This window comes from Protomyctophum parallelum (genome assembly GCF_964188405.1).
Source record: "Protomyctophum parallelum genome assembly, chromosome: 19".
In the NCBI taxonomy this organism is placed as follows: Eukaryota; Metazoa; Chordata; class Actinopteri; order Myctophiformes; family Myctophidae; genus Protomyctophum; species Protomyctophum parallelum.
Window position 1 is genome coordinate 28,345,903 of NC_139717.1, and position 72,089 is coordinate 28,417,991.

The 72,089-nt window shown below is 42.4% G+C and overlaps 1 protein-coding gene across 1 annotated transcript; it reads left to right on the forward strand.

Annotated features, from left to right (window-relative positions):
- Positions 1 to 15,115: 15,115 nt before the first annotated feature.
- slc24a4b (solute carrier family 24 member 4b) lies at positions 15,116 to 52,675 on the forward strand (the record flags this gene model as incomplete). Its single annotated transcript, XM_083790081.1, has 17 exons — positions 15,116 to 15,275; positions 23,462 to 23,581; positions 37,677 to 37,753; positions 40,898 to 40,972; positions 41,105 to 41,189; positions 41,353 to 41,456; positions 42,447 to 42,521; positions 42,634 to 42,659; positions 43,800 to 43,853; positions 45,208 to 45,362; positions 46,872 to 47,041; positions 47,160 to 47,298; positions 48,079 to 48,245; positions 49,658 to 49,772; positions 50,450 to 50,562; positions 51,593 to 51,658; positions 52,465 to 52,675. 17 exons carry the CDS (start codon positions 15,116 to 15,118, stop codon positions 52,615 to 52,617), a joined length of 1,854 nt encoding a protein of 617 aa, XP_083646207.1. The 3' UTR covers positions 52,618 to 52,675.
- Positions 52,676 to 72,089: the final 19,414 nt, after the last annotated feature.

The following is a 72,089-nucleotide window of genomic DNA, read 5'->3' on the forward strand; positions in this document are numbered from 1 at the left end:
TCTTTTTTTTTATCCATGGTTCTCACACAGACCGAAAGAAATATAACAAAATTGCATGCATAACGCCTTTGGTTATTTATTTTCCACGATACCCTTGACACTGAAGAGAAAGGTTGAGTGACAGAGTGAGGGAACTAGAGATAAGGAGGACAGTTACTCTTCTGTGCCATAGGGGCATGCCAACCCTGCCCAGTTGCTGCTTTTCATTTTGATAATTGACCGGGAACGCCACAAATGGCCATCAACTAATCCTCTTAGCTTTCATAATGCTGACTGTCACAGAAGCCCTTGTTTTAATGTAACGAGCCCCTAAGCCCAGAGCAATGGACAGAGTTACCGTAGTGCAGCAAAGGCCACACTGCCCCCTGGAGGCCACGTTCCCCCCCAAATGCACACTCACAGCTCAACAAGTGTACTACCAGCAATCTATCACATTACATCCAATGGTTTTTGTTTTTGTTTTTTTATCCCACGATTTTGTAACCCATTTTTGTCTCCACCAGGCCGAAGGCATGTGGGGAGAGTATGTTTTGCACTCCGTCCGTCCGTGTGTCCGTGTGTGTGTCCGTGAACAGCTAATCTCGGCCACCGTTAACCCGGTCGATGCCATATTTTGCACACACACTCCCTGGATGCCAACCATGAACCTCTGCCCCAAACTTTCCAGAACGGCCTGTTATAGCGCCACCAGGAGGCCGCTTTGTGCAAAACAAGTTTTTCGATGCCATATTTTGCACACACACTCCCTGGATGCCAACCATGAACCTCTGCCCCAAACTTTCCAGAACGGCCTGTTATAGCGCCACCAGGAGGCCGCTTTGTGCAAAACAAGTTTTTGTACAGTACACCTACAGATTTTGTCCAAACATCACGCAAATTGGTACACAGTCTCTCTAGAGCCATTCAACGAAACGGGTCTTTCAGATTTATCAGACTCCATCCTGATTGGTTAAGATTGGCTTCCAAAGTTCACAGGAGTGCTCAGTTTCAAACAAAATGCTGCAAATCATGAACACATCGCGTGATTTCCGTGAAATTGTGCACCCACATTCCCACTAGGCCGAGGACGAAATGCCACATGAACAATTTCAACTCAGCCTCAAGGTGGCGCTATAACTGGCCGAAAAGTGTTTTTACCTCTAACTGCACGGATCTGTGGATAACCTGGTGGAGACCTGTGCCCGGAAGGGCACTTTTTCTAGTTCACCCCTGTGTCAATCTTCTAATGTGATCCTGGGCTCTACACACCCTCCGCCAACCTGGGGAGAGCAATGTTTAATCTACTGTGTATATACATACTTTTTAGTAACACGCTCATTGGTGAGGTCTGGCAGTATAGTCATGTTACAGTATAACCATTTATTTATTTGGAGTAGTAGAGGATACTTTCATTTACATTCCTTAGCAGACCACTGCTAAGGAATAATTACATTATGTAATAATATAAAAGTGGCCAGTCTGGACACGTAAAACAGACTATTCAAACAAAGTCAAGAATATCGCACGATATCAGCTCAATGCAAAAATCTGAGTGAGTGGCATTTTCTTAGGGGCACGGTGGCACAGTTGGTAGTGCTGTCGCCTCACAGCTAGAAGGTCCTGGGTTCGATTCCCGCTGGGGACGCTGTGGGCACTGGCGGCGTGTTCCCCCCTCCGCGTCATCAGTGCCCATACCCGAGGCGGGGGTTGGCGATAGGGTCTTTCTGTGTGGAGTTTGCATGTTCTCCCCGTGTCCCCTAGGGTAGATACCCTCACAAAAACATGCCGTAATCCTGGTCTCTAAAACTACCTCCCCCTGGCCAGCCGGGGCGCCTGATGGAAGGGAAAGGAACTGGTCGGAATAACGTGTCCCTTCCACGCGCTACGTCCGGCTGGGGAAATTCCCCTCTGTCAGGTGAAGAGTTGCCACTCAATCATCAGAAACAGGATCTGAAATAGATTATCTTCATTTGAGCACATTCCGACTTATCTCTCAAATTCTCCAATTCCCCATAATGGGCAGTCCCTGTTTGCCAGCCAGGTCCACAGAGAGACAACCAGATGTGCCCGCCCACACACAAGAATCCTCCTTGGTGATCCTTTCATGCAAATTTCTTCCCTTCGCACAAATCTACAAACGGACATACAGGTACGTCTTACAGTCAATACTGGGGTTTATATTTATGTATGTTGTTGTTTTCCCCTTTTTCTCGTGCTTTTTGTTAACTTGAGTTCAGGGCTGGAACCAGGTCTGACTGTCCCTCTGACGGGGGGGGGGGGGGTGTGTGTGTGTGCGTGCGTGCGTGCGCACCAGATCACAAGACATTGTGCTTGGCTTGAATACATACAACAGACACATCTCACTCCAGGTCAGGTCAAAACCAGCCTGAGTGGTGTCTTTCTGTCACCTGAGGTGACAGGACAGGGAACACATTCCTGGATGTGGGCAGAGTTAGCCCTGTGGCAAACTGCATGCCAGGTTGTCATTTGGTTCCAGCAAGTCAGCAGAATAGAACGTGGCGGGCCTGCTCTTTCTGTACAGCAGAATCAGTGAGACTTACCTGATGTGACACGGCTGACACTACCTTGAGAGCTGAGAGGAGAAACCCTGCCGATGATTAATTCAAGCTCAGCGACATGATGAGGATTAGCTTACTTTGTTTACCCCTCCAGAAGTCTGCACGACATAGCAGCCCCATGGGGGAATGAGAGGAGTCTGCCCATAAGCCATTATTCACTGTGTATTAAGGATGTTTTAAAACGAGTAAACAATGTGAAGGAGTGTGACCGCATCAGGCACAGTGTTCTAACCACTGGTTTTTGCACTTCAGTTATTAAGATTTGAATGGGACATCATATTTGCTCATGTTTCTCAGTGATATACTAACTAGTACAGGTTTACAGAGTTTGGGAGGGTGATGAAATCACACGGTAAGAAATTCTACAGGCTCACTGGTTTTATCGCACAGGCAATTCCTCGGCATGAATAGAACTCGCCAGATAACGGATAGGACTAGAACAGCATCTGTGATGTTATCTGCCCAGAATAAATGGGCTGTGTGGTTCTGTTGGCATAATCTCAGTGATCTCTCTCAATGGGACTACACTATACTATGCATGGGGAAATTATACTCTTTCCTTGACTGTCCTTGTTCTATGCTCTGCATACAAAAGAATGAAGTTATTTATGCGCAGCTGAATATTAATGCCCGATTTTCTCAGAGAAATCTTGCATCAGTGAGTGCCACTTCTTCCAATTTTTACTTTGTCTTAAGGTGTTGACCCAAATGAATCAAACCCTAGTTAAATGGATGTCGTCGGGCTCCAGTGATGGAGGTGAAGTGATAGGGTGATACTGTAGGTAAAGAGGTAGTGGGCTTTCAGTGCTATAATGAATTGACCCCGGCAGACCTGTCTGTGTGGCTTGGCTTCAGATTTGCATCAAAGGTAAATGGTGCACAAAGGCCGTCCCCTGTGGCGGTTCTCCAAAGTCTATTTAAAATGACTGGAATGTTGCCATTTTACTGGCATTATAGGTTTAAGGCACATATCATCAAACATTTAAAATACGGTAGTCTGTTTTGGTTCTCCATTCAAGTTAGTCAAATGTTACCAAGACCACCATAGGGCATATTTGGAGGGGTGAAAAACTAAAGCCAAGTCAGTAGACCTGGCTATTAACATTTTGTGCCCATTTCAGAATAGAGACGCAATAGAGTGCCCAGCAGCAAAAAAACAAAAAACCTTTTTTCACAAAAAATTCCCTAAGATGAAGACGTCTTGTGCACCATAGGGGGTTATTATAAAGATGACCAGATTGATGATACCTGTTTGTCTGTCTTGAGTACATACAAGCATCAATGCAGTATCTGTTGTACAAGTGGGTACAGTAACAGTATAGATGTTCTCAGGACTTATTGGCTGGAAATGAATGGGTGAGTGCAGCTATTCACTTGTCCAGGCAATGAAGTCAGTAGTACAGGAAGTGATTGTTGGTTTCCAGAACACAGATTAGGCTTGCTGTGGCTCCTCTCCGCCATGCCCTGTTTACTATTCACACCTGAGCAGGCACACAAATAAAACTCGTGCTGCCACGGAAGGCTCAACACAGATGATGAATATTTCATTTTTTCCTGCAGCTGACTGAGGAGCTTTTACAAGGAGTAAAATCAGCAAAATCTCAGGGGACATTCCCTGTTTGCACGCACCAAGCTGTTGTACTGCCCATGGCATCCAGGACCATTTGTAAAGTGCTAAAGTGTAGGGAGATCTGGGGGGACAGTCCTCTGCATTATGCTATTAACAGAACATGAGATGACACCTCTTATGCTCTCCGCACCAACTAATCGCGAAATATTAGCCATGATGCCAGTGGTGCATTGACACAAGATGTCAGACTTTTGTCTTTCACCTCACTAGTCAGTCACTCATCCCACACTCCAGGGATACACGGGGTACACCACTCAGAAGAATGAGTACCTATTTATGCATGGGATATCCCTGCTAAGTCTAGCTACTGTGCTGCTGCAAAAACTCCAAAAGGACATGCTGTACTGCTGGGATCCTTGTCTCTTATTCAGATCAGATGGCCAGGGAGACTTCAGAGTTAAAAATTTTAATGCATAAAGGAGTGGCAATCTTGGCGAGACGCAGAATTAGACTAGATTTTTTGGGTGATTGGTCTGACAATGATGGTAGGATAACTATTGCTAAAATCCGCTTGGAGGGCAAAATGCTTGCTTTAGTGTCTGTTTACGCTCCCAATGTTCTGGACAAAGGATTTTACAAATTACTAACTAAAACTCTATTGGATTTGACGGAATTTAAAATCATAGTTGGTTCTGATTTCAATGCGGCGTGGAACTATGGCTTGGACAGATCCACTGCAGCAGAAAGCAGAGAACAGTCACTAACGTCTGCAGAACTTCGTGCTTGGGCTGGCTCGACCGGCATGGTTGACATGTGGCGATTAATTAATCCCACAGTTAGAGATTATTATTTTCTATCTGGAAGGCATGGTTCGTTTTCCCGGATCGATTACATCTTTGCCCCCAGGGATTTGTTTCACAAAATCAACAAGGTTGAATTGCTTCCAATGTCTTTCTCGGATCACAAAGCGGTGTTGTGTGTCGCATCTCTACGGCAGGTGATGGATAGGGCACCTAGGTGGCGGTTTAATACCACACAGTACACACTGGCGCAGTACACCATTTGTAGAGCAATTCCAATCTGGTTTACGTGAATTCTTAAATATCAATGTGGGCTCAGTTGATGACCCTAGAATTTTATGGGATTCAATTAAGGGATTTATCAGAAGTAACTCACCACTATATTCTTCTACTGTGAGAAAGTTAAGGTCAGCCAAGCTGGTTGAACTAGAGGCCGCTTTGCCAAATGAAACGTACACGACAAAATTATTATTTCAATAGTGCCTAGCCATCTACTAGCACTACGTCTTAAGTCTAATATTGTAAGTGTCAAGTCAACAACTGGAGCCATGATTACAGAACCTAAAGAGGTCAATGCTGTGTTTCGTGATTTTTATAATGAGCTCTACACCTCTGAGGTCGTTCATAATGTAGGTAAATGTAATGACTTTCTATCTACAATTCAGTTACCAACCCTCAGCGAGGCCGACGCAGAGGCTTTAGACAGACCAATTTCTAGAGCGGAATTAAAGGAAGCAGTCAGTGGGATGCGCAAAGGCAAGTCACCGGGTTTGGATGGGATACCACCTGAACTATACACTCTGTTTTGGGACGATCTGGGTCCGCACATGCATGATATGTTTCAGTTTGCGATTGAAAGGGGCTCCTTCTCCAGAGACGTTAATGTAGCCATTATATCTTTGTTGTTGAAGAAGAACAAAGACCCCACGGAATGTGGGAGCTACAGGCCGCTCTCACTGTTGAATGCTGACCTAAAAATATTTGCTAAGGTGCTCGCACGTCGTTTACAGGGTTACATGACTAGGTTGGTACATTGTGATCAGACAGGTTTTATAGGCACCAGATTGGCCACTGATAATGTTAGACGATTGTTGCATATTATTGACCGAGCTGGTGACCTCCGATCTCCTGCTGCGGTGCTGTCGCTCGATGCTATGAAGGCCTTTGACCGTTTGGAGTGGCCTTTTCTGTGGGCGGTGCTAGATAAGATGGGATTTGGTCCCACATTCATCACATTGATTAAGGTATTGTACTCAAATCCAACAGCGATGGTATTTACAGGCAAGATTTGTTCTCCACTGTTCACGATAGGCAGGTCGTCGAGGCAAGGTTGCCCCCTTAGTCCTCTCCTTTTTGCCCTCTCGCTCGAACCGTTAGCGCAGACAGTACGTCAGTCACACCTATCTCAGTTAACAACACACAACATCGTATTTCTTTATATGCGGACGACATCCTGCTGTTTATTGAGAATGCTCCACAGTCAATTACACACATTCTTAAGATTTTTGATCAGTTCAGTGCCATCTCAGGCTACAAAATCAATTGGACAAAGTCAGCCCTTTTGCCGCTAAATGAGGAGATGAGATCTGTTGTTCTGCCTCCCATAATCCCAGTAGTGAACAAATTTAAATATCTTGGCATAGATGTGTTCCCGTCTCTTCAAGCTACTGTTAAAAACAATTATAGTGACACTTTGAACAAAATTTGTCTTGATTTAGACAGATGGTCGTCATTGCCCAACTCTCTTCGAGCTCGAGTATCAATCATAAAGATGAATGTCCTCCCTAGGGTTCATTTTGTGAGTTCTATGCTCCCACTGCCACCGCCAGCACAGTATTGGACTAAGATTCATTCTGCTATATCTAAATTTGTGTGGAATAGGAAACGCCCACGTCTCAAACTTTCCTTGTTACAGTGGGCCAGAGCTGATGGCGGTCTCTCGTTGCCTAACTTCAAATTATATTATTGGGCTTTCACTCTTCGCCCCCTTTTAAGATATTTCGACTCAACTATAAAGGTTTGTTGGCGAGAGCTTGAGGAGAGTTTGGTTCATCCTGTTGAATTGAGAGATCTGATCTATTCAAACATAACGAATAGTCAATGCAAAGTTTTCTTTGGGCCAATCATTTCTCAGTTAGTAACAGTGTGGAGAGCGGCTGAAAAATTGCGCAAGATTGATTTGAAATGGAATTCGTTTTCCCCAGTGTTCAACAATGATGGTTTGCTTTTGGACAATCGTCCTATTCGTTTTCCCAGATGGAGTTCCAAGGGGATTCATACTTTGGGTGATTTATTTGATGTTAATGGTTTACGTTCTTTCCAGAATTTATGTGATATTTTTAACTTGCCTGGTAACTTTTTTTTTTAATTTACAATTGAGAACTGCCATGAGGACATATGGGGTGCCATGGCAGACCCCCCTTGCAATGCACCCTTTGCATAGACTTATCTGTAATGTTAGGTCAAGAGGTTTTGTTTCCATATTGTATGATTATTTATTAGAATCTAGTTATGGGACCTTGCCTGTCGATACTGTATGGAGGAATGACATACCAAATCTAGTGGGATTGTTTGTTTTTGTGTTCCTTGCTTTTGCTGTTGTGTTGTTTTATATGTGTTTTGTTTTCTTTAAGTCATTCATGATGTTAACGTGTCTTATTGTGATTTTTGTCTTAAATTAAAAAACATTTGATAACAAAAAAAAAAAAAGTAATGCAATGAATGCATGCAAACATTGGATTTTGAAGGCGACGACTAGTTGTAGATCTAGAATCACACCCATGTGAAGTGAGGGGCGCTCTTAACATCGTACATCATCATACATCATCTCATTCCGGCCAATCAGAATTTGTGTCCTCACCTTCGTCTCCAATGTTTGTGTTTACACAAACACTTAAAACTGGCCATTCATTATCAATTTCATTCAATGTTTGTGTTAGGAGTAGGACAATGTTTGTGTTTACACAAACCCTCAAAGCTGGACATAGGAGGGGCTAGCGGCCCTCAATAAGCTCCTAGGAACATTCATAACCACACAAAATGCGTATACTTTAGTTCAGTTTGTTCCTGTAAAACTCAACTTTACATTTAATTTCAGCATGGAAAATGTCTGCCATGCATGAACAAAGCTACAGCTATGCACTACCACAGTTATGGTTTGGGCATATACAGATACATGCAAACGCTGCCAAATTAGTATAGCTGAACTGAATGAATCATCACAGCAATAATAGAAGTGTTCAAGTAAACACTGCTTACTTGAATATGGCAATTGTTGAGTGTCACAGTCTATTGTCAACACAATGTCCTTGACATTGTCATCATCATGGATGTGCTGTGAATGACGTGAGACATGCTTGGCATTGATATCAACACCTAATGTCATACAGCTGTTTCTTTTGAAATCTCCCCTATTAAAACACGCTGATGAGGCTAATCTCTCACACGCTCTTTCACAGTCTCTACAGATAATTCACACTTTATTATCTGATTGTCGTTGCAATCAGTGACCGTGCACCAGGACCTGTGAAATGCAAGGGAAGCCATGTGCGTGCGTGTTTGAGCAAACAAGGGAGTGTAAAGCAGTGGATAAATCTCGGTAAGCAGCCCCTGGCACTCGTCCCTGATTGCCTGCCTGCTCTGTGGGCAGGGGCCTGCGGGGGACTAATCCCTTGGCATGGGCACGGGTCACACATGGTGTGTGTGTGTGTGTGTGTGTGTGTGTCTGCGTGTGCGTGCGTGCGCGCGTGCGCGTGTCACTAGTCACTACACCAGTGGGGACTGTACTGATCTTATATAACCTGAGTCTACAGGAGCTTGTGGTGTGACTGTGCTGACCCTTGCCCCATTCATTCTGCCCTGTGTTTTTGCAAAGAGTGCAGCCGCGAGTAGCGGGCGGTTGACAAGCTGTTTCAGACTTGTCAACCTGCAGATTGCTTGTATAATAGCTGCTGCTCTTATGTCTGTTATATTCACAGTTAAGGTGACCTTAGGGAGCCCAAGCCTGGAGGGAGTGAAACAGTCCCAACTCTACCGCTACCGCCTTATCATTTCATAGCTATGTTTATGATTCGCCCTCATAAGACAGGTGTGTGTTGTTAGTGTGTCACAGTTGGGTGCAGTACTTCATTTAGACAGTTTTTGGTTTAGACTAGTCATTGGTCAGACCAGTCATTAATACAACTACAACCTATCTCAAACCCTCACTCTAAACCTAACCTCCCACAGGGCAGCACACCTAAACCTTACCTTAACCCATGTCTAACCAATGACTAGTCTGAACTAAGTATGCACCCCGTCACAGTGGTGGTACTTAACTGCCCGTGCCTTCATAAGTCGTAATGCAGTATCTAATTGAATGGCATGCTATTAAAAGCTCAACAATGGGAATTTGGATCATGGAAATTAGTGTTACACATGAAATGCACAGTGTAAATTCAGTCAGGAAACTCTTTGCAGTCAATCTGGGTTCCAAGCTTGTATTCTCAACCAATCACATACACACGGCACCTTTTCTGTGCAATTGAACGCTTTTTGGATCATATATCGTATAAATTAAAATGATCGGGATGTTAGGTCAACTCTGTAAAGTCAACTTTTTTAGGAAAGTGTTTCCGGTTCATGGCTTTCAGAGTAAAAGCGATCAGACAACTCCGGCACCCCAGAGCTCCTATTTTGAAGCACTTCCGGCACTAAAAGTGTTTTAAAACAGGACAGTTTGCCTTACTCATTTACTTGCTGCATTATAATTATAATAATAATAATAATAATAGCTCAAATTTATATAGCGCTTATACCCAAAGCGCTTTACATAAGAATAATAAAACATGTATTATTCTGTAGTACTAGTCTGTAATATTTAGTATTCAGTATACAAGACAAAAAGTGCACAAATTAATGTATGCCTATATGGAAAAATCAGCAAAAAGAGAAATTCCATTATTTTTAAGAGAACCATAGTCACCATTAGATTACATAGAGACTATCGATGATAATTTACATAGCAAGAACTAGAACACAGACAGGATACATAATAGATAATAGATAATCTAGTAGTCATCAAGGTGACAACAGCTACTGTAAAACACCAAATAGATGACCAATGACACTTGACCTTACCAAGCACAAAACCAATGTCCTGCTGCCTCCTGCATTATGTACAATACAATTTAGAAACAGGTGGTACGCAAGACCGTTGAGTGATTTCCAACGAGTGCTTTCAAACTCCATCTCCAATGTTCCATGCTGCTCGATGTTTTGCCACTCAGTCTAGATGAGGGGGCGTGTCCTGATGGAAAAGTGATGCATGTGCATATATTAATTTTTTGTGAAGCTGTAAATATTGAGTACTCCATCCATCGTTTTATGTTTGAAATAAATGTACAGTATGGCAGCATTTTTAGAAGCTGACACATTTTTGCCCTAACCCTAACCCGCAAATCTGTATACATTTGCATAATCATATGGATAATATTTTCAAAATGCTAAATGCCTGTTTAAACCAGAGGTTGCCACATTTCAACTCCCAGCAGAGAAATTCTGAGTTGATTTTGAGGCTATTTATATGCTTAATATAAATAGCCTCAAATCGGCATTGACGGTTGACATCTGCACAATTTGCCCTGGTTAAGCTTCAGCTTCTGTTGTGTGAGACATCAGACCAGAGCTTCTGTTGGAGAGAGAGAGAGAGAGAGTAAGCAAGGGGCATTATGTTGTTTGTGATGTCCAGACCAGAGCTTCTCGGCGTGCGCGAGACAGTGACAGAGAGAGAAAGATAGATAGGGTGAGGGAGGGGAGAGAGGGAGCATATTTCACCCACACAATAACCTGGCCTATGCTGGTACCGGAACCTGATCAACACGTTGCTTTGCAATGCGCTGTCAGCACAATAACCCCAGCAATGCCGGCGGGCAAGCAGAAAATGCTGCACTTCTATTTTCCACACCCTGTACCTTTTCATACACAGGCTCAATGCCAAGCCAATGTCATCACATGCGCCATACAGACACAACGATGGAGGGAGTTAGGGCCGATTCATACTCCTATTTTACCGCTGTTTCGGCGCTGTAGTGCCGAAATGATTTCGGCTCGTCAGAAAATTTCAGTAGCACCGAAGAGCCGACTTTAGGACGGTACCCGACCCCCCCCCCCCCCCCCCCGAACCTCAAATGACGTCACATTGTAGGCTTAACAGAGCCGAACCGACTTTTATAGTATGAATCGTGGGTGTGGCTCCTGGTAGATTTACACTCTACTGAGCGTCCCTTTCTAGTTAACTAGCTGATTTGTTGATTGTTGTCTGTCTGATCAACTATCTGGTTGTTTGTTTGGTTGGCTGACGTGACGGATAGTCTGGTTAAATAGCTGGTAGATTGATTGGCTGGTTAGACTTCATAGAGGAGATTTAGCCCTAAAAAGTAACACAGAGACCAGAGGCATACTTTGCCGGATAATGTTCTTTGGTTCTCTCCCCCCCCCCCCCCCCCCCCCTCCTCTCTCTCTCTCTCAGCAGGCAACAGTGCAGCACTGTCTCTCTCTCTGTTTCTGGCACAACAGCGCCCCTACTGGTACTCATAGTCATACTGGTGCTCATTAACATCACATAGGTGAACCAACACATAGGCACGGACATTGCTGTTCCTTGGAGTGGTTCATACTGAGGAGCAGCAGGAGTGCAAGCAAATTGGAACCAGTGGTGGACAGTAATGAAGTACATTGAGTACATTTTTTAAAGGAACCCTGGCTAATAAGCCATATGCCTTAAAACATTATACTTGCACACCTTACATATTTTATTTCTTTCATAAAAAGAGAATCTTTCAATCAATAGGAAGGAACTGCTTCCGTCGCAAGTTGATGATGTCATATGCCCATGTGTGGTCCAGCCCTGTGGAATGTAATGCACGTGCTAATAAAAAATCACACCCCTGTGAACTGAGTGGTGCAACTTAGTTGTAGAGGGCAAGTATAATGTTTTAAGGCATATTTGTCTTATTAGCCAGGGATCCTTTTAAGTATCTTTACTTTTGAAGTTTTTGATACGATATTAATTTGATAGATTTCAAAGACAAATATTGTACTTTTGACTGCACTACAGTAGAAACAGGACAATTACATTAGGAATTGACTGCCAAATTTCAAATAGTTCAAATATCAGATCTGCTATTTTCACTATAGATTTTTGGAAAATGCAGTTATAAAAAAAAACGTTATTTGTAATTTACAGTATTTGTACTGCAGTACTTTAACTAAATTACAAATTTGACTGAGCAACTTAGTATCTATCAAGTACTTAGCCCACCACTTATGACCACTGAAAAGAATGTCCTTGTGCCTTTGGACACACTTTGACATATAGTTACATAGAAGAGTAAGCTATTGAGGAAACTGCTCTTATCGTAAGGTGAGATGAAATGATAGATAATATCAAATTATTCATAAAAATGTACTTGCTGTAGCAGCTTTTCAGATTGAAGATCATATGACTCATTACGCTCCTGCCCTCAGGATGCCCTCACTTCACTGTAGATAATTGTTGTAGAGGGTGTTCACAGGGCCACACAGCCTTTTCCACAGATATGTGCAAAAATATCTACTGTGATCATTAAATGCGTCTCTATCTCAAAGTTGCCCTGAGATGGTAGTTACTTTAACTTGGGAGTAGAGTTCACTCACATCATGCAATGGTTTTTATTTGGTAGCATAATGAATTTCCAATCTAACTATACAAAATACCATCTGAATTAATCTCAGTTATGTATAATGTCTCATCTCTCTCTGCACCACCTCAATTTTTAAAGATACTCAACTGATCTTTTCAAATAATTATCATTCTCAACTGTTGCTCTCAGTCTCCCCCTCCCTCTTACTCTCAGATCTTTCCTATCCATGGTGTGAAGTAATTGTAGATGCCTACAGTTTTGCGCGCGCACACACACACACACACACACACACACACACACACACACACACACACACACACACACACACACACACACACACACACACACACACAGGGATGTGTTTTCAATGAGTCTAACCTGGTTAAAATTGAATTTGAGTTTGTTACAATGGGGTTTTAAGGATGTCTGATCAAATAAATATCAAATATCTAAAGATCGAATCAAGCAACTTAAAAACTGTCTAGGCTTCACACAAAAGCCAGAGTAGATGTTAAAAGGACCCCAGAAGTGTTTTGAAGTATCTTTTCTTTATTACTTGTAAGCTACAGATTGTGTAGCTAGTAGCTACATACTCCTCTGATCACAGGGAGCCCATGATGACACATACTGGACTTATAGGCTACTCAGGTTTGTAGTGGTATAGGACTACAATAGCAGCTATGCATAAGGGGACCACAACGAAGGATAATATCCTAGCCTACTGGTAGGTTTGCGTGTCTTGACTGATTTTGGTCTGAATCCAGACTCTCAACCCTGTAACTAGAAATTAACGTCCCAATTTAATTGCCGGCCTCCTCGATGTCCCCAAGACCAGGCTCTGTACCTGGGGTGACACCATACTACAGAGCCTTCTCTGTGGCTGCCATGCAGTGCCACCTCCCTCTGGAATGCACTCCCCAAACACAGCTGAGACGCACCTTCAATCGCCCTGAAAACCCACCTGTTCAGAATTGCCTTTCCGAGTTGACTTTGATTTCAACTCGTTATTTTTAGTGTTTTATTGCTTTTAATTCTTATCTTGCTTATGAGTTTTTCTCCTAATAATCCTCTTTTTTGTCCTCTCCCCCATGGCCCTCACACGTAATGTGTATTTGAGTACTCATAAAAGCGCTATACATTCCAAATATAAATTATAATGTATATGGACAGAACATTGTGTTTCAAACCCACAAAGCCATGCATAAACCAGTAGGCATATCACAGTAAAACAATAAAGGTTATCAGTAAAAAGGCCTATTTCATGGTTTTGGATTCTGAATTCAGCAGGTATTGGCGCCCTCAAGCTGGACATATATAACCTCAATTATTCTCTGTGATATAAAAAAATGAGATTTAGCAGCAGACACTAGAACCTGCAGGCACAGTGAGGCACTTATTAAAGGGGGGTGTGCTCGGGATGGAGTGAGATATATTGGATTATGGATTTGGTTTCATAACACAGCATTTGGTTTAGGTACTGGCTCTTTCGTTGACTTGCTGCTTTGGGAGCAGGCAGGCAGCGCACTTGCCTCGATCGTCGCACTGCTTCTATATTTGGTCTAAATGGTGACCTATAAATAACGTGAGAGTGAGATTGTAACTCTCCAGGGATTGATCGATGTCCGGGCTTCAAGGTGTACTGTACTTCCAGTTGTTACAGGGACCGTGTGATGATGTTTAGCACATGACACCCCAGAAAAGTATAGCCTAGAAATCGATCATGGAACACACATGTGTTATGTCATTTATGGAACAAAACGACATGATACAGCCGCAGCTGTTAAGTTGATGGTCCTCACTCCTCATCAGCAGCAGCACTGTCTGTGCACAGCTTTTCTGCACTAAAGAATTGATGTTGAGGGGGAGGTGCCCGTCCGACCGAGGCGAGTGGCATATGACTTTGCTGCCCGAATCTAACAATTAAAACCTTGATGAATACAGATTGGTTTCACTTAATAGACCACCGGGGCAACAACAGATGCGTGTAGTTTGCGTTAGCGAATAAGCCTACAGGTGAATTATTTTGTATTGGTGTTTAATCAGTTCAGGCTACTTTAACTTTTTTTTTGACGCAGCGTATGCTTAATAGATAAAGTAGGAAAGATAAGGACTATGCAGGCTTTTCTCGGGACAAACCTGGATTTCTTTTCCGCACAGTGCCGTGGGAGCTATTCTGCTGCTGATATCTAAATCTGCGATTTGGAGAATTGCTGAATTGATTGGAGACACAGGAGTTGGCCGCCCTACCATCATTGCCCGTGCTGTAGCCTAGTAGCAGCAGCACACGGAACCTTAACGGCCGCGTTCCATCAATCCAGCAGCAGCTGAACAGCATTGTCAAACTGTCCGCTCCGCTCCTCCATCTGCGCCCCGGGTCCACTTGAGATGAGGACCGCGTCCCGAGCCTGTTCTGTGTGAAGGAGGCGAAGAGGGGGGGGGCGGCAGTTTGTTCGGCGTCTCCCGTCGTCCGCAGTGAGGCAAGAGGACGAGAGGAAGTGGCCGCCGGCCCACAGGAGAGCCGCAAGCATGGAGCAAGACGACAACACGTCGACTGCCTCCAAAAAGACAATCATTGCAAAGATGTTCAAAGTTCGCAAGAGGAGACAGATGCTTTTCGTGCAAGTGTGTTTCATCTGCAGCGTCCTGTTCGTGGCGTGGAGCGCGTCGGCTCTGCTCACAAAGACAGGTGAGTGTGGGGACCGAACCGGGGACACACTCACACACTGCTGACAAACGTGGGTCATGGAGGACAGAGCCCAGCAGCTGAGGATTCTGCAGTGTAACCAATGCGTTGTATTTCAATGATTCTCCATCTTTCTCCAATTCGGAAAGTAACAAACACACTGTCAAGGGCATGCAGCCTGGTAGGAGTGTCCGAGCTATCGTGGAATTGATCGCATGCATCACATACGGAATAACATAGGTGGTCCATATAGGATGGAGCAGGAATGTTATCTTGTGCGAAAGCGCCTGCAGGCTACGGTGGCTCTGGTTTAATGACATGCATGAGGCTTTCTGGTCATTTTAGGGGACGTCTGCCTCTGCAGCGAATGGTGTGCCTGTTCTATTGTATTATTATATTTGAATGGGTCCATATCGGTGATCTAGGTCATATGTCTTTTCTATGCGTCTGTTTGTCCTTATGCCGCAGTGTGCGCGCCGTGGCAACGGAACGTTTTTTTTTAGATACAAACCAACGATGCACAGCCCTTATCCACGTTCATTGTAGACGCCAGATAACCGACGACAAGGCGCTTTTTCAATCAGCCTAATTTTGGGTTGAGTCATTTCTCCGTGGCAAATCTGCGTTTGTGCCAGGACAGGCGCTGGAGACGAATCATGGCAAGCAGCGGCGCATCAGCGGTCACTACGTTTGGAGCGTTGCCCCGCCGTGGCAATGCCTGGCATCAGCATGGCGCACACTCTCATAATCGTTATCTTTCTCCTCCTGCATAACGTACGCTTTAGGTTCTGCATGAGGGTCGAGTGATCAGATTATACAATTACGCAGAGGACGATCATTTGGGGGAAATAACATGAGAGAGAGGGGCTCTCTCACTGATCCATTATTCACAGCTGCTCTCTGAGGTGTGCAATGCACTGTGTGCATGGTGAGGTCGGTGGATTATTCACGAACGATGCATCATGCATGCACCGTGTTTGTGTGACATATGTCACAAGCCCCATATACAAAAGAAGAACGCACACGCGTGTCTGTATGGGCTGTGTCAAAAACCCACTGCACGTGTCTGAGGTGAAACACTTAACATGCAGTCTGCAGAGTAGTACGCTCGAGCTGTCTCTTCGTTATGTAATCGTCGCCGACGCCAAGACAATTAACCTTGACATTCACATGAAGAATACCTGACTAGTCATTCATAACCGAGGCTATCCATCATCAACATGAGTGACAGGCTCTCTGAAAGGTATTCATGAAGCCTATATCTGCAAAAGCATAACAAAATATTATATACTGCAAATAGCCTAAAAAAATCACACCCGTGTGAAGTGAGGGGCGTGCTTATCATCATACATCTTATTCCGGCCAATCACAATTTGCGTCCTCCCTTTTGTCTTCAATGTTTGTGTTTTCGTAATGTTTGTGTTTAACACTCAGAAATGGCCATTCATTTTCAATGGCATTTAATGTTTGTGTTGGGACAATATTGTGTTTACACACACCCTCAAAGCTGGACATGGGAGAAAATACCCCTCTGGCTGGAATGCCATGTTGCAGTGTAATGGATACATTGCACATTTTTGTTTGCCACAGCACACAGGGATTACTGTAAAGACAAAAGTGGTTTCAATCTGTTTGGTCCTCAAAGTGCTTTTAACCCTGACCCTCAACCTCAGAGCTTGCATGGTGTGGGATCTGCCCATCTGCATCCACTTAGGCCCAGGCTTGAAATCATCTGTAAATCAGCACTCTATGGCCTCTATAATGTCTCTAAAGGACATGTATTGGGGAGTTGTATTAATTACATTAAAACAACAAGCTTAAGAGATTATTCTCAAATTATATCATGCACCAAAGTGCAAATCACAAAATCTGTTGTCTCCAAAAGGCATGCTCTGGGAGCCCAAACTAAGCCTCCTGCTCAGTAATGGCTTGCCTTTTTTTCATTTAATCAAGTTTGCCTGTTTGTGAGTGTTGCCATGATGCAGGGGTATTTGACAGAGCTAGGGGTTGCTTTCATTTTAGCCATGATGCACTGCTGTGACTTGTAGAAGTAATGGTGGTCATCTCAAGGTGTTCCAGATGAGAGGTGTTTGATCTAAGCCTAAGGCAATGGGATGGGACGCTCCTGGACCTATGGGCTGGGTAACGGTTTCTGAACACTAATCAGATCAAACTATGACTCTTATGGCCTTGTTAGTACTCGTATCTCTCAGAAAGGAAACAAGCATTGGTCTAATGACTGTCAGACCTTTTGGAGTGTGTGTGTGTGTGTGTGTGTGTGCTCATGGTCAGTCAGTGTGAAGCTCAACAGCTGTAGTGTAGCCATTTAGGCTGCTCAATAGTGCCACCCAGCGGTATTGTCGTACTCAAACAGACATGCATACATGAAGACATACATAGACAGACAGACAGACACACACACAGTCACTTAATAGAGGTGGTTGGCAGTTGGCACCGCTCAACAATGTATGCCATCCATTGCAGCAATGTATTAATTCAAGAGCGTTACCAGATTGGTTTAGTTATGCATGTCATGTCTTTGCTAGCATCCCAAATACACCAGATGTTGTTGTTGTTTGACACCAATCACAAGGATGTCCTGATTCTGGAAGTGGGCTGTGTCTTTGATTTGTACATGGACCAGGCATTTCAAGATAAACATTGTAAGTACCAACCATTACTTGGACAACAAGCCTTGGGTACCGATTTTAGATTGCCACCATCTTTGCTTAAGTCTTGTCTTAGGGACAACCTTGTCTTATCGACAGCATATTGGCTGGGAGCTAAGAGATGCATTCTGGGTTATGTCTTTATGGAAGGATGTCATGTGGTGGTGTGCTGATTGGATACATGTATGGTAGCGGGGTGCCACATGGGAGGCTAGAACAGGTGTTTATGCCCAGGTCTGAGCAGGGCAGATCAATGGTGATGTGAGGAGGGAGGCTTCAGTGTTATTTATCCATTTGTAACTGAGTGTACACAGTGGCGTGCACAGATAGACACTAGGGGTTGCTAGAGCACCCCCTGCCCCTTTGGCAATGTGCCTTTTGGAAAGAAAAGAGAGGGAAAAAAAATGTCTTTCTTTTTTACAGTACAGTAGCCTATGTGGACCATTGGTGACATTGATCAATTCTTGATAAAAGAACAGCGTCTAATATATATTATTATATATATTATTTAGGCCCCAAAATCTATAAATCTCACACTATTAAGGCTGGTTCCACGCGCTGCACAAGGTGCCCTTTTTTCACTTGAGCACCTGCCCCTCTCTGTGCACGCCACTGAGTGTACATAATCTCAGAGTAGAGTTAAATGAACACTGAGGGTTTTACTGTGTACGAGGGATGCTTTTTGGCAGCAGGAGGCCTGTGAGGAGGTGCACTCTCGTAGTATACGCTCACAGTGCAGGAAGTGGATGTGATTTATGAGCGTCCTTGGTCCACCCCCTCCCTAGATGATTGGACAGAGCTGGGGGATGACATTACTACCAGGTTACTGTTGCTCTGTGTCTCCCTACACACAATACACAATACAAGCTGCTTGGAAGCAGACAGTCACCACGTTGTTGGTATAATTTATTTTTGTTTCTCCTTCAAGGCAGAAAAGGCGTTTGACTCAGTTTAGCTCAGAGTCTTTGCCATCTACTGTTACGATTCTGCACAGCAGTTTTGCGAATATTTGATTGTCAAATACCATACATGTTAGGTAACACACAGTGTAACACATCTTGAAGATTATCGCTTGAAATGGTTTTCTAATATCACTAGGAGGATGTATTGATGGAGAGTTTTCTTAAACATTCAGTACAGTGTGCTCAAAAAAGGTACATTCATACAGTGGTTGTGCCTTTTTCCAAAGCACTGTACAATGTGCATTACATTCACCCATTCAAACACAAACGGCAGAGGAAACCATGCAAGGCACCGACCTGCTCGCAGAAGTAGAATGTGTCTTGCTCAATGACACGTAGCCAGGAGGAGCTGGGGGTCGAACCCGGACCGGGAACCATGCTGCCACTGACGGGCACATTATGGTCACATCCTGATATAACCCTTTCAATATGCATCCTACCCATCAAAATGCTTCTCTAAATCATTGATTAACTTCAAAGTATTGAGTGACCTTTTTCTTTTTCTTTATAAAGAAGCTTTCTCAAAGATTGACTTGGAAAAGAGGTTTAATCATGCAAACGAAAACAGAATTTCCTCCTCATTGCCATAACAGCACAGGGTGTGTAGCGTTAGTTCGACGTCCCAATTATCCGACACCCATAAATCGACTACCCAATATTCCGACCATAGAGTCCCATACAACCCTATCACCAAACCCTAACCGAACACGGAAGCCACGGGTGAGTCTTAACCGTCCACGTAGTCGAACTAACGTGTGCCCCCCAACAGCATAACCGGAGGCTGTTCTGTAATTGCCTTTTCAAAAATTGAGTACGATGCTATATCAAGAATGTGAAGCTAGAATTACTTTTCACCCCTGTTCACAACAGAATGTTCTTTTGATGTACTGACAATATTGATGACGACTGCTATTTGTATTGTATGCAATATGCACACTGGTGGTGATATGTATGTGAAGCACTGAGTTGCTGTCCCCTCCGTCCCCTCTGTGTGTCTGTGATTTTTGAGGGGGCTAGCCACTATATACAGGTTTGTTTGTCTTGTCTAGACAAACATTAAAATCACACCCGTGTGAAGTAAGTGGTGCAACTCCGTGTGGGGGAACGCACCCAGGGTGCCGGCCCGCTTCCGGCGAGCCGCCCGCGTCCGAAACGGTTGGGAAATGACAGAGTTACAGTGTGGGGGTCCCTGTACTGTACTGTAACTGTACTGTACTGGTACACCTGAAATCACCATATATACAGTTAATGTGTGTTTGTGTGTGTGTTAGGTGGTGAAAAACAACCATGCTGTTTTCGTGCTCACACATACCCAGCCAGCTACCCACACACATAGTCACTTAAGGAAGTGGTTTGCACCACTTAAAAACGCCATTGACAATGGACAGAGTTTAATGTTTGTTTTGTCACTAACACAAAAATTAAATGGCATTTACAATGAACAGAGTTTAATGTTTGTTTTGTCTGTCACTGAGCAAATCGTCACATGCATGTTATGTTATCGCGATGATGTAAGGGCTGATTCATACTCTTATTTTACCGCTGTAGTGCTGCAATTATTCAGGCTCATCAGAAAATTTCAGTAGCAGCGAAGAGCCGACTTTAGGACGGTACCGGCGCCCCCCCGAACCTCAAATGACGTCACATTGTAGGCTCTACAGAGCCGAACCAACTTTTATTCAGCTCTAAAATAGGAGTATGAATCGCGCCTAAGAAGATAAGGGTTGGTAAAGCGCTCCTCACTTTACACGCGTGTGATTTCTTTTTTTGCCAACTAGTGGACCTAGAATGTCTTTCATACAACATAACAAAACAAATGACACAATGAAGGAACAGAGTACATGTTTAAGTGGTTTAAATCTGAATGAGAATTATTACATAAATAATGGGATTGTCAAAAATGGTATTGAGAATATATATTTATTGATTTGGACTTTTCGTACGCATTCAAGATCAGCTGAAATTGCCTAACCACTGTGGAGCCAGTTGAAAGCGTTCATTTGACTTTAATTAATTTAATAAAATGTAACAGGATTTGACTGTGATTGCTCATGTCATTCCAATTTCGTGGACATAAATTGCGAGCCTTGGTTCCCGGTCCAGACTACATGTGCTATAGTGTCTCTCCCAGAGCGTGACACATACACTCGAACTACTGTACGTAGATCCACGGAGCGCTCATGATAACCGTCTCAGTATTCATCAGCTGGGGTGAAGCTGGAACAGAATTGTTCCTGCAGGACTATAACAACAAAGGTCTTTCTCTCTCCAGAACAAAGCTGTGGCACAAAACTTAGTTGAGTTGCACAGAGAGAGCAAGAGTATGTAAATTAGGCTGTGGGACTGTATTTAATGTCATGTATGTCACTCTTTCTGCAATGATTCACTACACTGTATCATCCAGTGGTTGAAAGTAACTACTGTATGTACTCTACAAGTAAATTACTTAAGTACATTTTATACATGATAACTTGTACTTAAGGTACATTTTTGACTTTTACAGAGTCGTTATTTTCTACATTGTGGTATTGATAACAAAGGAGTATTTTTTTTTACCACTGATCATCAAATTGGAATACAAGGCAATGAAACATGATCTTTAACTCGGTATCTGACATTTTGGCCCAATTTGGCATTGTCAATGAGCCATCCATGCAGCTCAACTATGCACACACGGTGAGATGTAGGCGCAGGTGTGAGTGATTGTTGGAGGGTGTGTCGGGAGGCGGTGGATCATCAGTCTGCTCTTCCAGATGATTGCCCTTCACTCAACGCGTGCCATTTAATGCTGAATTACTTTCAATGACTGTGTGCTAAAAATACCAGGATGTTTTTTGTGGAAAAACACAAACTGGAATTCTAGAGCTGTCGGAAAACGACCAGTGTTGTTGTCGAAGAGTTGTTCGATTTTTGTTCAGTGGTTTGAGTAGTGTGATTTGGGTTTTTTCTTTTTTACACAGTATGCAAAAGAATGCTGTGCATTTGATGTACATTATTCACTATGGTGACAAGTAATTCTCAGACCCTAGATGTTCAGTTTAAAATGGTGATTGGTGCATGACATGCATCATTATGCAGATTATAAGATATTATGTAATGTTATTTACTGAATATAATCATGGAATATATAGAAAATGTTTTTGTGCAACAGTGGTTTTGGTTTTGAAATTTTCTCCCACCCTAGAATTAAATCAGAGTAAACGGTAAACACTAACCACATTGTCCTCCTAATAAATAATTAATTCAGGAGTTAAATCCGCCTGTTGTGACTGCAATAGTCAGGGAGACTAGAGATTTAAACAGATTTTGGAAGCTACTTATCTCAATTAATATTCAGATGCTCGAGAATTATAGAACTGGAAGAAAGCATACGTTTTACATTCCATAAACGGGCAATTTTTCCTTCTAATTTGCTTACACTCGGATTCTAGCACATGGTTCTTCATTAAAATAATCATTATAATTATCTATTGCCTGTTTGTGCTGTGATATTATAAAATAATTCACGTTTAAACATATTATACATAATGGATTCCAGAACTGTAGAGTAGAACATTTAACAGTCAGAATCTGTTTTTGCCAACCAAAACCTGATGCGTTTTGATGTTTACAGATGCAGAATGAAAAACATCAACAAAGCAGACTTTTAATGGAGTTAGAAAAAACATGTTGGTTTTTAGCATCTTTTGGGAGGTTTAACAACACCCATGGGACAGCAGCACATAATGGATGTTGTCACACCCTTTGATCTTGAAGTGAACGATGAACGAGGCAGTTTGTTTGTAGATACTGGAGGCTTTATTTTATGCCCATATGGCCCAAAAGCCTACGTCAAACTGACGAAACACACAAAGAATATATCGTGATTAACATGAGTATCAAATCAAACACATAACGAAATAAAGCGTAACAAACAAACGTTATTTACCTCACTGGCTGCCCATAGCTCAAAGGGCATGCGGAAAGGAACCATACAACATGAACATCATAACCAGGACTGCAAAGAAACATAATAAACAAAACGATCAATAAACCTTATAATGTTTTGCAATGAGGAACTTAAATGTTGACAAATAACTGAAAGACATGACACCAAAATAACAAAACGAACCTTTCATTGCGACACGCTCCACATGCTAACAAGCAAATGCTCCCGTCTCAACAAGTGTCTGACAGGCGGAAGCGCCATGATTGTTCTGTGAGGCTGTGAGTCTACGCTGTGAGCCTACGCCCTATATGTTGACGTAACGGAAATGGGCGTCATATATAAGTGAACTTGAACTCTTGAAGCCTGGTCATTATAACGATAGTGTACATAGTAAATAGATAATATAATGCATAGTAAATAGATAATATAGAAAATATGGCAGCCAAAGATGTCTTTAATTTTAAATTTAAATAAGCCCACAAGAACTTTTTACTTCAGGAGCAGTCAGGAGTGCCCCAATTTCTTTTTTCATTGTCTGTCAGTTTGGTATTGTTCTTGTGATTGCATGCTTAATTGCTTATATTAATGGTCTAAAAAAACACTATAAATAATGTTCATGTTCTGTTCCAGGTTATGGGATGGTAGTGGAGGGGCACCCGCACCCGCACCCGGACCATGAACACTGGGGAAGAAGACTCATGGCCTCGCCACCAGACAACGAAACTGAGCACAAGAACTGTACAGAACCAGGTACGATAGGGGGGGTGTGCATGTGTGCGTGCTTGCGTGCGCAATTCGAAAGGGGGGGGGGGGGGGGAGATCAACAAAATGAACCGCTTAACCCACTTTGGACTGAAGCCAAATTCTATAAAGCTAACCTACGTTTTTTCAAATATTTATATACTGTAGCAGCATAATGTTTTTGTAATTTTTGAATACTGTACATGTATACTAGTCTGTACAGAACCCCAAGAGGGGTTCCCGTCCAGAAGGGTTAGAACACCAAAAGGGGTTCCCGCCCAGAAATACATTACAAAATGTATTTTAGTTCATATTAGCATATTATTGTGCCATTTTCACTTTCAACCTGGCGTCCCTTGGGCATGTCATAATTGTCAACTTGATGTTTTCCCCAAACATTTAAATGTTTTCCAAAATGGCAAATTGCAGATCTACTGTACAAGCTTACAGTGTGTTGCATCATGTTGTGTGATTTTGCCATAGTTGGGCCGCAGCAATAGGCTATTGCTATTTGGGGGTCCTTGGCATGGAAATGTTGGAACGGATTCCATTTCCATTAGTTTACTGGTGATTTTACTGTTTTATTTACACACACACACACACACACACACACACTTGACATTGGGCAACACATGTTCAGCATCAATTTTGTTTGTTGAAAAGTACAGTCTCAGTCAGTGGATCTGACCCTGTTTTTGAGCGGTGCACACTGCTCCCTGTGTCCATCTTAATACCCCCCCACAGAACGGAGGGGGGGGACTGGTGGCATCCCATACCCGTGAGGGACGCCCTCGGGACGGGCGCGACGGCGGTGCGCGCCCCCCTCCGCCGTCCCGGACGTCAGGGGAGGAAAAAAAATCAGATTTTTTTTTTTCAGTGTCCGGAGCTCAGGAGCCCCTGAGAGAACACACACACACACACAGCAACGCTACATTCGCATGGGTGCGATTTTTCTTTCTCTCATGCCAGTGGTAAAAGTGGTACCCGCATCCAGATACCGCGGGCTCAAGCCTAAAGACTCCCACCCACACACCTACCAGCCCTTGACAGCTGCCTATATCAATATATATATAGGGAATCGTCTCTACAGTGCCCATAAATGCCTAGGATGAATGCTAATCTTTTGGGGACGATAACACTGGAGAACTGAGAACCATAGCAGATCTAATAGACATGCACCCATCCACAAGGAGGTGGATGGGTGTGATTAGAGGGAGGTGCATTAGGTTTGTAGCATTTAATCAATGTTATTAGCCACTGACACCCTGATCAGTTAATCCAATGGTTTATCCCACCTCCCCATTTTGAGATTATTTTGCTCTGAAGTCTGAATCATTTTAGATCACTTGCAACATTTTAATTTGTATCGAGCGGACTATAAAAAGGGTCACACATAAATTAGTTTAGTACACCCTTGCTGCACTTAAAGATATCGGTGAACTCTCTAATTTGTTATGGTGGATACAGTGCTGACAATTCCACCAACAGTGCTGATGTCGGCACTGGGTAAAAGGAAAAAATAAAGCACGATTCCTCATCTTGCATAAATTCAGCAGCTAAGTGGGACACACTTGATTGTCTGAGTTGCAGAGGGTTGGTTTAGGGAGAAGTAAATTTATTTCAAAGCTGCTTTCCAAGCAAAAAGAATCATAAGGAAATTACAACAATTACCCCAAATGTTTAGCGTGAAATGAATATTTCACCCCAGGAAGGGCGGATGGGGGCTTCAAAATATGGGCCAAGCAAGGGATTAAACAATGGAAGGATGTTTTTGAAAAAAGGGGGAATCTATTCTCTTTTGATGAACTAGCTGCTAAATACAATTTACCCCGTACACACTTCTTTAAGTATTTACAACTCAGAAGCTTTATAGGGGTTAAACAGGTGAATTCTCTGACACTCCCTCCCCTGTCAACAATAGAAAAAGAGCTTATCAGAAACCCCTTTAATAGGGACACTCGGTTAAAACTGTTGCAATATAATTGGCTGATGAGGGTTTATATCACTCCAGAGAAATTAAATACATTTAGTGCAGATATTCCAGATACTTGTATCAGATGTGGTAAAGACAAAGGTACACTTTTCCATTGTCTGTGGGCATGTCCAAGAGTGAAAGAATTCTGGGAAGAAGTGAGGAGGGAGTTTCAGAAGATATTGTCGATAGATATTGAGCTTGACCCAAAACTGTTTCTATTAGGTCTTTACCCACCTGGCCATAAGATTCAGAGTAGCGAACAAAGATTCCTGGATTTATGTTTACTACAAGCCAAAAGGGCTATATAGCCTTATCGTGGAAAAAGATAGGCAAACCCAGTATTGCTCAGTGGTTTAGGGAGTTATCATATCATTGTGTCTTCCTCTGGAAAGAATTACTTATACTTTGAAGAATAAACAGAAGATGTTTGATAAGATATGGGGAAGGTTTATCCAATATATTACGGTTAATGATTTATCTTATTTAATGGTGGAAATTGTCTAATTTTATTCTCTGCAGCTGTTTGGTCTTGTGGCCATAAGGACTCTGTTGTTGTTGTTGTTACCATTTTAAGTGCCATTATTTTATTATACTGTACTTATATATGTATGTTATTGTTTTGTTTTGTTTGTTTTTCATTTTAAGTAATTGTATTGTGTTGTATTGTCTGTATTATGTATTGTTTTGTTGTATTGTCTGTTTGTCAAAAAAAAAAAATAATAATAAATATATTGTTAAAAAAAAAAAAAATTTAGCGTGAAATAGTTCTCAGCAGGTGTTGAATGTTTAGTGTTTTAACATAATAATGATAATAATTGAAAACGGCACCATATTTGGCCACCAGTCCGTCATGCCTCGTGACACCCTGCATATATGGCTGTCTCCATACTGTATATGAAGATCACGACGCTGACCTCATCAAACCCTGGATAGCAATACATGGAGAAGAGAAGACATGGAGAGCCGGCCAAACCTCAAACCCTTAGATCTCCCTAATTTGGAGCTGACCTGTTCTGACATTCCATATGTGGATCCTTCCCCACCCGTCCTTCGTCGATGTCTCCCTTTTGACTGATACCTGTCCATTCAAACTCCAGAGGGGTCCACCCCAAAGTTAATAGTGCAGTTGCGCCCGGCAGCCGGCGAAAACTAGAATTCTCAACATGCCTGAAAATACCTGGGCCCTCATTCCATACGGTATGTTGATCTGACTTCATCAAACCCTGTACACTCGAGACACGCTCCATATATGGCCAGTCCTCATCAAACCCTGTACACTCAAGACACTGCCCCCACTGCCACCCTTTGATCTCCATATATGGAACTGACCTGTTCTGACATTCCATATGTTTATCTGACCTCATCAAGCCCTGTACACTCAAGAAACGCTCCACATAATGGCCATTACAGAATTCATTCCAAAGCGCCAGTGCTCGCCCAGCAGTCTGCCGTCACCCAGGCGGATGTTTGCACGCAACCTTGCACTGACCAGCCAACTGACCTGAACCCCACAGAGAATCCAGGTTGTATTGTCAAGAGGAAGGTGTGAGTCTGTGAGACACTAAATTCAAGAATACAAATGAGTTTAAAGCTGCTATCAAAGCAATTCTGGGCTTCCATAACACCTCAACAATGACACAGGCTTATCACCTCCATGCCACGCCCCATTGATGAAATAATTTGTTTAAAAGTAGCCCAGACCACGTATTGAGTACATAAATTAACATACTTTTCAGATCGTTGACATTTCTGTATTGTTTTCTCATAAAAGTTTAATATTTTGATTTTTTGATTTCCATGAGCCGTATGCCATATCATCAAGATTAAAACAAAAAGGTTTTCAATATTTCACTTTACAGTATGCACAATGAATCTAGAATATATGAAAGTTTCACTTTTTTTTATTATATAATTATATAATTTAATTATATTATAGAAGAAAATTAACTTTTCCCACGATATTCAAATGTATTGAAGCACCTGTATACAGTACATTGCACAAACCTGTCTATGTGTGCTTGTCCAGGGCATCCCCATTTGGGCTGTACATTAAAAAAAACACGTATCCACTCATTTGGTTTCCTGTGTAAATGGCATCCTTATGAGTAAAATATGTGTCCACACTAAAGTCATCTAGTCTTATTGCACACAATTATAGTAACGTCTGCTTTGCCCATAACATAAGCTTATCAAATGAATGTGCTTGATCCATGCTTGCATCAATTCCTCTTGAAAGAAATGAAGGGGAGGTGTCCAGGAAAAGAAGTGCATTTAGCAACAGATAGTGGGAAGGTGTGTAGTTGCACCTGACCGCATCTGCAGAGTGGCACCACGGGACACAGATTTCTGAAGGTAATTTGAGGTGCTGTATTTAGCTCTCTTGTGGTTCTACTATTGACCCAATGAGGGCTGACAGTATCTCTTCATTACTTGTCACAGCAGGTAGAATCCTTAAGGGGATGAGTTGCATAAACAGTGCTGTTATTTTTAATTTAAGCCTTTTCTCGCCTCAAGGTTTCATTGTCAAATTGCTATTTTCCCCCCTGCACATTATTGTGGCATTAACAAGCCCTGTATTCATGTACATCCATGCTGTCTATTGTTTTGAAACTTTTGAAGTCTCCGTGGGGGTCTTACTGAAATGAGTGCCAGTTGACAAGATTATGTGCTGGAAGTCTTCCTTCTAATCCTTGGGGATTACTTTTTTCCCTTTTGCCCACTGCAGGCTGCAGGCTGCACTTCACACCGCTCACTTCCCCCTCTCCAGAACCACCCATTGTTTCACCTTGAGTATGGGCTGATGATATGCCATTATGCCTTAGGCTTCATTTGACCCCTAATCCTCTAATCATACATCATGGCCATTTTTTGAGATGTCCTATTGACAGAGTAGAACCGCCATCTCATACTGTATGTGTCAGTCATACATTAACCCATTCTGGGCGGAAACCCATTTTGGTGTTAGCATTATGTTATGCTTTAGCTATTGAAAAATAGCAGATCTACAAGCTCATAGCAAGTGGCGCACTACGAGGTCTGCTATTTTTGAAAAATCGTGAAAATGTGCCTCAAATTTGGAATCAATTTTTTTCAGAACGAATGTTTTTAACTCAAATCTTTGCTTCTGGAGGGTCCCTGGAACAACATATTTTCAGATGGGGGGTCTCGGAGGCCAATTACAGATCATTTTTGGGGTCCTTGACATGAAATATTGAGTGATATAGGCCTAGAAACATAGGTATTTCAGAAAACTGTCAGGATAAATGGGTTAATGTACTGTAAGTTGTACAGCGTATTTCAGAAAGGTCAGACTTCTGCCTGGGCAAAATAAATGGTTGCAGAGGCAACTTCATGTGTGCAGTGCTTGCTTCATTTACCTTCTTTTTTTTTTTTGGTTTTGGACTGTCTGTCAGCACCATTCTTCAGTTAAGTGATGCGCTTGCTGCTTTCATCCTGGTTCTATTAATTTCTCAGAATTGGTCCATGGGGGATGGGGACTCGGACAGAGAGATGTACCAGGCGAGGACTGTGTGAGAGTTATTATCAGAGACTTCTTGTTTTATGCTGAGTGTGTATCCACATCTAAAGCTCTGCTTAATTAGGCTGCTGTTTGTGGAATGCATAGATTTATACTTGGCCTGCTCGCTCCCTTTTTCCTCATCATTATTTCTTTGCTTGGCGAGGAAGCCATTTCCAGGGTCCATGATGAGGTGCTAATATTGTTTTGCTTTTCTTGTGCTGTGCTAGCGATGACAGCCATTCATCATAAGTGCCCCGTTTTGTTATTGGTAATTCAGCAATAACTCGCAACGTTATCCAAACCCTTATTTGCACTAGCAAGTTCATTACACACCATGCTGCTTGTAATTTATGAAGACGAATCATACTGCAGAACTCTCATATTGCCACTAAGTGCTCATTAGTCATTACACTCTTTTTATCATTACTGGCAGAGTCATTCTGTCGCCACAGTAGTGTTGACTAATTAAAAGTGTGTGCTCAGAGAATGATATCATCTAAGTCTATGGCAATCCAGTGATTATTGATTAATGGTACAAATTCACTTTTATGTTTCATAATTCAGCAGGTCACAATAACTCTTGGGAGGAAAGGCAATGTACCTTTTATTGTAGAAGTTTATGAGCTGCTATAGTACATATATGTGGTTTGAACTTGACAAAGTAGTTGAGGTTGACTATGGAAATGGAATACAGAATACTAAATGATACAGACTCCAGTGTATTGTAATGTGTTTTTTTTTTTCTTCTCCCCACCCTCCTTTTGCATGGGCCTAACTAATGCCAAATCAGAAGCATAACAGCATGTTTGGTGGGGGAAGAGCATTGTAGGTAATGTTGCCATGGAAGGAATAATTTGCTTCTGATTCTATTATTTTGTTTTGTTATTTTTACGTTTTATTTCAGATGGGTCTGTTTAGAGACAGGACCCAAAAAGCAGAGAGGAGACATGCAAGACCAGATAGGGGTGTGATTCGAATCGGGGGCCTCGCGCTCACAAGGAGCATATGGTCTGTGCACTAACTGTCTGAGCCACCTGGAAGTGGCACCCTCTCTAATAAGCATGTTGCTAATATTGAGAATTCCCACTTGAGTAGCTTAATTAACATGCTTAAGCGTGTGTGTTAAAAGTGGACAGAACTAAACAACAAAACATGGGTTTTAGTGTGGCCTGGTTTGCACTATGCAATAATCCCTCAGGATTTGATTATAGTGGTTTTAGATACGGCATCGTACTAATCTGCTCAGGGGTGGATGGGGGTGTGTGTGTGTGTGTGTGTGTGCGTGTGCGTGTGTGCAGTACATGTTGCGTGTTTTTGGTGTGGTTGCGTGTTTCTTTCCATGGCAAGTGCAAGTGGTGGAGTCTCTCTCTCTCTCTCTGACCTCTTTAACATTCTCATGGCACAGGTAGGCCTACTGAAAATGCAGATTTCTGAGTGTTAAGAAGGTAGTATTCAAGACGGCGCAGATGTGGGGGCCTGCAAAATGAGTGGAGAGATAAGGGAAGGCTGACTGTGACTGGCGGCTGCTCCGCGGTGGCATGCAGGTTTGTCGACTCCAGGGAAACACCAGAAGGAGGCTTTTTAAAAGGGAATTACACAAGCGGAGGATTATGCTGCTGTGCATAATGGAAACTGACCTCGCCTCGCTTCTGGCTTGCATGCCAACACTCGAACAATACTGTGGAGTGGCGGTGGAGGGGGTTAGCGCGTGGGCCAAAGCAGCTGTACAGAGCACTTTGTTCAACACGCTTGTACACCTCTTCATGTATTTATTCATCATTTACCGTACATTCTCTCCTCGCACCTTTCCGCTTCAGCACTGAATGCTTGCATTATGGTATTTATGAATTTTCCCTCTCGCATCATGCTGTTTGCTAGCAGGGAGTTCTTCTGTTGGATTTACTTACACGAGTGGCTAAAGTCTAATTGCGCCACGTACAAGAGGCATATGGGTCACTCCAGTAAAAGATCACCTACTGTATATGGAAAGTGATTATGTTCTGCCTCTGTTGCTGCAGAGCTGTGCCGTACCCAGGGGAAGTTTTTTCTTTTTTTTACCACTGAACACATGCCCTTCACAGTTGTGTCCCCTTTAGGTTATTGAACCAGGAGACTCCAGCAAGTTGCCGTGTGTGTGTGTGTGTGTGTGTGTGTGTGTGTGTGTGTGTGTGTGTGTGTGTGTGTGTGTGTGTGTGTGTGTGTGTGTGTGTGTGTGTGTGTGTGTGTGTGTGTGTGTGTGTGTGTGTGTGTGTGTGTGTGTGTGTGTGTGTGTGTGTGTGCGCCCCAATATGGAGTCTTCAGTAAGATAAGAGGCCTGTAATCTAGTTGATATCATAATATGCGTCTATTGAAATATGGATTCTCTTGCAAAAGCAGTCATGCTCACGTAATGATATTCGGTTGGGATAGCTAATTCTGTAATCCTATATTAAAACTGGCTTAAGGGAGGACTGGCCGGCTCATCTAAATATGGAGTATGTTGTCTAACCTCAACAAATCAGTCAGCTCCACAAGGGACAAGGTCTGAAGGGACAAGGAAGGACTGACGGATCGCCACATATGCTCCAAAACCGAAGCCATCCTTATTGGCACCCCCCACGAGATCCAAACATGTCCCATAACCAGCATCTCATTCTCAGCTTAATTACAAGGAAAACATCAAACACCTGTGCAAGACCTCATTTTTCCACCGCATCTCCAAACTCCACTCCACACTCACCCTAGCTGCCAGATGCTGAGAAACTCGTCCACGCCTTCGTCGTCTCTAGGCTGGATTACTGCAACGCACTACTCATCGGGATCCCTAGCAAGAGGCTCCAGAGGCTCCAGAACATTCAAAACCTCCTGATGAGAGTGCGAAAATATGATCATATTACACCCACCCTCTATTCTCTCCACTGGCTCCCCATCACCTCCACTCCAAGCCTCCACTCCTCCAACACCCAACTTCTCCTCGTAAGATTTGTGAGAATGTAAAGAGCTTTATAAATAAATTGCATTATTATTATTATTAACCTCTAGTTTATTAAAAGATCACACTTGTGTGAAGTGAGGGGCGCCTGACTTTTAGAATCCTGCACATATATGGCAGGGTCACTTTCATTCATTGCAGATTTACTGCCACTATATAGTATATACATTATGAGACATGAATGCAGTGTGTTGTGTAAAACGAAAGCAGTCACAGACGTATACTGCTGTAAACAAACATTAAAAGTCCATGGACTTTGGCTGCTACTGCCACTCTGTTAAAAGTCCATAGACTTGCATTTGGTTAATGACAACAGGCCTTCTTTGTTTGTCTTTGGTTTGGGCCAGGCAGTTGACAAGTGTTATAGCACAACATTTTAATTGTCAAGATGATATTTGATGGCAGTTAATGTTACACACACACACACACACACACACACACACACACACACACACACACACACACACACACACACACACACACACACACACACACACACACACACACACACACACTATTGAGACAGAGATGGTGTTGATCTCTATTATGCAAAGCCAAGTCGTACTTCAGAAATATTAATAGATGGCCTGGGCTGGTAATCCAGCCTGACATCGTGTCGCCGGTTCGAGTCCTGATCCCGACGACCTTTGCTGCGTGTCTTCCCCCCGTCTCTCCCCCCCTTCCTGTGAAGCTATTGTAGACGTAGTAAGTGGCCTTGCCGAGCCATGAGGCCCAAAGGGCAGGAGCCTCTCTCATGTTTCTGTAGCGTGAGGCAGCTTGATGTACAAGTACATCCCCTGGACATGACGCTAGTATGTCGCAATCCAACCCTTGATGCTGAGTGTCAAGCAGGGAGGCACTGGGTCCCATTTTTAGTCTTTGGTATGACCCGGCCGGGGATTGAACCCCGACCTCCCAGTCTCAGGGCGCACACTCTAACCACAAGGCCACAGCTATTGTAACCTATCAATAAAGGCAAAAAAGCTAAAACGGCTCAATATGTCACCCCCCTTCACATTCAATAGAATCCTGTGATCTTTTGTGGCCAGATGTAATTTACTGGGGTTTACTAGGACTATAGTAAATTATGAAGAAATCAACGTCAAAGTCAAAAATCACTAAAACTAAAGAAAATAAATGAACACTGATATTTTACTTTCCCCCGCCTTCCATTACGCCTCCCAAAACCGGGAGGCATCATTTTCCCTTAGTACCTCACGCTACCTCGTCTTATGTCTCTCTAGAAGCGGTAATATTCCAAACGAGGTGCTTGCTGAAGTCAGCAGTGACCACAGAACATCTGCATTATGACCATGGAGAGCGCTGTCGATTTATTGCAAAGAGTTATGAGCAATTTTGTCGGCCCGTAAACAAGGAAGTGACGGCAAACTTCATGTGCGAAACCGGTCTAGGATCACTGAAGAAGGAAAGATATATTAGATTTTTGAACTTGCCACTGTTAGGCAGTGATGCTGGATTCAACAGAATGTTTATGCTGTTTGCAGGGCTGGCTTGATCTGTGTTAAACCTAACCCACTCCCTGAGAGAGGACTCACTCTGTGTGGACCAAAGTAATTACTCCCGGGGGCTGGTTATGAGATTGGAGGCAGACAGGAGGCAGATGAACAAGTGTTGGTATTAATTTCTTGCATAAGAAGCACAGTCGGGTGTCTAGAGGTTTATTTATAAATGAGCAGAAAACGTGCTAAGTTATTAGCTTTCCTGGCGTTGCCAGGGTTATTGCGCTGACGAGCGACACATTCAGGTTCTGGTACCCAGCATTGGCCGGGTTATTGCATGGGTGGAATAGGTTCTCTGCCTCTCTCCACCGCCCTTTCAATCTCTCTCTCTTCACTCTCCATCCCTCCCACTCCGTGTCTTTCTCTCTCTCACGGATTGAGATTTGGCCTGATGTCTCATAAACATAAACCTAACAGTGATTTTGCGCAGACGTCAACTTGCCAACAACTCTGATATACATACTGTGATGTCAACCATGTCCATTTATGGGGCATAACCAATACCTCACAAAGGTTTTACACAGTAATTAATTTCCCTCTGAATTATACCACTCAAAAGTATAACAATATAGCCTTAATAAATATGGCCTTATTATTCACTTACTAAATCAATATGGTTGATGTTTCTATTTCAGGCTCATTTGTAGGAACATGACACAAGTTAGAAATTTGAAAGACCAGCGGTAGTTCATTGTCCTCAGGGTGGCAATAAATATTGATGGCTACATAGATTTCCGTAATGGACCATCCATCATTATGATGTGGGTTCTCCAATTAATGAGTGAAATATTCACCTTCATATTTACCTTGACCCGTTGAGGCTATTTATTGACATGCTATTCTGGGAGAGTGTGTGGGCTGCATAATTGACTCCATCTACTGTGCAGAAGGCTGTTCTGATCTTTTGTGCTGCCTCTGTGGTGTATCTTCTCACCTCTCCTCCTCACGCAGAGAAATGGCTGTGGAAGCACGTTCATGTTCAGATTGACCTCGGCACCGAGACACACACACAGGGGCGAACCCCTGCAGATGGTGTCTGGTTCGCCTCGGAGGTGACTCTGGATGTGCCTCTCAACTCTGTTCTCTCTCTCGCTCATGGCTAATAATTACATCGTACAACCGTGTGTGTCATACAGAGGATAACTGTTTTTATTTTGTAATTTACTGCAGTTATCTTCAGCGCCAGACAGGGATGTCTGTACCATTAAGCGATTGATTCAGTGCAAACCTACAGGCCTGATAACTGCCATTTTGCAAAGAGTAGCAGGAAAGGACATTGTAATAAAATAAGTCATTGCTGCAAGGATAATTGTAATGTGTCTTTAGCCTACTGTATCAGCATCCGTTACGTTTCCATCCCTGTCAAGGACACAGCTGACAAATCCTATAATTGATTGCACCTGTGGTCGAGAGCAGCATGCTAAGCCCACACGTGTCGTCCCACCGCATAAAACTGTCAGAAATAAATTGAGCAAAGGCTTTATAGATTTACCCTGTTAAAGCTGTCGCAAGCACAGTGTACACTTTTATCCCATTGCTCTGTTATGTGCTCATTAACAGCCATGGGTATAATTTGTTTTCATCGTGTGCATCATCTCACAGACATAAATCACAGATATGCTTGCCTCGTGGTCTTATCAGTTACTGTAGATTTCAAATATTCTAAACCCCTCATATGCTCAGTCATGGATTATTGTCTTTCAGGCAAAAATAAGCATTATGTTTTCTCTGCTATTTTCTGAACAAATGATTTGAACACCGAAACCACACATAAACACGACTGCAAAGCATCGCTGCATGCTTAGAATGTAATGGAATACAATGGGGGGGATTTGAGTGAGCTTGGGCCCCATCCTGTGAAATAAGTACCGTACATTCTCCTGCTTGTGCAGTGTTCCAAGAGGCGCACTGAGTCGGGTCATGCATGCATGTCAGAAGAACAGACCACACTGAGGTTGGGACAGGTGCACTGATGAGTCTCAGGTGAACAGTGTTCCAATTACTCATTCTATATGCGTCAAAGGCCCAAATGGAGTTGTGAACAGCATTGTTGGGCAGGCTAAAAGACAGTTTGATTTTGGCCACACATACTGTATAATGTTTGTTTGTGTGCATGCATCTTAGACAAGCTTACAGTACAGCATGCCAAAGGAATTTGGCAATTTAAATATCGACAATGTCTGAGCACATTTATAAAGTACTGTTAAACATATTCTGTTATAAAGACAGTTATCTGCTTTCTAATACACCTTCTGAGAGGGGTTTAAGGATGACTTTTCTTAAGCCAGATTGGACAGACGCCAATCATGTGTGTATAAAAAATGTCAAGGAAACTGCTCTATAGTCCGAATTTAAACCACCAATCTAACTACATTGAATGAGCATCAGCCAGTAAATGATGGCGGCTGATTGATCGGAATGTCCCTGGTTGGTAGTTGTTGCCTGGTAAACCACCCTAGTCGCGGAATTCACATTTCATTTGATTTCAGCAAATTAAATGTGAATTCCGCGACCAGGGTGGTTTATCCGGTTAGACCGTAGTTATTGCCTGTGCCAGCAAAAATAGTCTTGTAGAGCTGCTCCAAATAGCAGCCGTGACCTTGTCATGTGGGGTAGGGTACAGCGAGAATAGGTCACATGGGGGACATTCCTCCAGACGCCTACCTCCCTTAAGGGAGACGGCTGACTTCTGTCTCCAGCCAGGTGCTCTGTGGTGTGACTGTGATGCCAGCGATGCAGGCCGTATGGTGGTACCACAGTCACACTGTGCTCCAGCTGGGGCTATGGATGATGGATGATGGCTCCTCAGCATGGAGGATTTTTCTGCCTGCTTGCTTTAATTCTGTATGACTTCAGGCTCTTAATATAGCCTTGGCTTTGGCCTCAGACTTCCAGGAGATCGGTGACGGCTGAGCCTTTTATAACTTAGGCATGAATAGATGACATTAGTTAGTGTTGTATGCCTGGAGGAACCACTAATGTAGTGCTCATTTGATGCGGTGCACATCGTGACACAATTTTGATAGTCTATAATATCTGATGTTTAATGTTCTTGTTGTATTATTTAGGTGATATTAATATATTATGATATTAATGGCCTGTGTTTTAGCTCCTTCCCCAAACAATGGCCCTATCACAGAGCTGGCAGGTTCTTTTTTAAAAGCTATTATAAGACAATTTACAAAGCCTTATTGGTCCCCAAAGAGAATTTCAGGTGTTAATGGCAATTGGCAACAGCAGTGAGACTGAAACACAGGAGAGCTAGAGATGAATACCAGACCAAGATAAATAAAATTAAACAATGAACTCGGATCATGCTCATCCTAGATATCTGAACTGTGCCTCTGCATTAGTTGAACGAACCTTACAGTATGTGGCTATACTACCTTTCATCTCTACTGTTTTGCATTGCACTGTAGATGTGTTGATGTGAATTTGTGAGCTGAGGATGCTGTGCTCTCGGGATGTTTTCTGTTTTTCAAAAAGTAGAGCAGCTGTTTGAGCTTGCTCATTCGCTACAACGCAATGAGCGCATGTTCATCTCTCTTGAGGATTTCCGTGTAGTTCTTCAGCTTTCATATTTTTTTCGGATGATGCGAGTCGTATTGCCAACTTGCTGTAGAGATGTTTATGAAAATAAAAATGTGAATCCGTTTTATATTTATATAAGGAACCTAAGGAACTAACCCTTTTATTTATTTTTTTTTTTTTTTTTTTATGTCAAATGTAAAGTGACATTAGTTTTGGTTAAAAAAAAGATACATATAACTTTATCGGTTGATTCTCGTTATCGCAATCGGAGATTAAGAGTTGGACAATATTGCAAAATCGGATATCGGCAAATAAGACTATATCGGACATCCTTACTTTTTTTATTTTTTAAACATCTGTCTAAACGGCAATGCAGGACAGACTTGAGTGGCAATGACTCTGATATAGTTCTGGTGGTTTCATGTACTGTATGTGCCCTTAGCCTGCAGGACCAACTTCGAATTTTCTTTTTTAATGACACGCATAATGGGGTCCTGCAGTACACTTCGGGGAGGGTGGTGGCTGCAGAGCTCGCTGTCATGCGGCAGATGTGTGGTGACTGTGACATTCTCTCTCTATCTCCTCAGCAATACACGAGTTCCCCGAAGACCTTTTCTCCATTGATGAGAGAAGGAGTGGAGCCATTCTCCTGCACATTGTGGCGGTAAGAGGGCACACACCTGCTGCTCCCAAAATCAGTGGTGGACAAAGAGCTCAACCCCAGTACTCGAGTCAAAGTATAGATAACGTCTGCTCAAATATTACTCAAGCTCATGTGAATGTTGCTCAGTTAAAGTTGTACTCGAGTTAAAGAAATGGAGTACTTGCTTTTAAAAATGCTTAAGTATTCAAATGTACATGATCTTAAAAGTACTTGAGTATTCATCTTCCAGATAAAGAAAATACATTTAAATTGCAGAACTATTTCTTTGGCACTATATTTGAAATGGAGCTTAAAGGGCTACACACACCGTCCGACGTGTGTTCACGCCTCGCCTGACGCTCCGATACGCCACTGTTCTATTTGCCGCGTGGCAACGCCTGTGCTGCATCGCTGCGCACCCGGTGTGTGTCGGGCTTGAGTGAATACATAATGCTTTTTCCTTGTTGAGTTGAGAAAAGTCACAAGTATCCAAAATATTTTAACATTTGTATTTTTGGATATCGTTGCTGTCGGGAGGAAACCTCATAACTCAATTCTTTCCAGGTTTTTGACATAAATCAGTGCAATTGAACACCCTTTACATCTGTGTGTTGTTTCGAAAATATTTAACCAATGGAAAGTAGTAAAAAGTGCTTTGGACAAAACCTCTTAACTCCATTGGACTCTCAAAATATCTGCTAAAGCACCTAACTCTCCCCCTCTCATGGAAGTAATTGACAATATATAAAGTTACAACACCAACTTTGATGAGGCAGTATTGCTTTGTTTTAAAAATATAAGGTTTTCTTAATTTCCTGAAAAATGTATATTTTTCTTCATTTCCTGAAAAATTTACATTTTGGAGTTATGAGGTTTCCTCCCGACAACAGAGATACTCAAATAATGTACTGGTTACTGTCCACCACTGCCCAGAATCCAGTACCAAGTCAACAATTAAAACGGGGCTCAGTGGGCTGTTGCAGTGTTTACACATGCCTGTGTAGGTCAGTCATACACACATCCACTTACAAGTGTGTATCCTCAATTGGAAAGGTGAGGCAGCACATTAGAATATATGATTTGGATTGGATTATATTTTGTACTGCAGGAAAAGTAACTTGCTATCTTGATGCCAGCTAATGGGAATAAACCTCAAACCATAAAACATAACCTTCTGTAGTACCACGTCCAGTCAGCCACACATTTCCATTTCCATTGAATACATTTAGGGCTGATATCTTTTTTTGTTTTGTTTTTATTTATTTCGGATGAGCAGTTTTAGAATAATATATTGGAGGTGTAGCTCTGCAACTAGAAATGGTGCATTGCCCCCACATTTGGCCATGTTCAGCTCCATTGATTTGACTGTGATCCTCTATGCACCTGTGGATTTTATTGGGGGATTTTCTTTTTTTTTAAGTGATTGTGGCATCTGCCCAGTCGTTGGCTGTGATGAATTTGGACATCATCCCAGATTTTACGGTCTTAACAATGGACAATACCTGGCAGTGAACCTTCCTCCCCAAGGCCAATAAACAAGTGATGTGATTCCAGAGATGGGGTGCAGAAACTCGACACCGTCTTTGGATAGAACATTGTTGTTCTGCCCATTTCAGTGTACACATCTGTAGTAGTTTCAGCATACAAGTCTGGAGTAGTTTCTCTGGCTACATTAGCTAGTTAAGCTCTATATAAATTGTCGTACAATGAATAGCAAAAATAGGTAATCTAATTACAAGCTCGCAATACATTTAATTGTTTTGTGTACAATATTTTCTTTTGTTTTTACGAATGACACGTCCAAAATAAATGTTAAATAAAATCGTAAATGGTGCAATGGGGTGCATAGTACCTTTAACCAAGGTGCATAGATTGTGCATTGCATTCACCCATTCACACACACATTCATACACCAATGGCAGGGGAAACCATGCAAGGCTCATCAGGAGAAATTAGGGGTTCAGTGTCTTGCTCAGCCTCAAGGAAACTTCGACAGTAACTCTGGGGGAGCCCGGGAACAAACTGGCAATCTTCTTGTTCCCATAAACCAGGGGTTCTCAATCTCAACCGGGGGGTCGCGACCACTTGGGGGGGTCCTGAAATTATTTTGGGGGGTCCCCAAATTATTTTGATAAATAATAAATAAATAAATGGAAATTTATAGTTTACATAGGAAATGATTCCTTAATGATTATCTGGTTTCAGTATTTATTTATGATGTAATTTCTCTGTTATTAAGGTTATTGTAGTGGCCAATTTGTATTGGTGGTGGGGTGGGGAGCGTGAGACATGGCCAATGCATTTTCTGGGGTCCCCAGCCCAAAACGTTGAGAACCCCTCCTGAGCCACTGCCGCCCCTGTAAAATAGGGATGACCGATTGAAAAATATGCATAGAACTTTCAGAAACGGTATGTTCAAGCTCACTATATCCTCTTTGACATCTTGGCAACTGCTGCCACCTTAATTGCTTAAAGTTAGGGTTGTCCAAAGCCTGGGTATCGAGGTATCGACACAAATGATTGTCCCTGTGTAAAGTGTAACCTTAATGGGATTCCAGCGAGTTGTATGGTGTGAATTTAACAGCCTTCTCTTGGAAACAGTAGCATATGTTGATATTGGGTCAAGGCTGCAATACTGAGATGAGGAATCACACCGTTTCACTTCAACTGTGGTCCTGCACTGCCCCCTGTGGATAGCATAGAGCAGAGCAGCACTACATGAGCTGTGAGGCTATGATGTCACAAACTGATCTATAATTTATAGATCCCAACGTCACACTACTGAAATGGGCTGCTTCCCCCCCCATTCATCTCGTAATGGTGTGGGGGTTGCGGTGCGGATTAGTTAGATTTTTTTCACGGTGTAGGGAAAACACCCTGGCACAGAACTGAGGTATTTGAGGTATTGTCTTGAATGAGCCACAAATCCAAATTTTAATGGGGGCTATGCTTTGTCCTTCAGTCATTGAGTAAGAAAATATCTCAACGCCATTGTGTGTTAAGTCAGCTAATACGTTATTGTGAGTATGTATGTGCAATATACACTATATGTGTATGCTATTTACCACACACACACACACACACACACACACACACACACACACACACACACACACACACACACACACACTATTCCAAACTCAACTCCTGTTCTCTCTTATGTAGACCCTCTACATGTTCCTGGGCCTCGCCATAATATGCGACGACTACTTTGTGACATCGCTGGAGAAGATCTGCGAGGTACTGAGGCATCGTCCTCTCTCAGTGCTGTCATCTATACAGTATACCCTGCTTTTTATTTGTGTGTGTGTATATGGTGGCGTTGTTTTTGTTTTTAGACAAATCAGCTCCTTTTCTCCCTCCGTCTGTCAGAAACTAGACCTCAGTGAGGACGTGGCTGGAGCTACATTCATGGCAGCTGGCAGTTCTGCACCAGAGCTCTTTGCCTCTGTCATTGGTATACACACACACACACACACACACACACACACACACACACACACACACACACACACACACACACACACACTCGAGCACACTTGGGTGCCTGCCTATACACGGGCAAATGCAGATGGTGGTTGTCAGCAGCCGGTTTTGATTGGCTTCCTCCCTGTGTTCAGGTGTCTTCATCACCCACGGAGACGTGGGCGTGGGCACCATCGTGGGTTCAGCTGTCTTCAACATCCTCTGCATCATTGGCGTCTGCGGAATCTTCGCTGGACAGGTGTGTGTGTGTGTGTGTGTGTGTGTGTGTGTGTGTGTGTGTGTGTGTGTGTGTGTGTGTGTGTGTGTGTGTGTGTGTGTGTGTGTGTGTGTGTGTGTGTGTGTGTGTGTGTGTGTGTTGGTGTGACATATTGCGCTGCCTCTGCTGCATACTTTGTTTAGGGGGTTTGACCTGTTTGTGTCCTGTGTTCTTTTCTTCTCACCACCTCTTACTGTTACTTCTTTACAACTAAACATGTGGTGATTCTGATTTGATCTGACTTTAAACCCTATACTTAGTTGATTGGAGTCCCCCTTTATACTAGATCTGCTGTTATTTCCCACTACACCCAAAGTCTTCGCCAAAAATGGATTATCTACCAGTTCACAAGTGTTGCAAGCTTCTAGATTTGGGCCAAATGTTTTCCCCAGAATGGGAACGCTAGGGTTCCGTCTTAATTTAGGAAAATAATAAAACCTAAATGTCAGTGAGTTTAACTCTTAAATTATACGTACCGGCGTATACATAATGCGCAAACGCAATGTTGGTATTCAAACTAAATTATTTTACATCTCGTTTCTGTCTATTACATTGCTGTTTTTAATGTTTTAATTCATTTCAGAATCAAAGAATAAAAATTATCACATATCTGTAGCATAACTACAGGTGTAAAAGATGTGTGATCTCTCAACATTGCAGTTTACAGGAAGAGTTAGAAGAGGGATGAGAGAATAGAGCCGAAAGGAGCACAACACAGAACCAATCAAATAAAAGCGGAACGTAAGGCACAATCCAATGTTAAGGTCCACCATTTAAAAAGTTGAATGGATAGGTTGTGCTACGGAAGGCATAAATGCTTCTCGTGCGGCTGGAAATCATGTCCAGCATATAGAAATAGCAGCAGGTAAAGGTATACGTATACATTCAGTTTCATGTGCATGGTTAATGTGAAATGCTTTTCAGAGCAAAACCCATGTGAAGATTTAAGGTGGCCATGTATGTTTGTTTTAGGTGGTGGTATTGACCTGGTGGTCAGTCTTCAGAGACTCCTTCTATTACACCTTGTCTGTGATTGCTCTTATCGCTGTAAGTTGACTGTAGCGTTACTCAGCGGTTACTTTGAAAACTTTGTTAAATAATAAATTGTACTGTCATCTAAAATATAATGAATTGATCTAAAACATGTTTTTTTTAACAGTTCATCTATGATGAGAAGATAGTTTGGTAAGTGAGTCATCTATACAGCTTTATTCTTAAGAACTACTAGTGCAGGACCCAACAGAAAATATAACATTTTATATCAGACTGGTCTAGGAATAATTTTGAAACAATGTCAAATAATTGACAATTTGACCTGAGCCACGTGATGTTCGTGACTAGCTAAAATAAGATGGACTTCAGTTTATTACAAATTCAGTTACAAATTGTACACAAACAAAATGTAGGGTTTGTGACGAACAGGATTGGGAAGCAGATGACTGATTACCCTCCTAAACTTTTAATACGTTTATGATGATTTTCATTACCTTGATTACTTTGCAAAATGTATTAAGTAGATAGTTTGTACTCAAAACCCCACCCCAAAAGCGATTGCCCAATACCAATTCAATATAGTTTAGCAACCTCTGATATGCTGGCTTTCGTCACCTCATAGCTGTCAATGTTATTTTGCATGGCTGTGTAGTTGAACAGCTTAATGTCGGGAAAGTTACACGACTGACCCACCCAGGTGATGGCAATAAATTTAATCACCATAGTCTTACTGTGCATTACGGTTAAAGTTGATTGAGTTGGATACTGATTCTCTAACATTTCCTCTTATTTTTTTGTTTATTGAAATACTGTCATGCATATTTGTCCAGTTCATAGCCTACTGCAGACCTGGTTGACTAGATTTAGAAGACCCTATGAAGCTCTTGCTACTGAAATTATCGATTATTTATATGGAGAAATCCTGTCATTTAACATGCATCTCAATGGGTGAGAATGAAAGCTTGCCAATGTCTCCTCTCTGTAACTGTTGCTAATGTGCCTATTGGACAAGGATGGGTTGGGGAGGGACATAGAGAAGGACTAATTGTGTACCTCAAAGAAAAGTTCAAATTTGTATACCTTGTATCTATTACTCAAAATTGTACGTTACTGCTACCTGCCTTGAGGATTTTTTCATGTTTATTTTTTTACTGTAAAGTTATTCGAGAGAAACTCTTCTCTCTACATTCGCCAACAATTTTGATTAGCAATTTATTTTGTAGTTTAATTACATAGCTCCTTTACATGTAATCCATTACTTCCCAACTCAGCTAGGACTGTATAACGTAGTGTAGCTGTGGTATGTTTATCCCACGCCTTCCTCTGTTTCAGGTGGGAGAGTTTGGTACTGGTGCTTATGTATATTGGCTACATCATCATTATGAAGTGAGTTGTGCATGTAATTCATAATTTAAATGGGCATTGGGCATGGCAAATGTTTTGAAATCCCTCAGTGAGTGAATTAATTTATTCACAGCAATATCCATAGAGAGTAGTTCAAGTTGTGGTTTCACACACAGTCATAACTGGGTATGTGCCCTGTACAAACACAGTTTGTATTGATGACAATTGTGCATTGCCTCTCTAGATTGAGACTGCCTGACACACAGGCAGCTCGTTCCAAAGAGAAATACCTGTATGAGAACTCTTGCCACAACATTTGACTCTTGGTATCTCGTATACCATTTGGTTGAGCATAGTGTCTTACTGCTGCAATCAACTTAGCATTAGTCTACTGTAGGCAGGGGCATTACCGTAAAAAGATTGTTCATATAGCCTAGCTTAAGTTGATCCACCCTGGGCCTCACAGGGTGGATCCCTACCTCCCTAAATTAGATTAGATTAGATTAAATTTATTGTCACTGCACAGAGAATACGAATATAAAATGAAGGGTGTACAAAGAGTGCACTGAGCCGCTGCACGTGACACAACCAACATAAAGGGTGAATCATCAAAAGGTGGACTATGCCATTCACAAATAGGCACAGATGGCTAATGCATATATGACAAACGCATTTGCTTTAATCCTGGGCGCTACTCTCCCTTTGCCAACGTGGGGAGAGCCCCGAACTGAGCTCATGCTTCCTTCAATGCATGAGCAGGCCTCTTCTTATCACCTGACGGGGGAGTTTACGACGTAGCGCATGGAAAGAACATGTTAATCCAAGCAGTTCCTTTCCCCTCATCAGGCTGACCAGAGGGAGGCAGTATAGAGACCAGGATTACAGTATATTTTTTTGTGAGGTTACCTACCCTAGGGAACACGGGGAGAGAAGGAAAACTCCACAGAGAAAGGCCATTTCGCCAACCCCACCTAGAGTATGGGCACTGACAACGCGGAGGAGAGAACACGCCCACAGTGTCCACGGCCGGGGACGAATCTGGGACCTTCTAGCTGTGAGGCGACAGCGCTACAGACTGGGCCAACGTGCCCCCTGCTCTGTATTTGGTTTAAATAATCTTAAATAGCCCTAGTACATGGTCTGATATAGTAATATCTTCTTTACCAAATGGAGGCAAAGGGTAGTGATAAATCAATAAAAACTTGATGCGTGGTAATTTTACTCCTTCAGCTAATGAACCATTCTCCATTTCATTAGCAGGCAAAGAACAGTGAATGGAACAGTGAATGCAATTTCACCCTTTGAACCCAGGCCAGACCACATTTTTCAAAAGTGGCCCTTGAATTAAGGCTGCTGAGCATTTCCGATTATGACTCACGTTCTCTCTTGTGCCTAGATTCAACCAGTCCTTACAGAGATTGTTCATGGGGAAAAAAGACAAGAACGTGGCGAATGGTAATGCAGCGGCAGCCAGCAGTGAGATGGAGGACGGTAATGCTAGTTATGACTATGTTTGGGTTGACGACCCATCATCGCCTTTACTCCCAACAGGTAAGGCTAACCAAACAGGCTTGGATACACGAGGCATTCCTAGCGGGAGACGCCGCGTATCCACTATGCTGCAGTGACAATGGTGCTGGCTTTGGCGGTGATGGGTTGTGTGATTGGTCTCTGGTCTGCAAGACTGTGGTTTTAAGCGTTCCTCTTCCTGCATAACTGACCTGAACTGGTTGAGCCTACTTAAAGGGAACTTTCTCGCTTATTCTGAAATATTTGCCATGACTCCATCTTTCAATAAATTCCACAAAAGGTAGCTCGAGAACCATCACCTTCATATGCGCCGTGTGCATTGCTGACGCCCCAAGGGAGTGCAGTACAGTGTGTAAAGTTGGTTGTGTGTTGGTTGTGTGTCAGTGGTTCTCCAGAAACGGTGTGCACCACAATTACATGCAACAATGGCAAAGTGCTCTGACAACGGGTACTGAAGTCATACTACAAAGTACCCCACTGAGTACCCGGTTACTGCACTATAACTAGAACACTTTGCACACAATTAGAGACGTTATGGAGATGAGAGAGACCACCTTCCACGAGATATACAGTATATTAAAAAATATGTAACTCATGAAACGGAAAAGAGTTTGTAAAAAATACTGTACTGTATCTACTCATATCTACCCTTAAGTCTGTTTCAGTATAAATTCCCTTTCAGGCAAATATCTCTACTGTACTATGTAGCCTATGGCACATTCCTGCTTTATTTCTTTTTCTATTACTTTTTATTTTTTTAACCGAGCAAAAAATTCCCACAAGTGATTTATAGCGGTTCTTATTGGACTTGGGTCACTTCCTACTCTTATTGCATTCATGTTGACATGCCTGTTTGTTTAGCCTTACTAAACCCACTTGTTGCTCATTGTTAACTGTGTTTGTGTGAGATTATGTGTTGGTGAGTGATTAATTTTGCCTGCATACTGCTTATAATCTGCTGCTCTCTGGGGTCCAAAGTAACCCACTGACTTCAAGGGTATTAATGAATTTCACAAGAGGAAATGTTTGTGCTGGTTCTGTTTACATACCATAGTTAATGTAGGCACATTCATGCATGTATGATACGTTAAATTGGGCATAGAACTTTATAATATCATGCACCATGTAAGCGGTAGTACTAAACTCATGGCAAATGTTAAAATAAACTGTAAAAAAAAAAAACTAAACTATGAATTTCCTATATCAATACTTGCTCATTTCGTATTGGAGTCAATATGCTATACTTACAAAATATACATTTAAAACGTATTATTTGGAATTTGTCTTGAGTGAAAATTCATAGGACGTTTTAGAGATGGATAGCAGCTTTGGTATTTTTACTTGGCTTGGGCACACATTTTTGAAACACCTGGTGTACAGTATATGTGACAAACACCGTGACCCTTGAAATAACGCTATCTGCTTCTATGACTGCAAAGCAATTTCCATTAACCAGTTATGTGCACAGTCCATCGAGATTAACTTTACAATTATAACAAGCATGACACCCCCCCCCCCCCCCCCCCCCAGTTAAGCCTGCCAAGGAATTCAGCCGAGGCTCGGTTGTGATGGTGGACGAGATGATGCACGCCAGCCCACCCAAGTTCCGCTTCCCAGAGGCTGGGCTTCGCATCATGGTCACCAGCCACTTTGGACCCAAGACCCGTCTCCGCATGGCCAGTCGCCTCATCATCACAGAGGTACAGACCGCATTGTTGTAACTATACGTACATTTACTTGAGTACGGTACTTGAGTAAATCTTTCCAATTCTCGTTGGAGGGCTAGTTGACTTAGTTTCTCTCTTGTGAAAGCGTCAGAAGTTGGTCCAAGCTGCCAACGGCGTGGAGACACAAGTGATCGACGGCAAGGTGGACATTGAGAATGGAAATGTTCCCGAGGACAAGCCTAGCGAGGAGGAGGAGGAAAATGAAACGGTTTCTCCCTTTCATATTCCAGGTATAATTTGGAATCAATAAATAAATATATGGATAAACTTTTTATGTATGGTTATACAGTATAAACAGATGCACATAATAAAATCCAGATTGGTATAGAAAAGGAAACTTCCATTTGCTTTCATTTGTGTACCCTTTCAGAGTTAAATTATCAGTGCATGCATTCAGTACATGAAACTCTAATCTCTATTTTGACTATGAGCATGAAAGGGACACAGGCAGATAGATCTCCATATTCTGACAGCAATGGGTATTACTGGGGAGAGCGAGAGATAGAGATAGAGATAACTGGCGGAAATTGATATGCAATATAGGGCCAACTATGATCCACAGCCGAATATGGTTATAGAGTAAAGAAAGACAAAGCAGTAAAATACATGGAAATCGTATTCACATTGTGGACTTATTGGTCCCTTTTCAAAAGCTTCAGCGCTCATTTTAAGTCTCTGCTTCATCTTCAAAGTATATTTCTTTTGATAGGCTTTAGGCCCTTCTGTGTGGACACACACTCACACACACACACACACACACACACACACACACACACACACACACACACACACACACACACACACTTCACCTTCCTTGAATTTCATCAGTGACTTCATATTCAAAATAATGATCGTTCTCTTTGATTTTTTTTCTTCCCCATATGACGTAACCTCTGAAAGCCAGACGAAAAGGATATCTGTTGTCTCCATCTAAATTGAGTGAAGTTCTATTGAACCAGTTAGAATGAATTAATACACAAGACTGTACTCCTCTGTTGTGTCTGATTCAGCTGGTATTGGCAGCAAGTGCAAGTGGTTGATCTCCTGGCCTCTGCTCTTGGTCCTGTTCTTCACCATCCCCAACTGTGCCAAGCCTCGCTGGGAAAAGTTCTTCATGGCCTCGTTTATCCTGTCTACTGTCTGGATTGCTGTGTTCTCCTATCTGATGGTCTGGATGGTGAGTCTTTAAATGTATTTAAACAGGAGTGCGCACTACAGAGAGATGGGAACCAAGTCCAAAAGTGATTATTATGAACTCCATTGAGTTCATAATGACCCCCATGGCCTTTTCTCTAGCGCCACCTTTATTGCCAAAATGTCAACACAAGATGTCTCATAATCAAATGTGCAGATTGTGCAGACAAAAGACTGGACATTTGGGTCCCAAACAAGATACAGTAATCTAAAAAACATTATTGGCAGCGTGATCTCTAGGAACCATTAGTGGGGTTTTAGACTCTTACTCTTGTTTGCTGAAACAAAACTTTTGGTGGGGTAATGGTTTTCTTGACCACTCTCTAAGAAAGTGGTCTTAGACTATTTCTCCAAATAAAGTGACAGCCACAACACCAGAGGGAACAACCATCATCTGGTACCACCCAAATTTAGAACAAACTACTACTACTACTCTGCCACCAAAATGTGGAATTCCCTGACACTGGACAGTGGACACACACTGGTCTGATTAACCCATTCTGACCTGAGATCAGATTCTAAAAATGTCAGTCGTTCTTTAATTTTTCAAAAAATAGCAGACCTACAAGCTCGTATCGCGCCACTCGGTGGCGCGATATGAGCTTGTAGATCTGCTATTTTTCAATAGCTAAAGCATAACATGATGCCGACACCAAAATGGGTGCCCGGTCAGAATGGGTTAAAGGATGCCAATCAATGATTTCTGTCCAAACTGGCCTGAAAAACATCGATCAGGGGACCACAGGGCGAGGTAAATGTAAATTCCCTTTTTCTCCTTTATACATTGATGACATGTATTGTGTAAACTTAAGTTAAATTGTTGATGAATTGAATACATGATAGGACCACAATGGAAACAAGTCCCCAGGACTTTTTGGTGTTAGCCATTACTCATTTACTGTCTGAGTAAATGCATAAAGAATCCACCCATTACCAGCAATTTTCCATTTTTCCTTACCTTTCAAGCAGTCACAAAATATTTATATCGAGTATGATCGACCCCCCCCCCCATAATTAAATGGGTATATCTTAGGTAGGGATGGGTCCGATTAATCGATTATCGTTGATAGGACCCAAAATCGATTATGATTTTTTTTTGACTTAGGTACCCCTTGGGGGGAAGATTTTTTTTATTTGTAGGGTTCATTAAAAAAAAGGGAAAAAAAGGAAATTATAAAAATAACCCCCCCCCCCCCAAACGATTAATCGATTAATCGTTAATATTGAATTATACAAATCGATTTTCATTTTGGACACATTTACACATCCCTAATCTTAGGCTACTTGGTGCTCCATCATTTAGTATTCGTTCCATGCCTGACGTGCACATACTGTATAAACATTTGTATTAATACAGAACTTGCTGGGTAAGCTTTGTTGTCTGTATACTTGTAGGTAACCATCATTGGCTATACTCTGGGCATCCCTGACGTCATTATGGGCATAACTTTCCTGGCAGCAGGAACCAGTGTTCCAGACTGCATTGCAAGTCTCATCGTCGCTCGGCAAGGTAACACATCTGATATGTTTTGTTTCTTTATTGTTCTGTACAGTAATGCTCTTTATCGCTCAGATCTTCACATTCCATAATCTTATCCACAATAGCAATGTGATCATTTTTGCAAACATCAAACCCTTTTAGAAATAGCCAAAAATAAGAAAAGGTGATGAAAATACATCACATTCCTCTTTCAAAGTTCTCTGAATGTGATTTCCTGTGTTGTGTTCCAGGGTTAGGGGGACATTATCTGAATGTGATTTTCTATCAATTTCCCTGCGGGGATAATAAAGTACATCTCATCTCCTCTCAGGGCTATGTGACATTATCTGAATGTGATTTCCTATGCTGTGTTCCAGGCTTAGGGGGACATTATCTGAATGTGATTTCCTGTGCTGTGTTCCAGGCTTAAGGGACATTATCTGAATGTGATTTCCTGTGCTGTGTTCCAGGCTTAGGGGGACATTATCTGAATGTGATTTCCTGTGCTGTGTTCCAGGCTTAGGGGGACATTATCTGAATGTGATTTCCTGTGCTGTGTTCCAGGCTTAAGGGACATTATCTGAATGTGGTTTCCTGTGCTGTGTTCCAGGCTTAAGGGACATTATCTGAATGTGATTTCCTGTGTTCCAGGCTTAGGGGGACATTATCTGAATGTGATTTCCTGTGTTGTGTAACTTGTGTTCCAGGGCTGGGGGACATGGCAGTGTCCAACACTATTGGCAGTAATGTGTTTGATATTCTGGTTGGACTGGGGCTTCCCTGGGCTCTGCAGACCATGTGTATCAACTATGGATCAGAGGTAACGGAACAGTTTATACTCGACCTTGATGATTAATACAGTTTTTAGTTTTCAGCCTCTTGGCAAGCGTCAGTGTGTGCCTTTGGGGGGAAAAAGCTCATCAAAAGTCGTCCTTGGCAGTCCATGAGTATTGACCTGCATATCCAGGGGTCTACACTAGGTCCGCTGGCTCCGTCTTGCGCCACCCTTATCCCTTATCCCTAATCTTATTTGCCATGTTTCACTATTTTGAAAATCATTTTAAAATAGTTCAACTAGCTGATCTACATCTACATTTTGTGAGCTTGTATATCAGCTATGGCAAATAAGTTTAGGGTTAAGGGGTGGCGCAAGATATAGCCCTAAGGGCTCAATTTTTGTCCATGCTAAACCCCTTATCCCTAAACTACTTTCCCGCTTTTTCTTTCCTTTTTTTTTTTTTCCTATTTTCAAAAACATTTTTGAATAGTTGATATAGCCTAGTTGAAATATTAAAAAAATATTTTCAAAATGGTAAAAAAGGCAAAGAAGTTAGGGATAAGGGGTTTAGCACTGACGAAAATAGGGCCCTACTGTAAATGTCTTCTCAGAAAATACACAATCTAACATGTGAGCTAGTACATACAGTAGGCTGTTGCCAAATGTTCGGGGTTCATGTGTTTCACTGTTTTATGTTCTTATCGCTGCACTGTCAACACAAATATCAATACTTTTGATTAGAATTCTGAAGCTAAGACCTAATTTTCTAGCTAACAACGTCTAGTGTCGGTAGAGTATAAATTAGGCTTGAGAAGGAATAAGCAGAGTTCTCTGAGAAAGAAAAGATAGAGCAGTGGTTTGCAATTAGTGTACTATGTACTATGAGACAGGTCTAGGTGTGCCTTGGGATTTTGTGACAATCACATGTGTGCGTGTGAGAGACAGCCGGCTGGACGGTCCTATTAGCCAATTCATTTTAAATAAAGTGTGATTTTGACTTGCCAAGTGTCACGTTTGAAAACCATTGGTCCTGTGTTTCTAAACCAGTCTCTGTTGATCTCCTGTCCTGTAGGTCATGATTAATAGCAAAGGGCTGGTGTACTCGGTGGTCTTGCTGTTGGGTTCAGTGGCTCTCACGGTGAGCAACTCTCACTCCTGTTTACACCAAACTAGTACCATGTTGACTGTTGTTCAGAATATAATCCTTTATTAATGCTGTATATGTTTTTGTGCTTAGCATAAGGCTTGTTAAATAAATGCACTGCACAATTAATGTTTACTACAGTTAGGCTTACAATCATGGTTTGGTACTTAAATAACCCAAATAATTTATCGAAGAATTAAAGTAATTTAAATTTATTTTTCTTTTTGAGGGGTGCCTAACTGCTCCAATGAACAGATATGTGTGTCCCTGCAGTATGTCTCCATGTATGCCTGCTTGAGTGCAGACATCTGCAATATTGCTGGGTGACCTAAAGTGACACTGTTGAGCAGCCACACACACACACACACACTGACCACTGCAGTGGGCGCGCGCACACACACACATTGACCACTGCAGTGCGCACACACACACTGCACCGCTCGGTTCAGACGTGCCTGATTTTGTTTCTTCAGTAAAACATTTAAGACTCAAACTATGACTAGTGATTATCATCACATATATGATACAGAGGGTCTTCAGAGAAGTGTTTCAGTGGAATACTGGTCTACCAGTGTAGTATTAGCTTTACCACTGCACATGTCTATAGCTATCAAGTTATGAAGTCAAAACGTAACTATTTGTATTGCATCAATACAAACCTAATTTGTTGACCAATTTCATGAAAAGTCAAACACATACAGTACCATGCAAGTGGATCGGTATGAAAATTGAGCAAGTTGTGCCAAAATCACCGTTGTCTCAGTTGTAATGTCCTTCTAACGTGGTGTGTTTGTGTGCAGGTGGGCGGCATCCACCTGAACAAGTGGAGGCTGGACGTGAAGCTGGGCATATATGTCTTGGTCCTGTATGCCATCTTCCTCTGTTTCTCCATCATGATCGAGTACAACGTCTTCACTTTTGTCAACCTGCCCATGTGTGTGGATGATTATTAGAACACGGCAGCGCGCCTTGGAAAACCAAATCCGTAATCCACCCACGCCCGAGCCCTCTCAATCCAATCAACAACACTGGACCTCAGTCTGTTTGCAGACTCCTTCTCTCACCTGTGGTGGTCCGAGACTCCTGTTTTATTCCACTATGACCTTCTCATGTCCCTTTTCATCTCAAGTCTCTGTCTCATTCTTTTCCTCCCACAAGGCAGGACATTCTGTAGGACTGTGGGACACCGTTCCGTGTTTTTGAATGGTCATCTTGTCACACAGCACCAGTCTTTTTATAGCACTCCCTAGCCTGGCAATCTTCTCCTCTTTACCCCCGTCCATCCCTGCAGTGCTTCTTGTTACCTTTACCTGTCTCTAGCATGGCTTTAGATGTTTGGGGACCTTTTGGAATTAGGCCTCCTGTGGACTTTAGTCAGGATTTTTCCCAACAATTTACCCACTGTAGATTACCACACACCATCCCAAAGCCTGTTCCATAAACCAAACCAGTCTCTGTGTAAAAATCTAAACAAAAAGACACTGGATCTCATTTCATACAAAACCAGATTTTTTTTAAGCTAATTCTTTACAAAAGAATTACTGACTTAAGTAACTTAACCGTATACCCAAAGTGGAAAGTGCACCCCTCCATCCCTTTTCTCTTTCCCTTCAATCCCCACCCCTGGAGGAGGATCTTTCTCCTCGGCAGCTCCCCTCCTCCACCCTGGACCTGGCCTCACCCCACCTGCCACTCCCTGGCATGGCCTTTAGCATCAGGGAGCAGGGCAACTCCCTCTCTGCAGTCCTCTTTCTTAGGCCCAGTGCTTGATCAAATCGGCTATCTCTCTCTCTCTCTCGCTCTCTCGCTCTCTCGCTCTCTCGCTCTCACTTTATGAATTGACACTTGTCAGGAAGCTTTGTCTCAACGAGTCACAGTCCGAATCAGAGCAGACTGTGCGGGGAGCGCTCTGTATATGGCTATATGCACCACTGCACAACGTTGTAAAAACTTGTAAACATACATTTTGTTTTGTATTTATTTATTTTTTCATAAACTTGAGTTTTGACTAGTGTGAATATATAGACAAGAGCTGGTTGCAATCATAGGGACATTTGCCTGTTTTTTGTTTTTTTTCACAAACAAATTGCACATTGAACTAGCTTTTCTAGCCATGGTTCACATGACGCTCGTAATTCACAAGCGTCATGGCTTAACTTCCGCCCGTTTTACGCAATCGCTACATTTACAGTGAAAAGGTGTACATAAACATTCAGATTTCAAATATAAAGTACTCACCACGTGGGCCAAATTTGCTGGTACAGTGATTAGCACTGCTGCATTCCGCGTTGTTTAATAAAAGGCTTTTTTCCCGAGCTGTTTTTTGCCATAGGCTTTCAACTACGCTCCCCTATCGGTTGGGAGGAGTGTTGCACTCTGAAACACTGGGTGTGTTTGATATATGCACGCTGACCGCACTGCCAATACAAACTAATAGGCGAGTGCGCTCCCAGTGTGCAACTGTGTTTTCCGAACGCACCCTGTTTGAGAAAGATAGCCGGGTTGCTTGGATAAAAATGCCTTTTATTAAACAACGCGGAATGCAGCAATGCTAATCGCATTTTTTCTAACACACGTGGTGAGTAATTTATATTTGAAATCTGAATGTTTATGTACACGTTTTCACTGTAAATGTAGCGATCGTGTAAAACTGGCTTCAGTTGCGTCATGACTGTCATGATTATGGCGGTCATGTTTCAGGGCTATAGCTTTTCTTGCTTTGTGCTGTGAGGAGATTTGGACCCCTTTCCAAAGGGAGGAGGGGGTACCTGGCTGGTGGTTGCGATTCCATACACTATTGTGCTCAAGCTCAGTATTATTTTGTTTTGGAGACGGATCGATTTCCTGAACTCTCCAAATGCACAATAGTAGAGAAGAAAAGCCACACCCTGCTCCAAGTCTTTTGAATGCATCAGATGCTTTTTTCTTTTTTTTGCCACCTTCAAGTCAGTACAGTACAGTTGCGGTAAGAAAAAAATGTATGTGTGTAGGTCCGGGATGGTTCTTGTCATGATCTGCTACAGTATAACCCCCTAGGCCACCAGGGGGCAATGCAACCCACCTGATGCGTGCACGGTATCAACCACAACCTACAGTAGGGTTATCAGGGAAACCTGGAGCTCAACAGCTCCAGGAGGTGGTGGTCTTTTGATTTGAAATCCATGTAGATATTGCACTTTAACAGCAAGCAGTCCTCTCATTCTGAATCAACTAGTGCTTCCTTCAGTGAGGGTGTATTTTCCGTGTGTGTGTGTGTGTGTGTGCGTGCGTGTGTGTGTGCGTGTGTGTATGTGTGTGTGTGTCTGGAAAAAGTGTGGTGTGTGTGTGCATATGGGGAGTGTGTGTGTCCTCAGTATAAGGCCTGCACTCCATTTCTCTCACTGAGGCACTTTGATTCTTAAGAAAAATGAAAAAATACTTAACCTCCCAACACCGTGAGCACACCCGCCTCTGTCTGCAGTGCATGCTGGGACATTAAAAATGCAATTCCTCCACAGCACAGCAAAGGTTGAGGGGCTTCTGCCCCCACCCCCACCGCCCACTTTACAAAACCGGCAGCTACGAGCTACTCCAGTCATTTGACATCATGCAAAAATTGCCTGTGATGAGTCCTGAATGGAGTGCAGAGACTATAAAACGTTTACTGTGGGGGAGAAAGGGACCGTTGAGAGTTGAAAACATGTCTAATTCCTCTGACACACTGCTGGCAGAAGGGCACTTGTATATGCAATCTCAATGTAAAGAATTATACAGTATATGATGGAGGGCCCCCTGCAAGGTTGCCATAATGTTTGGGGATCCTGTGGAGATGTGATGTCAGTTTGTCTAGTATTATTGTGCGAGCTCACAGGTGTGCGTGTGGGACAGCTGAGGAACCAAGCCTGAGGATTGAGACAGACAGACGGACTGTTCTAGAAACTTAACTGCTGGTGTTTGCAGGGGTAGAATTAACCCTGCTTCCCTCCCCCTATGACTTCCTCTCTTGTGCAAGGGCATTACTATCCACCAAACTCTAGCTTAAGGAGCAGAGGGGGTGGGAGTCTGGACTTCAACAGGACAGAACGCATGGACACGTTTGCTCCTCGGGACTTTTGTCACATGAAGAACTTTAGTCGGCTCCTCCATGAAAAATAACTTTGGACGTCTACCTTGATGAACTCGAGAGCAGACTTTAAAAACCAAACTATATACACACAAAAAAGTGGGGGGCCTCTAAGCTGCTACTCAAAAGGGGGTCAACCGCTGTGTTCTCTTTGGAAGGAGGTGACCACACAGGTCCTACTAATGGGCAGCCACAACTCCACCTGCAACCCTGCACCACCTTTTGGTACCCTACCCTGTGAATTATTGTAGATGGATCCTTCTAGAGTTTATTTAGCAACCTCCACTGAGACCATTGTCTACTTGTGCCATTCTGAATATTTATTTAATATTTAAGATTCTGTCCCTGTTGGGACATAACTTGGACGGTCGCCTAAGCTCGCTTGGTGGTGCCTCTTGTGGCTCAAGTCAGTTTCAGATGGCGTGCCACCTTTTTCAATCTGACTGGTTTTCCAAATTTTGAGGGTTTCTGTGACTTATTTATAAGGGGATTTGCGCTGTACCCTAGAATTGATTCAGAATGCATATTGTGGTTATAAGTGGTATGTGTGAGTTTCTTTAAAGTTGTCGACATGGGACTGAAGGTCTTGGCCAGGCGGGGGTCTGTGTTTTCACCTGTGTGGTCATGTCCTCGTTGGCTGGGTTTACATGGTAACAGCACAGCAGGTCACACTGCTCCTATTTGTTCTACTCATCCGTGTACAATCTCACCGGTCCTCTCGACGTGCGTCTTTATTATAGAGTCACTTTTTAAAAATGAAAAATAAACGAGTAGAATTCAAGATGCCATAAATGTCGTAGCTCTGCATAAAATCCAGATTGTATCAAAACGTGTACAAAATAAGCTTGCGCACACAGAGACCACACGTCTATGACTACAGAACACAGAGGAACTATGTATTTTCTCTTGAATGAATGCGACCTGATGCACTGTGAGCTCAATGTGATGTGGGAGTTGTTTGTCGACAATAATAAATGATAAAAAAAATATGATAATTATAATATATTTAATGTAAAGTTAGTTCCTATGAAACATTATTGAGGACATCTGTATAACTTATATGAATGTATTGTCTTGCTATACTGGACATATCCAACTGATGCATTTTACTGTAAAGCAATAATGTGGAAAAAATAATAAAATGGCAAAATATTCCTGTACATTTGTGTCATAAGTTCTTGGAACATTTAAAATGTCAAATTCAAGAATAATTTGTACATAATACCACACATGGCCCCGTCTCAATCTGGTCCTCAAAGAAAAACGAAATGGCCCCCCAAACATCAACATCTTAAAAAGGCAGCATTATGTTAATGTTTTTAGGGGAAATTAATTTAACGACTTCAATTAGTAATATGTACAATGAGTCTATATGTGTATGAATGCATTCCATATGTATGTACTCAAATGTTAAATGTGTATAATGCAACAGTGAAACAGTCTGCCATGGATAACAATGCAATGGGCCCCATTTTGAGCAGCGTCATGCCTTATGACTTTAGGACTAATCTTAGTGGGCAAAAATGACTACTACAGCTGTGGGCTTGTAGATCGGGTATTTTTGTCAATTTAGAAATGCTTTTCTAAATAAAATAAGCCTAATAAGATTAGTCCTAAAACCAGAGAGGCCGTGCAAAAGGGGGAATATGTTTGATAATGAGTGATATAGCACAGCGTATTCATTCAGTTTACTACTGTATGTTTCAAGTTTCAATTCAATAGTGAATAGTCCAATGTGTGGCCCTTCACTCACTTCATGGAAGTCAGTATGGCCCCCTGAAAAGAAACGCTGCCCACCGCTGATGTAGACTGTTGCCTTTGGAGTGCTTCAATGATTCCTCTGACAGTTTCAAGATGTAACCTGGTCTATTTCATTATGTCAACCTTTTTTTCCCCATAGTTGTAACATTGTAACAAATTATGATTTTATATTATTTGTTTCATTGTATGGAATGGGTTTTATGTATAATAGGCTACCTAACATGTTTTATTTTATTTGGCATATCTAAATATGAGAATTAGCATTTTTCTGTGTTGCCATGTTTAATAATAGCCAGAATCTGAAACCCAGCATAGTGGCTTAACCAATAAGCAGTAGATGGCGCTGCAGCAAGAGGCCTGTTTATGGTCGAGGGACCGCCCACCGCCGTTCATTGGGTTAAATGTTGACTGGACAGGTGCTAGCTCTGGACCAGCGTCATTAAAGTTAACGCTGTTATTTTCGAATTTCGAGCCTTTGAATACAAAGGCGTCAGCTAACACCCACCAAAAGCCGCAATGATATAAAATAGTAGGGTAAACACAGGTGATTACGTCTCTGTTCGCAGAGCTTAGTGAGCCAACATGTCAGCAGCACCATATGGAAGGCACTTGAATTAGTATTGGCAACATCTGTTTACCCAGCTACAATCAAATTGGCTGCTGTGGTGTGGAACGAGGTCTATTGGACCAAACTGTATTACGAATTTAATACTTCAAAGTAGAATTAAAATAACTAAAACATCAAATGCACACAAAATATGCCTTCTATCTAAGGTAGGCTATGATTGTTTTGGTCTTATTTTATGGTCATGAATGGGCAGCCCTGGACCAAAACATGCTGCAATTCAGACTTCTCATCCACCTTGTTCAACATGGTGAGATGAAGAAATTGAAGATGGACTGCAGAATAAGCCAAAAACGAGCCTCTGCAGCTAGGAACCAGGACTTTCAAGGTAAAGCATTGTTAACTTTAGAATAAGTTATTCTGAAAAAATGAGAAAATAATGTCTGCAGCAGCAGCCTGCATGGTGTTGAAACCTAAAGGATAAAGCAGATCAAAGGCTTCACATTAAACACACGAGACCAGTGAGTGGTTGCTATGGGAAACCCTGTCACAGTTTGCTTACATGTTTTTTAAATAACCCCAAAAATGAACTAAATTGTATGAGATAGGCTATCTTGATTTTTTATCTCTTCATCTACTTTCTAGTCCATTATGCATGTGATATTTTTGAGGGAAGGAGTCTTGGGATTCTGAAACACTATGTTGAAGAATTCTCAAACTGTAGCTATAATGCTATACTGTTCAGTAAACTAAGCAGTATTATTTATTGCTTAATTTTTCTCATCATTGTCTTTGTTCCATCGGCAGGCAGGGTCTCATCGGCTACCTGAAGGCTTATGATGACCAACCAGGCAGGGTCTCATCGGCTACCTGAAGGCTTATGATGACCAACCAAGCACAGGACAATTGAAGAGGGATTAAGAGGTAATGATGTATCCCTGATACGTTCCCTCAGTCCCTATACGCTCATTCTCATTAGCGTAGGGACTGAGGGAGTAAGGCTAGTAATGATGCAGTTGGATTTGCATCCTGCTTTCTCTCACTCAGACATGTCAGTTGAATAATTAAGACAACATAGCAGGTAGCTCAAAAGTCAAACATTAAAACAAAAAAAGAAAAGAAGAAAACCATGAGTTTGCACAATCAACCTACCTCACATGAATTCCCATATCTTCATCCGCATTTCACAATAAATACCTGTACACTAAACATGCTCACATTATCACACCAATGCACACTGTTATCGCTCAGGACAGGGAAATATGTCCTGATCATTGTGGCTGTCCGTGTGCCTAGCAGCACCTCTGCAGATGATTTCCCATGTACTGTATCTGGGAGAGAGAGTTACAGTATTCCAGTAAAACCTGGAAAGCATCTGTCATTGTAAATGTTTGCGTTGCCTATTAAAAAAATGGCAGATATAAGCTCACAGCGAGTTTGTACAGCTGCTATTTTTGAAAAAAGTTGAATGTCTGAGATCTACTGATTTTAGAAGGCAGTAGAATCAGCCTGGGATCTTAATCTGTGCTTTCTGTCATACCTCTGTTTCAAATAGTATCGTATTCAGGAATTTGTGGCTGTGGCTCAGGGGGTAGAGCAGGTCGTCCAATGCTCCCTGGGTCAGTGGTTCGAATCCCGGCTCCTCCTGTGCACATGTGGAAGTGTCCTTGGGCAAGACACTGAACCCTACATTGCCTTCAATGAGTTGGTCGGTGTTAGCTTGCCACCATTGTTGTGTGAATGTGGGAAGTGAGGACGCTGGCGTGGACTGTTTGCCGCTTCACCTCCCAATGTATGAATGAATGAACCATTGTAAAGCGCTTTGAGCACTTGGAAAAGCTCTATAAAAATGCAATGCATTATTAATTTGCTTGCATCCTGTTGAGCAAGGAGGTGGAGCTTCTGGTTGCAGTCTGGTTGGTTGTGTCTAATCTGCGTGTGCATCGACATTTTCAAAGCGCCTGAAATTGAGAGCGTTTTTTTCATATTTTCACAGAGATTACTTTTGAATACCTTACTGTCATTATCTAATGTTTCTGCTAGTCATAGATGGCAACCCCCACTCACCTGGTATTTCACATCAGCTAAAACAAACATTCCCATTTCTGACATTACCATATTAATTATGGATTGTATTAAATCACCAAATCCTGTTCTCATCAACACACACACACACACACACACACACACACACACACACACACACACACACACACACACAGAGCAATGCAAGTTAATTGGGAACGCATGTCCCACCCAGACAGTTATACAAGATGTCAGAGAGTACCCATTTTACCTGTCTCTGCCCCTTTTATGCCCATAATATGGAGATTTCTGTTTCTGTCTGCCTGCCAGCTTTACGGGTTTGTGTAAAAACAAACATTGGCTTGTGAATGGCTGATCACCCCATAGCGATGATTTGATTGGCTGAGCAAAGTACATATTCAAGATAAAAGTGAGGGCAGAAAAGTGAAGACGCAATGAGGACGCACATTGTGATTGGCCAGAATGAGATTCTGTATGATGATAAGAGCGTCCCTCACTTCACACGGGTGTGATTTTAACTTTTGGATTGAATCACTCCTTGAAGTGAATCAATAATTATTTCTGTTGCCTCAGTTGCATGGAGTCTGAATGAATGATACATTATGATTTATTGGACCTTTGGGAAAACTGCACAATCATCAAGGCAGCAAGACTAGGGCAATTGATTACCAATTTGTTGCTTTAAATGACGGCTGACAAAATGTGAAGAGCCTGCTGCCAGGCGGGCCAATGGGATGTGAAGAGCCTGCTGCCAGGCGGGCCAATGGGAATTTAGTGTTTGATTTAATCTCGTCTGCTTCCACACTTGAATACATAGGCCTACCAAACTTATTCTCTCCACATTGCCATTAGAGGGCACTGTAGCCGTATTTTACTCCTAGTGTTGCAGCTCATTATGGAAATGGAGCTCAGTTTAGCAAAGTCAAAGGCTTTAGACTGGTACTTTTAAGATGAAGAAATTCCAATAATGCACCATGTGTAAGTGAAAAACACCTGGCCAGCTTGCACAAAATGTCTAAATTCCCTAGATTGTTTGTAAAATCATAGCAACGTTTGCCATGCATATTATTTCCTATACATAATTATTATACATGACATTCCAGGGCTATAATCCTTAGTGATGGAGGATTATCACCTTGTTTAGCCATACAGGAAGCTATTTGGATTGGCAAATGAAGTCCAAATAGCCAGTGGTGCTTGCTTTTCCATAATGCGCCACCCTCTTGCCTAGAATGCCTACCATGCTGCAGTTAACAACGTTCACTGATGACTGTGATCTTGTGATCAGATGAATTCTTGCTCCCATGCTGAACCACGCCTGCTGCACGGACAGCTATCTATCATAAACAAAGGCTTAGCTTAACTCCACCATTTATTTTACCACTTTGGAGAGAAGGCCCACGCATTCTGTCCAAAACCTCAATAATACAGACCGTAATCCTGCTGTGAAACCTTGTTTATCGAGTACTCACCCACCGACCGCCCTCACAATAACAGATGGAGGACATTTATTTCTGCGGCTACCTGCTTGGGCTGCTGTAGCTGTTTTCTTTGACACCTCCCTACTGTTTCAGTAAATTGCACTGCTGCAGTGACGGATAGAAAGCAAACTGTGTTGCTCCTGCCTGTTGCGTGGCAGGCATCATGTTCACCACGTACCAAACCTGGTGACTGGTGAGCAGGCGCCCGCCTGTCTATAACTCTTGGTTTCATTTGACCTTACCCTCAGCATTGACAGGCAACCCATGACTCCCTTCAACACACTTCTCTGGAAAAATACCAAGTAGGTTTCAAAGGATTCAATATTTGAACTGTCACATCAGGTATTGCATTTTCAAAGGCTTGGTTAATCTGGAATGAATGAGAGGCCTATAAAATATCTCACACTTACAGAGAAGTGCAGAGGGAGGTGGAATAATCTTTGCTTGGGTTTGATAAAGTGGCTGGTTGTCTTCTATGGAAAATAAAAAAGGATCGCTTTTCTCTGAGGAACTCTCTCCAGTCTCCACCCACATATGCACTCCTCTATATTCATCGGTATCGTGGATCAATTATCTGGGTCATTTCAAGGTCGCTACACTGTAAAATCCTTTGTTTTAATTTAACTCAGAGTACTCTCCGGGTTAAATTAAAACAGTTACACAGTTCAATTAACACTATGGATTTGTACTGTGTATAAACAATCACAAATTGATTGTTTGACATTTTTGATACTTAAAGCTGCAATCCATTATCTATGTTCTTTTCGGGATTTGAACCCAGGTTTTGTCTCAGGTGAGACAGTGAGCTAAGGCCTCTTTTACACGGCGACCATCTCCAGATAAAACGTCAAAGTCCCGTTGCGTTCTCACGGACCACAGCAAACGATACTTTATTTTGCCGTTTTCTATGAACACCATCCTCGTGTAAAGACCACCTAAGATGGAACACCTGCTTACCTGTCCTTTTTTTCTTTACCCCCTTTTCTCCCCAATTTAGTCGTTATGCCAATTGATTCCTCCCCACACACATTGCTGTGTTGTCACTGCTGTTGTATCCTACTGAATCACCTGTCAGTGAGGAGCCCCCAGCGTGAGGACTCCTCCCGCCCAACACTCCCTGCTGACTGGTGCCGCCGCAGCCCGTGGCCGTGGGATTACTTGCAGTGACTATTGTCACCTTCCCCGCTCGGCTTCCCTATCCCGAACAATGGCCAATTGTGTTCGTGTAGACACTCGACAAAACCTTTATATAACTGTTCATCTGATGTACTCAGATGTGCTGCATGGTGGTAATTGTAATCTGGGGTCACTGGGTGGTTTGGAGTCTTTCAACATCAGAAACCTTATGACTGATATTAAAATACCCACCAGTTACATAACAGAATAAACATGGCTGGGTGAAAAAGAAAAAAAGTTGAGCCTAGGCAGCCATTTCTCCATGGATCATGCAAATTGAGTTCTCGTTTTTGTGTCTGACAGCTTCTACTGTCTCTCTCTGCATGCATTCCAGGCCAGTCGCTGTGGCCTGTGGTTGAATGATTCATTCACTGTATACGCCTGTGGTGTGTGGCTTGTGAAGGAAGCGCAATGGCATCTTATCTATGTTTTGCATGAATATCAATTGCTCAGACCTTGTGGGGCTAGCAGTGAGCAGTGGTGCGTTGCATGTCTTTTATGTCTTTTATATCATACAAAACCAGGCCAATACTAGAAGGTCAATGAAAAGTCGAAGTAATGTTGAGTCATGAACTGAGCAGTTTGCTCAAGGTTAGAGCATGTGCAGTTCCTGACATGCTGGCACAGAGCTGGAGTGCTATGTACTTATGTTAGCTTAGGGAAGAGACATCTTTCATGACCGGTGCAGGCACATTAGTGTTGGATACAGTCCAACATTTACATTTAGCTATGAATTATAGATTTCTTTTGGTGGACTCCTAATTCGAACTGTAAATGAAGACGTGGAATGGCTGACTTAGATGCATGCCTCGGGTCTTATTAGAAGTCGCAGTCGTAGCCAACTGTTATGGGGCATAATTCAAAGATAATGCCATCCTTTTTTACCTAAGGGACTATGGCACCTTAATCGTTTTTTAGCACCAGTGCACAGTCTTGGCTTTTGAGTGAACAGGAAGTGTGAATGTACTGTTACACTCACTAAAGTGAGTGCAGGGAATCAATAAATATCTGCAGTAACGTCATCGTCCAAAAAACATATTTCTTCTAATAAACCTGAAGCATCTTTGCCCCGCCATCAAAGGTCTAGACTTCTTTGGCCAAGCCTCCAGTGGACAATAAATAAATGCATATTCTGATGGACGCACAGAGAAAAATGTCCATATAGATTACTGTTTGTGCAGTGGGCAGTGCCGTTTAAGAGTTGTGTAGGTGAGAAAAGTGCTTGGGGTTTAAGCTGAGAGACTTTAGTTGCAGTGCAGAGCGGTGAAGCGGTCACACAGAGAAACTCATATATGTCAGCAAACCCAAGGCTAGTCAACAGTTAAGAGCCCCGCCCAATACTGTTTCAGCCGAATTTCCACCCAGTTGGTTCTGAATAAATTTGAATCCTTTATCCTCCTGGATGATATGGATGCAGAATAAATCACAAGTAGGGAGAAAAGTGTTCTTACCACGTTAACATGAGTCATTGCAATTACTGTAGTAGAATCAGCCACAGGTCATTGATTCTATTCCCAAGTTTGCCGTTTACTTATACTTCCCCTTTGTGCTGACAAGATTTCTTCAAACAATGGTGACATTATGCTGTAGGCTTAGCAATGAGCTCTCGTCAGAGTCAGACTGTATTTCATTTTTTTGCAGTGTACAAAAAAATGGTTCTGTGGGAAAAATGTTTGGTTTCAATTTGACCCTACAGGCACATGCCTGAGGTGCTTTACTGCACTGCTGTGTATCAAAACCAAATGAAGCCTTTATTATTATATATATTTTTAAATTAGGCGTATAATTTAGACAGAAATCCAATAACGTGAGATCTAAAGAACATATCGTGCTCGCATCCTCTGAGTATTAACCGTTTCTCTGCGGGAAAGGGATATTTACGTGGTTCGATTCCCAGCGCTCCGATGCGGGAAAGGGAGATTTACGTTTACTGTATGTTTTTATTGATAACTTTCAATCGCCTTTCTACACACCCGAGCACTTTACCTACTAGCATTGGACGGTAGCACAACACTCCGATCACGTGATCACAAAAAAAAGAAAAAGATGCCTCTTCCCCCTCCCTTCCTGAAACTCAGGACGGGAGGGCTCAAATGCTCACTATCACACAATGGCGGCCCCCATTGCGAGCGTAGCTACTAGCTAGCCCTTAGCCAGATCACATTTCATGACATCCGATCGTATCTAGCTAGGCAGAGCTGTTTCTCACTACCCCCCTACATGTCTCAGGGGAGGGAGGGAGGGCCCCTGTTTGCTCGCGAGGAGGCGTCTTTGTGTAGACTGTTTCTGTCTACATGCTCGGACTTGTTCCCATAATAGACACGGCACGGATCTAACGTCTGGTCTCCCTTCCTTCATTCATTGCCGAGGGACGAAACGGTTATTTTGTTATGATGTATTTACAAGACGCACGCGCCGCTGTTCTGACTTTACAAGTCAACAACAACCTCGGCGAGCCAAGTTGGAACGATAAACTGTACACAGCGACAGATCACAGATGGATAAATAATGACAATGCATAAATAATGGATGGATAAATAATGACAATGCGTCTTCGCATCGTTCCATCTGCTCGCCGGGGGTCTTGATCCGTCATCATCATAATCTTCATAAAAAATAAACAAAACGGTAGTAACGTAGCCCCAATATGTTCCATCAGTCCAATATATGCTCATTCTTTAGCTCATACAAAAGCCATTTAGTCACAGACATTGACAGGCAGATATACAAATGAACACAAATTATTTCCTATACATACCATACACCGAATGAAAGCCCTCAATGTCTACTTTTAGGAGGAAATCAATATTCACGTTGATCCCATGTACAGTTTGTCAGTAATTGTTTATTGAATGCAGCTTGCGGCCACCAGAGAGAACTTTCGAGAAGGCATGGACCTGAACAACTATTATTCACAAAATAAGGCCTATAGCGACATGTACATACTATATACCGTATGAAACAGAAGACTCTCTGCTTTCATAAGAAAAAAACGAATACTGTAATAATAATAAAAATCACTCCCCTGTGAAGTGAGCAGTGCAACAGTTGCACTGCTCACTTCACAGGGGTGTGATTTTTATTATTACAGTAGAAGTATTTTTCTTATGAAAGCAGAGAGTCTTATGTTTCATACGGTATATAGTATGTATATGTCGCTATAGGCCTTATTTTGTGAATATTGAGCAGTTCAGGTCCATGTCTTAGTCTTAGTTATCTCTGGTGGGCACAAGCTGAATTCAATGACCAATTACTGTCAAACTGTATATTTGTACAATGTGTACTGTTTTCCTCCTAAAAGTAAACATTCAGGGCTTTCATTCGGTGTATGGTATGTATAGGATAGTATTTGTGCTCATTTTTATATCGGTCTGTTGAACTCTGTTCAAATAAAAAAACGTAACTGAAATGTCTGTCAACTTCAACCTTCCATATCTCTGGTGTTTTTTCAAGCGAGCAGCGTGCAGGCAAAAGCAGGTGTTAGAAAAAGGTCAATATCTCCAGAATGGAAGATGGTAAAATCATGATTTAAAAAAGAAAATTGAAGTGGACAAGTTAGGCTTTCTTTTGATTTATGCGGTGTGATTCTCGCTATAAGAGGCCCCTCGCTGTGGGCCCCGAAAAAGTTCAAAAGTCCAATGTTAATCGCTTAGCACCACCAGGCCTGAGCTCTCAGAAATCTCTAGCAATCAATGTGTTTTAAGAAAGTCTTGATGTTTAACAAACAAAACCACAAGAGGTGGTGGGCAACTAAACGACTGTACTGTATATATGATATATTTGGACAGGTGTACTACCTGTCCAAACACCCATTTTACCTCCGAGCCACTACCACCCCAGAATGGGTACAGGCTTTAGTTCCGACATTATCACATCGCATGTCCCCGTGCTTCGGACCTTTGGTGTGTCGGATCTGCGTGTGCACCCCCCCCCCAGAATATCCTCAGTATCCTATCCTGAGACATCTTGTCTAACTTGTGACAGATGGCCTGTGTCACTGACTCCGATCATGCACTTATCGCTCCGGATAAGCGCATCTGTTAAATGCCTAAATTGTTAATGACTTGCCATCAATTTAAATCCCAAGTGGAATCCAAAATGACAGCCACTACGGTTTATAATAATTCTTGGTTAATTAAATCCTGCCTGTTGTTAAATGTAGCAAAGACTGTAATTACGCTCCTAACAAAGAAGGCAAGTAAGAGCGTGATATCTTTTCTTTTCTCAATATTTGAGTTTGATAGATTCTCACTCTTCTTTTACAGTAAGTCTTGAGTGTATTCATGTGTATTCTGTATTCTGTTCACAAAGCACCATCTATTTTTATGTGTAGGCTAATGTTTTGCCAGTATGATTTATTTATGGCAGTATTTCTTTATGGTAGGGGATGGGCTTGAGTATTCCATTAGTTGAAATGAACACAGGCATCAGTAGATGCCAACACTTTTCTGCAATGGCTGTTTTGAAAGAGTCTATTATTTTGTAAAGTTGAGTGCCACAGGCCCATTTCCTCCTAAACAATGGTCATTATACTGTATATCCTTTTTTCCCCTTTCCAACAACTGTAGGCTACATTTAAGCATCAAAAGGCTGTATTTCTTTATACACATCCAACAACAGCTCATCATTACAAATACTGCATGAATTTGACATGTTACCGCCCACCTTCTACTCTTGCCAAAGCACTTCGCCCCCCTACTTGTTTGTCTCATTTGCCAAATGAAAATAACAGTCTTAAAAAATAAACTCCTGACTGCTTTGCTGGTGTAGTTGAAACACTGCTTTTTGAAGGCGAGTCCACATTCAGATTGTGAATAAGATTAAAGAATATACTGTAGAAAGTAGACACTGAAGACAAAAGCAAAAGACTGTCAGACTGAGAAGGGAGAAAGCCAGAATGGAGAGAATAAACCTGCCAATCCACACCTGAGCTCGGTTTCACATAATGTTCTCAGAACCTAATTTGGGCTCTACGTAAGAGCATAGCTCAGGATACTAACCATCAGTTCTGGGAACCCATGGGAAGTGCAAGTGGCTGCTGCTCTGGATCCATCCATCCATCCATCTTCAACCACTTATCCGTAGTCGGGTCGCGGGGGCAACAGCTCCACCAGAGTGCTCCAGACTTCCCTCTCCAGAGCAACATTAGTGACTTCCTCCTGGGGGATTCCGAGACGTTCCAAGGCCAGTGAGTTGATGTGTTTCCTCCAACTGCGCCTTGGTCTGCCCGTGACGATACTGGTACCAAACGCTATAGCAATACAACACCTGCAATTATACATGCAAGACTTTTTGAAAATAGCTATAAGCTCACAACATCGCAAGCTTGCAAACCTGCTATTAGTTTCTTTTTAGAATGTACTTCCCCTTCAAGGGTGCTTCTGGATAATAAACGAAACTAAGTTCTAGAAGGTTCTGCATTTCCCTTTGTAGTCAAAAAGAGACAAAAGTGTATGGCCCCATGGCTGTAACCCACTTCCCAAGATACAGGGAGTGTATGGCCCCATGGCTGTAACCCACCTCGCAAGACACAGGGCCAGCTAATGGGACTTTTCAAAAACAAATACAAAACTGTCACATTTAAAAAATACTTACTATAGCATGTAACACTACAGTAACCACTAAGCTTTTATATCTATATAAGTTCAAAGCCATAAAAGTAAATTAAACCCACCAATGCTTTGGCACATCACTCAAACTAGGTTCCACCAACACACATCCCACTGAAAACTCCTACCGGACAGACATCCATCACTGCTACCGCACAGACATCCATCACTCCCCACATCCCTAATACCTAAATAAAGAAGTTATCATTCAGGACAGGGAGAAAAGGAACAAAGGCTGCCACAAATACTCAGTCTCATTCGAGGCTCAGGATTTATGTGAATGTGACAAATGTGCAAATCACAAGGCTGTAGAAATGAAGCCCAGCACCCCACCCGGTCCACCGTCTACATAGACATCAAACTTCGAGCCCCCACATCCTCAGGTCGTACTACAGCACCACAGCACCACCCAGAGCCTCCTGATAAACTGCATGGTATGGGAGCTGAACCGCCCTCATTCAGAAGGCACTATACAGCGGGGGGTTCAGAGTCTGCAGACGACCCATGTGCATCATTCATCGGAGGGGAAACTTCCCTCCCTCTACGGAATTTACTAGAAGTGGTACTGTGTAGCCATGGCTGAGCAGGTTGTCAAGGACGATTAAAAACTTACCTCAAGGACACTTACACCTACCTTATATACTCTGTTGGCCTTTCATGACATGCCTATAATCAGGAGGCTAGTCATCAAGAAGCCAGTGAGCAACCTTGCTGTGAGTCTGACGGTCACTTTCCCTTCTGTTTCTAAACGCCTCTGGAACTAACTTGTCTTGTAGACCTTCAATATTGCCTATTTAACACTTTTACAGTAAACACCCCCGGAGCCTTAGTTTCCCTGATAATGCAATGTGAGAGTACGGATTAGCCAACACAAATTTGGGACTCCTGAATCGCTGCCCTCCCCACCCTCCTGTCTCTGCAGTACTGTTGTCTATACACCAGGCCAAAGGCCTGGGGAGAGAGCCTCCTGTCTATCTCTGCAGTACTGTTGTCTATACACCAGGCCAAAGGCATGGGGAGAGAGTATGTTTTGCACTCCGTGTGTCCGTCCGTCCGTCAGTCCGTGTACAGCTAATCTCCGGCACCGTTAACGCGGCCAATGCTAAAATTTGCACACACACTGCCTGGAGGCCAACAACGAACCTCTGCCACAAATTTTCCAGAACGGCCTGTTATAGCGTTTTTACCTAAAACTGCACGATCTACGTGAAACTTCCTAGAGGCAAAAGCCTACTTGAGAACGATGCAACTTGGGAACCTAATAATACCCGTTGTCAACTTGTCATAGCACCCGTTTTAACTGTCTGTCTGTGTCTCACATGGAGATCTCTCTATCTGCCTGTCTGCCTGTGTCTGAAGAGGGCAAACTGACTGTGAAAGTGGACTGGTTAAGTAATCAATTGGCAGGTTACTGCTGTAGGTGGTGCGCCTCTTTCCCATTCTAGCCATGACTTGTGTTGGCTTTCCACACTGTCCGTTTCGTTTTTGCCAGCCAGCCTTATCTCCCATGTCAAATTTCCACACTCTCCTCATCCATATGCAGGGGCAGGCATTGCAGGCAAGTGCCCTCCAGACGTTCAGGTCCTGTTTTGTTGAAGCAGGCTCAGAGACATTTGAGCACTGTGACAGTGACAATGGGTTTTGTATTGAATGCCAATAGTTTGTTTTCGTGGCATTAAGCTTCCCCCTGAGCACACGGCAGCAGTGTGTGCTATGAGTCGCCCCAGCCCCGATCCTGCACGAATACGCTCAAGGGGGGGGGGGGGGGGGATGTCATGACAAGACAGGCCCAGCTACACAGTTGTTTTTCTGATGCCTCCGATTGTGCTGAAGAATCCCCAGTGCCATCCACAGGAATTTTACTTTCTGCCATCAATATAAGCATCTCTTGTTACTGGCATGTTGAACTTTGTTTCACTTTTATACATCTTGTTTCCCATTCTTTTTTCCACATTTGATTTTCTGAAAATGCTTTTGTTTCCATCTGAATCTTTAGAATTTCTCTTCATTGTTCAAAGTGCTTTTGTTCCATCTGAATCTGTAGAAGTTATTTTCTATGCTATTTCTCCAGAGCATCATTATAGTGAACAGGGTTGAGGGTTGAGGATGCTGCCGGGTCCACAGTCTCTTAAAAAATAATTAATGGCAGGAATTAAATTTTGATCTATTCGTTCTAGTGCTCCTTGGGGGAACAAATCTGCAACTTTGTGCATTAGACTTTTGTTTTGGCAGACTTCCAATGGAGACAAAAAGAAAAAGGAAATATCTTCCCTTTACCAAAACTAAGGTTTTGTTGCTTGACAGTTAAAGCGCAACTATGTAACTTTTTAACTTATACAATTGGTGTGGTTATATTTTCTCTCCCTGCTATTCTATTGAGACCTTTAGATTGTGTCAAAGGTCATGTCTCATCTAGACACAAGATCTGACACAAATTTTGACCTGATGTTAAAGATTCAATTTAAGTGATCAGTACAGTAAGACAGGAATACATTATATGTCCTTTTTTCTATTTCCTACTCTTGATCCTGGGCACCATTGTCAGTATTGTTCTTTCAGTCTGTTTTAACTAGACACAAAAAAACTTGAGAGATTCCTAATGAAGAAGAACAATGGAGCCATGTTCCTTTTCATCCAGAATACCTAATACGTGATCTCTTTGTTCATTTCGTCCAAGACGTTCATTAAAAGAAAAGAATCCAGTACTAAATCTCTTTATGGATTCTATAAGATGGATTCGCAAGATGGCTGACGGCACAGGGTGTGCCGCAGTTTATTGGTAATTTTTATTTTAAGAGATAGAAGAACACATTTATGCAGTGCATATGCAGTTGTTATTCTTCTAGAGTATAGGCTGAACTTGCCTTAGCTTATATGTGACCAGATTTGACTGAGAGACTGCCATCGTGCAAAAATTCCAGCTTTTCACCAGAGGAGAAAAACTCCCCCCCCCCCCCCCCCCCCCCCCCCCCAACATGAGTTAATAGCACAGGCAGACTCTTCACATACTAGAGCATGTCTGAAATAAGTGTCAGAGCTGAAATCGACATGTAAATATGAAATAAATGCTACGTGTAATGTTGGAGACCACAGAAGTGAACCTTTCAAGCCTGTTTTCTCAACTCGCTGTTTTATACTGCCCCCTGGGCTTGGTATGGACTTTTATAGTGAGACAGTAGAGTTTCATACAGATGCTCTTTATTTGTTGGTGTGGCACCGTGAAAACTAGAAAAAGCATAAAACACAAAAATATGCATCACCATCAACATGAAATACAATAAGCCAATATAAGCAAAACATCTTCACAAATAAGCAAATACATACTTATTAAACAATGCAAGTATGCTTAGCTATGTGAGGACCATAAACACTAAACAGCATTAGACAAATTAAATTAGCCCTTGAAAACGAAAATGTCCTTCAGGTATAGCCATGTGTTGCAGTCACATGACAATAGTGTTTACATTGATTAAGGCAATAAAAAACGCTCCTTTTAACTAAACAAACACACACACTCTTGGCACTATGACATGTTCATATACAGACCTCATTCCGCCTTCCAAGGGGTGTTAAAAAAAAGGGAAATAAAGCATATTTATTTGTGATAACGTCTAGCTGTTTGGACTGCTACGCCATCTTGGATCTTTTGAACTCCCGCGAGATTCCCACACTGATACCATACGTT